General features: G+C 42.2%; 1 protein-coding gene across 1 annotated transcript; it reads right to left on the reverse strand.

Annotated features, from left to right (window-relative positions):
• Positions 1-6,688: 6,688 nt before the first annotated feature.
• Positions 6,689-52,240, reverse strand: PDXK (pyridoxal kinase). The gene is made up of 11 exons (XM_048290023.1): positions 52,066-52,240; positions 33,897-33,951; positions 27,528-27,632; positions 24,475-24,558; positions 22,705-22,751; positions 21,752-21,837; positions 20,926-20,971; positions 18,390-18,501; positions 17,258-17,394; positions 16,636-16,702; positions 6,689-15,884 (listed from the first exon to the last, which is right to left on the reverse strand). The coding sequence occupies exons 1-11, from the start codon at positions 52,150-52,152 to the stop codon at positions 15,772-15,774; spliced, it is 939 nt and encodes a 312-aa protein (XP_048145980.1). The 5' UTR covers positions 52,153-52,240; the 3' UTR covers positions 6,689-15,771.
• Positions 52,241-56,421: the final 4,181 nt, after the last annotated feature.

The raw sequence follows: 56,421 nt of genomic DNA on the forward strand, positions 1-56,421 counted from the left end.
ACCCCGTTCTTCAGGGGATGTTATTTCTCTGATCTGTGCAGTGTCTGGGGGATCGGGAAGCCCCATATTCATCACCTCAAGCTTCCATTCCAACTTTTTGTTTTTTCTCCTTTTCTTCCTCTGTTTCTGCAGCTGCCCAATTTTCAAAGACTGATAACTCAGCTGCTTTCCTGCCTTCTATTTCTTCCTTTAGGTCCTGTTCCCTTTTAGTATCATTCTTCATGAACTGACAAGCAGCTGTTAGGTGGCTGCCTAACATTTTACAAATCTGTTTCCCTCCTTTCTTTATGTGGTCCCTGGCCACCTTCAGATGTTCTTCCACAGCTTTCCAATCATGCCAGCATCACAAGTCCACCCTTCTGTGGGTTCAGGACTTGGATTCCTTCCATGCTTTTTTAAGGACTCAGGGATATCACCTGCCATCCTGCCCACTCTGCCAATTTGTTATGCATTATTGGTTTCAGGTTGCTCAACGTTTCACCACCAAAGGTATTAGCAGAAGCAGGCTAAATATGAATTTGTAAAAGTGGGACTTAACAAAATTCAGTGGCAAGGGTGACTCCATTGCTTACTATACCGATGAGGCACACAAAGGAAAATCAAGTTAAAATTGATTGAGAATGATTTACACACAGACTGAAGATGCAAAAGGTTAAGGGCAATCCTCTCACTGATCAGAGAGGACCCTCTTGCTTTCCAAACCCCTGATAAAGCTTAGGTGAGCTAGGTCCAGTCTTAGTCTCAGACTTCATCAACAGTTTATATCTAAAGGATTTAGCAGCACTTAATCATTGACTAAACATTTATGGAGTGAATCAATAGGATTTACTGCAGTCACAATAGTGATTTAATTATAGATCTGAGATCTCAATGCTAATACTATATTTGCTACATGGATTTAAATCAATTAACAGATGCACACACACAAAGGAAAAAAAGAGAAATGTATGTATGAAGGATTAAATATGTAAAGATATTCATGTTAAAAATTCCCCTTGAGTTCAGTGATATACTTCAAATGTCTTGGAATTTCTGAACAGGGGAGGGTGGAACCTTGAGGAGTGAGGAATTTCATCCCAGGCCTTGTCATCAGCTTTTGATGACCATCCTCTGAGTATGGAAAACCTGAGGGCTGGAGACCTCCAGAAGGTGTCCTGATCTCTTGTTCTTCATGCTAATCTGGCCCACCTTCTTTAGTCCTTTTATCATCTTTCTCTCAAACAGGGAGTTTCCAGCTTTCTAGGCCTTTACCCTCCTCTGTGTCTTCTGGTTACTCCAGCATTCCTGAAGGGTCATACATCTGATATCCCAGATATCCAATCTTCAACTCCCTTCGGCTTTGTTTATTGAAGCTTGTCAGGGTTAGTTTTGGCAAACCTAAGGTGTGGGTGATTTCATGATCAAAACAACGACAAGAGCCTGTGAAGAAACTCCCATGGGCACACACAGGCACTGGCAAGATGAAGTAAATTGGGATCATTTCTGGCTGCTCCCTCTTCCCTCCCCAGGGCTTATAAAAGATTTCCCCAGGCTGACCTCACAGTTCTGAGGTGGGGTAAGAGCCTTCAAGAAAAAAGATGAAGACAACCCCAGTAATTTAATAATAAATTAAGAGCAAAATCAATTTATAATCATTGAGGTCATGAGTTAATGCTCTGGATTGAGTCTCCTAATTTTAGAATGGGAACCACTTTACAGATCTTCTCTCTCAGCCTTTCCTTGGCCTTTTGCAAGCCCCCACAGGCTGTGTAGCAGCTGATTAAAATTGTCACTTAGGGCTGCAAAAAGGATAAAAGGGCTTTCCAAGAGCTAGCTGCTTGCTCTCTTCCTCCCCAGGGCCCTCATTCTACACTGCAGCTCCTGTGCTCAGGACAGCACCCAGGACCCTCCTGTGTCCTCAAAATCAGCACTTTGGGATAAGGCCCATTAATCGCTGAAGCACAACCTGAAATTCTTGACTACACAGCACCCTGGGGAGACATGTGCATTCGCAGCCTGCCACAGCAGTACCATCCAGGAATTGGGATTTCCCACGGGGGCTGAAGCTTTAGACAACTACGTGCAAGCTTTACACAGCAAGGTCATATTTGACAGACAGACTCAAGGGAGCTTTCTCAAAAGGAGGGGAGCCTTTTACTTTATTCTGTTTTGTCCTGTGTTTCTGCATCTCTATTATAGTGACAATTGGCCATTTTTAGATGAATTTTGTTTAGTCTGGGGCAGTTTCCTCATATGGCTGGGGAGAGTCATTCACTCTGAGCTGGGAAACTCACCAGCTTCAGTTCAAGTGTTTGTCAGAGACTTTGGGAGGGAACCGAGAAGGGGTAGGTGGGGATGGCCTGGACACACAGCTTTTAGCACAGAGGGAAGAACTCCACTGTCCTGCTTTGCTTTGGAAGAGTTGCCCAGCTGGGGTGCCTGGAGGGAGTGATGGCAGCTCTGAGCCCGGGTACAAGAGCAGCACTACCACGATAGACCAGGAAAATGCAAATAACTCCCCTGCTACATTTTCCACAGCTGTTAAACACACCACAATAAAGGTAATTTTATTTTGAACATTTGGGAAAGAAGTTCAGACTTTTCTTTCCATTTAAAACTGCCTTTTTTCCTCTTTGCATTTTTGTCCAGTTAATACTGTGGATATTTTCCTGCACATTTCCAGTGCACCATGCCCTTGTTTCAAAAGGTTTTTCCCACTCATGTTCAACAATTCTGAGTTTCCAGGTGGGCACCTCTTGGGGTTATCCACAACCCTCCAGCTCAGGCAGTGAGGAGCAGCCCTCACCTCAGAGAGAAGAGCAGCCCAGTATTTGGGGGGTTCCTGGGGTGTCTCTGGGAAGAGGGAAACACAGAGGGAGAAGTTCCCTCTCCCTGGAGCACTGGGACCAAAACAGGGAATCCATCCACCTGCCAGGGTGCTTTGCAGGGCTGGTTAGCCCAGGTTTGGCCACCATCAGAGCACTTCAGCATGGCAAAGGTGAAGTCAAACATTTCCTACTTCTCTAACAAATCAGCAGCTGCACTATTTCTCAGCTATTGCATCATTATTATTTCATGCCTTCCTCTGCTCTGCAGGAAATCATTTAACAGGCGATAAAACAGTCCCTGTGGAGTGTGGTGGGGTAAGTCAGCTCCACCCAGGCTCTCTAAGAATATTCTGCAAAGGCAGGGCCTGGGGGACAAGTCAGCTCCCTCCTCCAGAATTATCCCAAAATCACCATGTCCCTGGTCCCAAGGGAAGGGCAGGAACAACCAACTTCTTAACCCCATTTATCTGTCTATATGAAGTGAGAACCTCACTATCTGTCTTTACAAGGTCCTAAGCTATTTCTTGAATATCTACGCCCTCCTTTCAGCCCTTTGCCCCTGCACTGCTCCTGGCAGCCTGGTGACTCAGGGCACTGATACAGGTGAAAAGCAATCCCGTTTTTGGCTAGTTGTGGTTTCCAGCAACATCAGCTCCTTGAAACAGCTCCCCATAGGCTTCCTTGCCAGCTGAAGGGAGGACTCTGGGGTGAGGCACAAGGGTCACTGGGGTGCCCTGCACTGGATCCACATCCCCCAGCTGCTTTGAACTGTATGTATTTAACCAGCAGTGCACTTGAAAATTTCACCACATGCCTGAAAACCTCGTCTCTCCCTACCCCTGTCACCCTGACCCATCCAAGGAACCTCTGTTGCAGCCAACGCTGCTGTTTAACTCTCTGCTGCAAGAACCTGAATTGTGCCAAGGGGGTAAAAAATCCTCAACAATACTGATGAATTATTCAGATCCAGGGAATAACACAGGTGACCTCTAAAAGTGTGCCTTAGATTACTTGGTTGTGTTTGCTCTTATTGACAAGGGCACCTGGGGTTTTTTTTGTAGTAGTGATTTAGCAAACCATGTTTAAATATTAAACACAAAGCTCAACCTTTACTAGCATTAGTAAAGTTGGTTTTTGCACTCAAACAGCCTTGTTGGTCAACAGCACAGCTCAAACCCCCAGTTGCAGGAGCCCAGGCTGAAGAAGGCACCTGGGTGTGTTGATGCTGCATCACCGCCTGCAGCACCTGGGACCCAGCTGTGAAGTGCTGGATGCTGGTACCAGTGAAGGGAGATGTTAAATCCCTTCCTGGTTTCCCTGCAGCTGAGGTATTGCTGACAGCAGATTTAATTGCCTTTGTCCTAGCAGGCAGCTAATGAGCACTATGAATAATGCCGTGGCGTTCCAGCCCTCCTGAAGCCGCTTGTGGGACCTGACTCAAAATTCAGCTCCAATCAAAAGGCTGCCAATGCTGTGCATTACCGTTCTGTTCATTCTTTATGCTTATTATTCAAGCTAGTCTTTGAAATTAAAGGGGGCCAAGGGGATAGGGAGGTGGTAGTAGCTTTTATTATTTCCTTAAAATTCCCCTTGGCTATGTGGCCCGCAATGATCTTCTGTTGTGTTTGCAACTAAACTTATTTACCAGAGGAAAACAGGGTGAAAAAAACCCACCAGCGGATAACCAGCCTGCTCCATGGAGAGGGCTGGACTTGGGGCAGTCACACTCCGTGGCTGGGACAGGAATGTGAGAATTCCAGCTCCTTCATCTGCAGCAGCGCTCCTGGGGCACGAACAGGGCAGGCAGAGCTCAAAGGCAGAATGTGACCTTTCTGTAGCAGGTAAACTCCCTGTTCAGAAGATGAGTTACATCCAAAAATTCTCCCCGGAGTCACACCCAGCTGCGAAGCCTTTTCCTCCTTTCATTTTGTTCCCCCTGGCTGGCTGGTCTCTGCACCACCACCGCAGCGTTCAAACCTGTCACAAGGGGGACAGCAAGGGCAGTGTTTTCCACCCAGTTCCTGATTCTCAGCTCTCCTGGCTGACTCAGGGAAAGACCTGACTGCCCCAGTGACCTCCTTTTCTCAGGGGACACTCCTTTTTTTGGGGGGGACAAGTGAGTGCCAAGTGTCTTGCATCACACATCCCCTGGAGCATGTAGATAAATACAGATATAGATAAATACAGATAGATACCATAGAATCATAGAACAGTTTGGGCTGGAAGGGACCTTGAACATCATCTAGTTGCAACCCCCTGCCATGGGCAGGGACATCTTTCACGAGACCAGGTTGCTCAGAGCCACATCCAGCCTGGCCTTGAACACTCCCAGCCTGGATGGAGCCCTGAGCATCATCTACAGATGGATGGGGCTGGATAGAGCTCTGTACACATCTCTGTATAAAGACAGATGTATGCATCTCTTTGCCTGTGTGCATCCATGTGAATTGATTATGGTATCAATGTTATCATGAATCTATAATTAAGTCACTGTTATAATTGGAGCTAATCCAATTGAGTCACTTTATAAATGTTAAATTAGTTGATGATTAAGAGCTGCTAACCCCTTCTGCACCCTTATCTTTTTGTATCCATATCCTTTGCACCCTTACCCTTTTGCATCTCTGGCATCTGTGTAAATCATCCTATACCGATTCTGATCTGATTTTCTTATGTGTGCTTCATCCATGTCCTAAGTAATAGAGCCAGCTTTGACACTGAACTCTATAAGAGTTGCACTTTCATAAATTCATATTAAACCCTGCTTCTTGTCAACCCCTTTAACAGTGGTTCTTTGGCTTAACCCCTCACTCTCACAGGGCTGTGAAGAGGAAGCAGCTTCAGCACTCTCCCCAAAAATATTCTAATCTTTTCAGACCCTTCCCCAGGTGCTCTGTTTGTAGGAGAAACAGGAGAAACAAACATGAAGTGGAAGTGTTGGGCAGCTCCCAGAGCTCCAGTATTGTTGGTTTTGGTGAGACTTGGAATGAGTCCCATGTTGAGAGTGCTGGGATGGAGGCTACAGGCTCAGGAGAGGCAGGTGTGGTGTAAGGGAGAGGTTGGATTGTACAGCCCTTGCAGTCAGTGATGATGTGGTTCAGAGCCTTGGAGTGAGGATTGAGGAGGATGGAAAAGAAAGGGAATTTGTAGTGGGTGTGTGCTACTGGTGGCCCAGCATCAATGAATTATTCTATGGGCACTTAGGAGAAATTTCTGGACTGGTAACCTTCATCCTTGTGGAAGATTTCAACTTCCCAGACACCAGCTGGGAATATCATTCTGCTAAGATGAGCAGATCTTGGACATTCCTGATTTTTGTAGGAGGCAACTTCTTATCACTGGCACTCAGTGAGACACTTTGGAAAGATGCCCTCCTAGGCTTGCTCTTTGTGCATAGGAGAGGACTTCTGTGGGACGTGGTCGTTTGTGGCTGCCTTGGCCACAGTGATCTTGAAATGGCAGAGTAAATAATTTTCAGTGTAATGAGAAAAAAGGACAGCAGAGTTGCTACCCTGGACTTCAGGAGAGCAAACTTTAGGCTGTGCAGGGAGCTGTTTTATAGAGTACACTTGGAATCTGCCTTTGAGGGTTTAGGGAGCCCACAAGTGTAGGTCAGACTTTAAGAACCACCTTTTAGAACCACTGGAGCAGGCAATTCCACTGTAGTCAAGCACATGGAGCAGAAGGCCAGCTTGGCTGAACAGAGAACTCCTTCTGGAGCTCAGGAGGAAAAAGAATTATGTGATTTCTGGAAGCGAGGTCAGGCTTCAGAGGAAGAGCACAGAACTGTGGCTCACATATGTAGGGAGAAGACACAAAAGGCCAAAGCTCCATTAGAGTTGAAAGAGAAACATCACCAAGGAAAAAACCAGAAACCCACGTTTAGGAAAGGAAATGTATTTTATTGAAAAAAAACCTACATTTCACTTATACACCATGAAAATACTGAGTTGTGTGTTATTTTCATAAGAAGAGGTCAAGACTTGCACAAGAAAACCACATTCTTTATTACAGCATTACTCCACGAGATGAGGCTCTGGTGGCATCTGCACTGGGCGTTTTCACTAAACAGTAGAGCAGGGCTAAATGTGCTTTGGGCAAAAACCCTAAATATTGGTCTCTTCCAGGTGCTACTGCCCGTTGAAGACACGGCACTCATTTGGTCAATACTGAATTATTTCTGAATTAGAGACAAATTTCATCGTTTCTCTACTCACTTAGGTCCTAGGCAGATTCATAGCTATCCTTCCCCTCCATTTTTAACAATCTTGATTAGTTTTTCACATTCAGCCAGATAAAAGCATGTTAAAGCAGTGCACACACTTGCATGTGGAGGCTGCCATCCTCCCATCTCCCAGATAGAAAACAACACTGAAAGGGGATACATTGCACTAACACTGACAGCAAATGGCAGGATCACTGGATGGTGCTGAATTCTTGAGGGTTTCCTCCCATCACTGCAGCTCCAGCAACAAGCCCAAGTTTCCTTCCCTACCAAGGCAAGGATTCACATCTAGCATGTATCAGGCACGTGAATACCTGTGCTGTACCAACTACGGGACAGGAGTGCCTGCAGGTGGCATCCCAATGTCATCTGTCACAGCTGAGTCCCAAGAACTGCGCTCCAAGCCAGCTGTGACAGGCTCTATCACACCTCTGAAAACCCCTTGGGAACCAGAGACCTCTGGTGTGGAAAGATTTATCAATCTGTCCATGAAAATGAATACCAATGCCACATAAATTCCCAGGTAACTGCCCTTATTTATTAATTGATTTATTCATGTCATTCCTTCCTTTCTTAAAGGGGGCAGGAAGGAAAAGAGCCAGACCTGGACAACTTTTGACACCATGCAAGTGCTGTGAAAACAAACTTGACATTTTCTCCACCTGGATCTTCCTATTACATTCCCTAGTTAGAGCACTGCTTTATTGAATGCTATTTTCACCTCTGCTAGGCACAAGCATCACAGAGATCATTAAGAACAGCCACACCAACTTTTTTAGTGCTATAATATTTTTGCAACACAGAGGATAGAGTGGATTGAGAACACCAAACTCTGACTTACTGAATCTCCAGCTCTTCTTTCAAGCACTTCACTCACAAAGATTTCTTTTCTTTACCATTAACAGTGCAGCTCTGCAGTTAGGCCCTGCTCATGCAGCATCTCAGTGCCAGGGAAAGAGGCAACTCCACTCTCCCCCATTTTGAGCAGCTGCATTGTCCCAGACCCTCCCTGGCAGCAGCACAAGCACTTTTCTGTTCCCAGGATGAGGAGGTTAAGAGAACTAAAGCAGATTAGAACTTCAGTGGTTTTGACTGCATAAATTCCCCATTGATTTTAGCTCCTTCATGTCCCTCGTTATGGGGACAGGCAAATCAGAGCCAGCAGAGATGATGGGAGAGGAAGGGTAGGGCACACTTTTATGGTGTAGCTGGGATGGATGAGTTGTATCTACCACAGCAGCCAATAATTCTCTACCTTTCTTTCCAAAAGCACAAAAGCCAAGCCTGAATCATCTGAATAATGCACTTCCAGAGTCTCTTGGTTCTCCATGGCCTGCAGAAGAAATCTAAGGGCATTACACCACGGCCAGGCAAGCAGGCAGCTGTACACCACGGGCTTTTGGGGGCACACAGAGTTGTGCTGAACCACTGCCTTGGTACAGCACTGCCAAACAAACCCAACAGCTCCACACCGACCTCAGCTCCCCACTTGCTCAGAGTAACTCCTCCACATTTCCCCCACGGGAGGATGCAGGCAAAACAGTCATTCTGCCACCACCACGAGGACACTGCACCCACAGATTCCCAGGGGAGGAAAAGCCAGGCACAACATATCCCCAGCACTGCTGTTCCCTGCCACAGCCTCCCTCCTCATACATTATTCATCTCGGTGACATTTCTCCTGCTAACTTAGCAAAGCAGAAGTGCTTCTCTTTTAACACATCCAGAAATCAGGAACTCTCGGGAGAAAAACTCGTGATAAATTCTCCTCTGCTTTTTGCAGTGGTGATTTATTCACAAGAGGGCTGAGGATGCTGCCACGTTTACTAAAAGGGATGTAACAAGTGATGCTCAGTTTTGCCAAATCACCAACTGCTGCAGTAGGTGATGACATTTATCATAGGACCATGCTCCAAAAACTCCTTTATGCTGCAGACCCCTGCACTTTTTAGACAGACCCCAAAGTTCAACTAAAAAAATTAATATATCTTGACAGTTGGGCTTTAGCCCTGGTCTCCCAGCCATAGGAAACAAAGACTCAGTATGTTTGGCAAGATGAAAAAATCCTGCTCTGGTTTTGAACCCTGTCAACAGCTTTGCCTTTTGACTGAATGGGACTTTATTGGTAACTCAGCTCTTCTGGAAGGTATTTATGAATTTGAATTCAGAACAAACAGCTAAAATTCCTCACGCTATTACAGCTGACAACCTATAAGGAAAAAAATCTTTACTTTCTCCCATTTGTCTATTCACCTGTCTGTGCACAGGTTTAGCACAAGCTATGAATTAATTGGTCAGGTTCATACAATGGGAACAAGCCATTTTTGTTCCATCTCTTGGCTTGTCCATGTATATATTGCTATTAAGCACTTTTAAGACCTCCCAGTCTTATTTAATTAAACAAACAAACCCATCCCCAACTTTTAACCTACCCTATATGTATTTGAAACTTGATTCCAATGCAAAATTTCAGGCTTATGCCACAAACCTTACCTGATTTTAAAATGGATAAGGTAGCAATATTTAGGGTTTTCTTTTTAAACAATGGTTATCTACCATCCTATTGCCTCTCTCTACAATCAAGCGTACAAGCCTTACTGCAGGAAGGATACAACTTGTAATGGCCAACCAGAAAAATACACAAGCACTAGAAAGCCTACAGTTTCATCAGAAATTAAATCATTTGCTATTACACAGAACTTCATTGTTTTTCTGGCATAGAAGTCATTGAATTACTACACACACCTCAAGGACAATCATTTAAGATGTGTAAACATATAACAGGTCCACCTAGTCAGTACAAAGCACCACACAAACTTTTAAGTACATAGAAAGTTTGCTCATAAATATTTCTTTGTTTAACAATTCAGCACTAAAAAAATATTACTTAAAAAGGCATCTTTTATTAAATTATTCAGTTTGTCCAGGGCTGGTGGGGTTGTACTATCCCTACTATATTACAGCCACCTGACTCTCTTTCCAAACCATTTCAGTTCTCTGGAAGAAAAGGCTATGTGTGGCTGGGACCCAAAGCTTCAGCACAATCTATAAAAATATAATTCTTTAAGACCTTCTGCTCACATCCTGAAGGCCTACTCAGCCAGCCCCCCAAATTCTGTTTCCCACCCCTACCACATTGCAAATAAAGCTTCAACATACACACACACACACACAAGAGTACATAAATCACACTCTTCTACACACAGATTTTTTTCTAAACAGCAATGCAACCACGAGGGCAATAGGTGTGATTTCAGTGGTAACATATGGCACAGCCTTCTCATATTGCTGGTTTTCTCTCTCTGAATAATGTGCTGCCCTATTCACTGCTCTGAAAATTGAGGATTTATTACCATTATTTGCACTGTGGAGGCACTGAGCCAGGAAGATGTGCACATTTAGGAGCGTCCCATCTGCCTCGATGTCCACTGCTGCCAGAGCAGCAAAAGCACCAATCTGGTGGCACTGGGGCTGTCACCTGGCACTGGGGCTGTCACCTGGCACTGGTTTCCTGGTGAAGCAGATGGGAGATTTCCTTGGCTGCTGAATGCCACACCACATTCCTCTCTTCTGGGAAATGGTGAGAAGTAGCTGGGTCTCTCCTGAAGCAGTGCCCTGACAGCAGCAGTGTGCTCAGGGCACACTCCTCCAGTGACTGATTGAACCTCGGGGATTTACCTGAAATCTGCTCCTGCATGCATCTATAAACTCGCTGGTTTACTCATTTATTGAAAATAATGCACTTTCAAGAGTTTTCATTTATTTGAAAGAGCTATTTTTGGGCTGTGACTGAACATCTCTAAGCTTAGTTTCCATGGCTGACAAATGTCTTTAATGGACATGTTTCAGAACTGCTAGGCAGGCTCTCACTTACCAGGAACATGAAGAACATGTGCTTTCAGGAAGAACAGCTCTCTGGGTATCTAATCCTGGGATTCTAACAGGAATGGAATGACTACAGTCAGTAAGCCAGTATGGCTGCAAGGGGATGTAAAGGAAGGGGTCGAGCTTCTTTTTATAAAGAAACATTTTAGTCCCAGAGTGACCAAACTTTGCAACATGTCCCAGCTTTTTAAAGCACTCTTTAACTGGGCAAGGACCTTTACTCAGGAGAGGTGGTTTTCTTTAGTATAAATATAAACGAAACTTCTCCAGTGGACATAAGTGTAATGACACAGCACTTTCTGCTCTGCTCAACCTGGATCCCTGCTCTCCTCCTCCTGCAAGCCACCACCCTGGCAGGGACACTGCTGAGTGCTGACAGAAGCTCTTGTTCCCGCATGAGGAACATTTCTTTCCCACTCTACAGTCCTGTATGCTCCACCCTACACAGTGAAGTAAAAGTTTAGTGAAGAGGAGTGCAGTTAAATGCTGCACAAGAAAGAGATCTCAAAATGAGTTATGGTTCTTATTTCAAGCCCCTCTTCTCACCCTGTTTGCAGGAAAAAAGAGCACAACACAATGAGGTCCTACACATATAAGTAAGAGGAATGCAAGGGAGTGGTGCAGAATGCCAGCGATCTTCTTCCCATGAAACATCTTTAAGAAATATAAAAGTTAAGACAACAAGGATGTTTCTCACTTCCACATCCATACCTTACAGTAAGATGATAACAGGGCACAAATGTGCTCTCTTCCATTAACTACCCTCTCTCTATCCTAGGACATAACTAAGGAAAAAAATTTAATTACATCCATTTTATTCAGCAGGACTACCAAACCATTCTTGTGCTGTTTAATTCTGAAATGTTTAACATGTTTAAAAATAGGATCTAACAATTTGTGTGTGCACAGTATATTAAATGTAGATGCTTTTATTACAATCTTCCTTGCTACATATTTTAAAATAAAATTAATCAATACAATCACCACAACAGACAACAAATTAACACCATCCAATCAAGACACAGTTAAGATACTCAAAAGGCAGTATGAGTAGCTGGAAACCTTGGTCCTCCAATTCTTTTGTATAACACATGGATTATAGATTTCTCCCCACTTGAGATAAAAATCAGTACACAAACATTAACAATTCATACTGCAGCTTTCTGAAGTGTTTCTATTGAGTGTGGCTAGCACTGATTTTAGCTCAATGTCTTTATGCATGTCTCAATTCTCAGCACATAGAGACTAAATCCAGGCCCAGAGTAGATGGTTCATAAACAACTTTTGGTCTCTCCTGCATAGGTGGCTCTGCAAACGAGTGGGTGGACTTGAGCAGTGGCCACAGGCACTGCAAATCACTCCAGGAAAAAGGGATCTGACACAAACACAAAGCATTCACCTCCCCCATGCTTCCATGTGCTGCAGCATGAGAAGCCTCGTGTGCTTCTGACCTCACACACGTGGCAGTGAAGCCACCAGTCCCCAGCTGGTGAGTGCTGGACTGCTGGGTTACATCTTTCATGCTCTCAGGACGGCCACGGAAGGTTATCCATTATTACAGACTCCACTCTCTGGGCTAAAGTGCTTGTTCTCCTGTAATGAGTTAGGATCTAAGCTAGTTTAGACTAACCTTTTATCTTTAACTATAGGTTTGCAAGTGAATCAGACAATGCTGGTCAGTCTCCTCCCAGCCCCTATATAAATAGTGGGCACTGTCTGGCACTGAGACACTTTCCAGCTGCACCAGACAGACAGCACGAACTCAGAAAAAGATACAGGTATTATATGCAGGAGGAAAGGAGAGAATGAAATATTAAACAGGACTGTGCTGAGTCTTTGAATTTTGTTCTGCACATGAGCTTTGTGTAACTCTAAACAAATAAAAATGTGTACTTTGACATTCAAAAATACCTGTTAGCCTGCTGTGGCTACAAAACATTAGCTACAGGATACATTTACAGATAATTTCTGATGTTTGTTCCTTGCAAGAGATGTTAAGCCCAATTCTTCACTGAAGACATAAACCTGACCTAATTTTGATCAGGTCAGTGGGAGTTTAAAGCAGTTATCACATGAGCAACCCTCAGGGACTCAAGCAGATGAAGCCAGCAGCCCATTGCTACAGGATCCAGCTACTGTGGAATAGGAACTTTTGCAAATTGAGCACATTAGTATGAATATGCTTTGTTTTTGTTTTAACATGGATATGTCACAGACTCTAAGGACCACATTAATTACTGAACTGATCCATTCTTTGAAGAAGTGGGAAAAGATTACACCTGACAGGTATAAACTGCTCCAACAAACATAGCGCTTTGTCTTTTATGTCAAGATCACGGCTCATTATGGTTGACAATGAAAACCTTGTTTGCAAGGTAGCTCCAAGTTTCCCAAATTCCAAACTTCTTTATTTCAGAGAAAACATCCCTTCCCTTTCTCTCAATCCTCTTGTGAAGTCTGTCTATTCTAATGGCAAAATAAAATTGTGCTGTCCCACATTTACTAAAAGGGCACTGACCATTGTCTGTACAGGCAGGGAAGTTCAGGGTGTTGATCCCTTCTTCCTAAGAGGATGGTAGGGATTATACACTTCCACATGAAACAGTCTAATTGTAAAAGATTAATAAACTCGTAGTTATGTTTGGAATATGGCATGCAGCACTTGGTTAATCAATGTTAGAAACAGTGAAAATCCTTTTCGTGTTCAACTGTTGAAATGCATCACCAACTACAGTATTTAAATATCTTTGCTGAAAGCAATTATCTCAAAAGAGGTAATTGTCTTCCTGGCACAGCTGCCCAAGCAAACAGCAGCTTATCTAAAAAGGGGGAAAAATATTAATATGAGTATTTTCCAGCCCATCTGGAAGTTTGTGTTCCAGGGAGTACAAAATACCTGCACACCAATTTAAAAATCCAGGGCTGCAAAGAAAGGCAGTTTGATGTGCTCAGAGAATCATGGAATGGCTGAGGTTGGAAGGAACCTCTGAAGATCTCTGGTCCAACCCCTGAGCAAGCAGGGCCAAGAACAGCAGACTGCTCATGGCCATGTTCAGTCAGCATTTTGAGTATCTCCAAGGATGGAGACTCCACAACCTCTCTGGGCAACCTGTACCAGTGTTTGATCACCTTCACAGTGAATTTTATTTTTTTAATGTTTAAATGGATTTTCCTGTATTTCAATTTGTGCCACTGCCCATTTATCACTTCCCTGGACACCACTGAGAAAAGCCTGGTTCCCTCTTCACTGCTTCCCATCAGATACTTGTACACACTGTCAAGGTAGTTCACAACTTTTTACATGTTGGGTATGAGCCATGAGCTCATATCTCTGTTACTGACTGCTAGTTTTAGCAACTGTTCACAACACCAAAATTATTATTGCTAGAAAGTCATTTCATGACAGTGGTTACTAAAAACTGTGATGGCAGAATCACATTTTGTAGATAAATTCCTGCTGATTTTTTTTCCCTTAAATTCTCAAGTAATGTTGGTTTTTTTTTCACTTTTGATGCCAAATGCAGGAGAGGAAGTCTATTAGAAATGCAATTTCCATCCCCTTATGTAGTCTGAGACAAGTAAAGCTCATCAACTCAATTTGGATGTAACATCACACTAGACCTCATCTTGGGACAAGCATGAACATGAATCCCATACAGAAATCCTAGGGAAATGTGAATGGCCAATACCTGTCAGCAGACATGCCCTGCTGCTTCAGTATGTGGCTGTGATCCATAGGACGCTGAAATGACTAAAAATCCCATTTTGAAGCCTTATCAAGCAGAATCTTGATATCAAGATGTATTATTAATAATAATAGTAATAGTAATGCATTTCTGTAATCTCTATTGGTGTTGCTTGCAGAGACATTATGAACAAGTTAATTTTTCTGTTTCACTGCATTTGGTAAACACATGTAACTTACCAGACCTTACTAAACAAAAAATACTACTTTTCCCATATTGCTTCATTGCTAAGCCTACCAGCAGTGCTTACTAATGTTAAGTGGAAGTGCCCATGTAGTTTGTAAGTGCATCCACCCACGATGAACAAACCAAGGCAGCCAACTTCCAGGGTACAAGCTGCTTTCTCTTTTGCCCTTAGTTATAAACAGAGAATCAAACCTGGCCTCGGAGGTAGAACTACACACTTCTAACCAGTGCTACCAGGCATGATCTTGTTAATGAAGACGTTTCTGGAGCAGGAAAATCATGTGGGCACCCACGGACATGAGAAATAAGCAGCCAGAACCTGTGACAACTGAAACTGTGCAGCTGTTCATGGACAAGAAACAGGAGCAGAGATCAGTAGCATGAATGACACCTCAAGGTCACTTCAGAGTACTGAACATGCCAAACATCTTCAAAGTACTCCTACACACAACCAGAACTGTGTGTGTAGATTTAACCCTGCTTAGTTTCATAGCAGCCGAGATACTGAATACCACAGTAGGTAACCAGGTACCTCCAGGAAAAGGGAGCATGGAGCCAGCTCCATTGGCACTAGATGCCATCTTGAAATACATTTTCCAGTCAGTCAAGCATTCCATTAGCAAATTCACATCTACAGTCTTTGGCAAGGCAGGAACATTGCTCTCTTGCCCTGGGTAGTCACACAGAGTAAGTGAATCTGACAGACATTGGGATACCTGGGAGTATGCTTCAATGCACACTAACTGTTCTGTTTTTAAAACTGAGCAAGGCCAGCACATATGTTTGAGAGTGGGTATCTGCCTATGCTGGGCACTATTTCATGAAAGTCAGGTTTCTGTCACAGATCTAAGGCAAATATTACAATTTACAGGAAAGAAATGAGGACATCGATACATTGTGCGTTATTGGAGACGTGGAGCCTTTATAACACGGTGGCTTTCACTATGATCTCTGGGTTTTCTATGTCCTTTTTGCTTTGGACCATTCTCAGTTCCAGCTGGGCTGAGTTTGGTTTGTTTCCTTCTCCAGCTTGCACTAAAAAGATGACATCACAATGTCATTAAAAACAGCAGTACAAAAAGAAACAAGTTACATTGTTCTGTTACCCCACGATTTTTTCTACCTTCCTCCCTTCCCCAGTCTCCCTTACTACTCCCTGCTAAAGGCTTCCAAAATGGAAAATCCAGGTCAGCACTGTGATTTCTTATCACCACTGTTCCACACCTCTCTCCAGGAAAGAAATAAGTCTCTGCTGTTAATTAGGAAGTCACACAGCTCAGAGAACCCACAGATTTCCTCAAGAACTGAAAGACAGGGGAACTCCAACAGAAGAGAAGCTAAAAAAAAAAAAAAAAAAAAATCACTCCCCACATGGCCAACACAGCAAAGAAACTATTATTAGTTGATAAACCCCTCTCAGTGCTAAATACACACTCAGAGGGACAGTGAGTGAGCTACACTGAAGCAGGAGCTCTGTGGCACACCAAACTCAGCATTTTCTCAAGTTCTGCCGGTTTTGCAGAGCTGAGTCAGGCACAGTCAGCACGACTGTCATCCACCACAAGCTAAACAGTGACATCTGCAGTCGGCTCTTGTCAAAAATCGGCTTGGAGGACACAGTAGGAACAAGCAGACAAAACTACCAAGCTCTCATTCTGTAAAGTCTCTGCCTGTTTCTGCACTGAGGGGCTGCTTTTAGTCAGGAAACCCAGAAAGCTCCTTGAATATTTCTTCTGATGCCAATCCAGGCAGAAAACAGGAGCAAGGTCTGGATGAATTTATTTACCTTTTGCACTCTTAATGGTCCTTTGCAGAACGTGCTGCATGGCTGACACAGTCTTTTCACATGCCACCTGCATCAACACAACATATTCAGGTTTTAGTAAAACTTCAGCTGCCTACTTTAATAGTACTTAATATTAATAAATATTATTTCAAAAACACTGCTATGAAGAGGAAAACATGACTGACAAAACAAACAGGATGACAACTATGTAACGTAGAGTTTGGAAAAAATAAATTTTGACTTAATTCTCCCAAAACAGTTATTAGAAACCATATACCTACATCCTTAAGGGAAAGGAGCAGAAAAATAGATCTGAGAAATTATTTTCAAAGCTCATTATGAAGTGAGGATAAAAACCATAATTATAAACATGCATGCAGTCTGTCTCTCTAGAGAGAAGAACATCTTATTTGGCAAAATTACAAAATCAATCTAATTGAAATACGACAGTTTAATGTCCCTTTTGGCAAAAGGGAAAGTCTGTGGCTTTTTCTCTGAGGTGAGGAAAAAAAAGCCAAAACAGAAGACAGTCTTTAAATAATGTCACAGATTAGAAGTTTTTAAAAAAACTCAAGAGAAACAAGGTCCAAACTTGCAGAGAAATGAGTAACTTCTCCCACACCTTCAAATTGTTGGGGTGCTTGTGTGTCCATGCCAGAAGCATAGCAGCGAACAAGTCTCCTGTTCCAACAAAGACAGCATCCACTTTAGGAGACTCCACTCGAATTCTTTGTGTTATCCTGGTACCATCTGCTTTAGCTGCAACACAGACACACAGTTAAGTGACAGACCCAGCAACTAATACAACAGCAATCACTAGAATTTAAAAAGAAATCGTTTTAAATGTTTGCTGTTTGGAATGGAAAGCCAATAAAGAATATTGTAAACTTTGTACCAGCTCTTTTAAAAGGCACAGCCTTCCAAAACATGGCCAGCTTGGGATAGCATTTACAACTTCTATACTGTACATACTTCATTTAAGGGGGAGGAAGGAGCTACCACCTTCATTTTACATCCCTCATAACCGTGCCATTCTCAGGTGAAAACAGTGAACACACAATGAATCTTGGTGAGACTACAGAAGGGGATATAGAGAAGAAGCAGAAGGGTATTTCATAACATATCAAGGGTATTTTATAACCTATCAAGGGAGGGACAATCTGCTAACAGGACAGTGTGACTTTTCAGAAAAGCATTCAAACATTCCAAGTTCCTGTTTTATATCCTTACTGCCAGGGTCACTACTAGGGGCTGTAAGAGTCCCAATAAACGTCACCTAGGACATCCCCCTCCTCTGCCCAGGAGCTGCATGGAAGCTCAGGCCTGGGCACAAGCAGCCTTGCCTGAGCTATGCTGCAAATACTCCTGTGTACAGCCGTGCTGTCCTGACTTACTGATTGGATTTTCCAGATTAATCTCAGACCTGGCTTGTCTCTCTTACTCTGGACTGTCAAACAGACCTGTCTGCCACCACCCCCCCGTCCTGCTCACCTTATTCAGGTCCTGTGGGTCTGTGCCCCATGGGTAGGGACAGAGTCCTGCCTGTGCTACAATCACTCTCAGCTCTTGTCTTTCCTCATGGAGCAGTCCCAGTCTTACTACTCCCTGATATTACTGTAGGAGGTCTTCACTTGGGGATCTGAGCTCCTTCCATGCACTACAGATGGGCCTGATGAAACTATTCCTTCAAGGAGTAACAGCAAGCACAGACAGGTTAAAAGAGAGCACAGGTAAGGAAGGAGCTCTTGACTTACTTTTTCTGTGGCTTCCCAGAGCAATCAAGTAGTCATTTCCTAGAGGTGCCTGTAGATCTGAGCTTGTGATCACCACAGTCTCTGGTCCCATGGCATGGAGCATATCCATTACCTTTCAACATGCAAAAAGGCAGGAATCAGTGACTGCAGTATGTGTTGGTTACACTTTCATTCATAGTACTGAGGGTTTTTAACAAGCACCTTATTTTGGCATCTTTTGTAAAGAGAAAAAACCAGTTTCTACTCAAATAATCCACTTGAATTAGGGCCATTACTTTGAAAAAGGGGAAGGAAAACATCCACATCTAAATGTACACACTTGTCAAAATATACAAGCATCTCTGTTTGTGTTATCTTTGGATGCTCCTCTGGAAAGAATGCTCTGTTTCAGCTGTGATCAGAATTTTTGCCTGAACCATGTTTTCAGAACGTATTATCAAAAGAATAAGAGAATGAATATACAGATACATGCACCTGAGCTGGCATCTTGAAGCATTTGCTAGAAAGCTAAGAACTCCAGGTCATGAAATCTTATTTAGCTACTACTTTTAGAGTTAGCAAAAATTAAAAAACCTAAATCAGAGGCAAAAGTGTGTCTGTCTCAATCTTCTCATTCTGTTTCAACCCCCAAACTACAGCTGTAAATTATATACCTTTGCAGATATATTTCCTCTGTCTGTTCCTCACTTAAACTCATTAATACTCTACTTCTGACATCATAATTGGTTGCTACAGACACAAGTGATTTTGATTTCACAGAAAAAAGAATGACTTCAGTAATGAGTTTAGTATAAAACATGGATAAAATATTAATTCTCCCAGAAGAGTTTAACTAAAAATCCTCTCAGGCTAGCTGTGACTCATGAGCAGCTGAAGGATAAGGATTTATTTCTGCTATTTTTTAATACTTTATTGCTTTTCTTTCTTGTCTAAGCCTCCAAGTTTCTTCAGCTGTCAGACCTCTTTGCACAGGCATCAGCTGGGTTTTAAAGAAGCAGTAAATCCACCAGCATACACTGACACAATCAATCTGTGCAGTAATATTAAACTAAATTTCATTTCTCAGTCACAATTCACCAGGATCCTAATCTCCACTATTTCTAGTTTTAGGACTTAGTCCCTTCTACATTAATATTACATCATACTTAATTTTATGTTCGAAGACACTACTGTCATCACAAGTCTTCTTAAAAAAAAGGAAAGCAAGCATGAAACCATGGAAATCAATGCCAGAATTCCTACCACCTCCAAAGGGGACAAATTCCAGCATGGATTATTACTAGACCCATATATGACATGCAGCTGGAAAGACAGACAGATTAAAATATAATATCCTGCAAACAAATGCTTTAAAAATGTTTCCATTTCTAAGTATAATTCTCTCTCTTTGGGAGAGATTTTTTTTTTAAAGCCCATCACAAATCAGAGCTGTGGCATGAATCAGTCAGAAGACTAACTGGCAAAACTCTTTAGCACATGCAACTCATGTTCACAGCTGAAATACGCAAATCTAAAACTAATGGCTGCTCAGCTAATGATGCTCTCCTCAAGACTCTGGTTCCATTGGTGAGGATGAGAACAGAAGAACTGAGTTGCAGCTAGCAGCCAGTGGCACGAAGCACAGCTCATCACCCTCACCCAGCACAGTGGGGTAACATAAAACTGGGGCAGTGGAAATTCAGAGAGATGAGATCTGCTTCCTGCTGTGAAGTGATGGTGACCAATCCATGTTGTCTGACGTTGCTACAGCAAAAAAACCAACAAACATTTGGGGTGACAGACCCCCAGCTACTCTCCAGGGTGCCACTGCAGCTGCTGTTTGTTTAAAGATTTTGTGTTCTTTTGAAGTTCAAAACCAAACTGGAGGGAATAACATCAGTCCGTTCTGAAAGCACTTGACTAGTCAACAAAACAAAGAGCTCAGCCCTTCTCAAGACATCAATGAAATTGTATTTCTATTTTGTCCTCCCACAGCTTTTTATTTTCTTCACTTTGTGTGAAAGAGCAAACCTTTACACCTTGATGCAATATATTTGCAGGCCATCTATCATCTCCACATGGTAATGACAGCAGCTGTCAATGCTTGGGATTTATCTGCAAGAATAAGGAAAAGCTGTCCTCACACTCAGCATTGCTGAGTGTGGACAGCAGAGCCCCAAACAGGTTCCTAATGCCCGTAGTCCCCTGGGTTTTCACCCCAACCAAATAATGTAGTAATAACAGAGCTGCTGGCAGTGTCTGGGTATTTGCCATGTGTGCTGCTGCCACTCCTCCTTCACTGCAGAAAGCAAGCTCAGAGAGATGTACTCATAATCACTGTAATCCCTTTATCTGGAGCTCTTTTGGGAAGTTTCTTCTGAAGTCTGACACTAAACCAGGAAATGTTTTGTGCCTGGAGTGTAGGAGCTTTAATGATAAATATGTGGAAAGGACAGAGGCCAAAGTGACTCCAAGGTTAAAGACAAATTGCAAAGTGCAGCACTGCAGGCAGGAATGCAGGAAGAGACCTCACACATCCCACCCTTTGCCTACTTACCTCCAGTGCATCTTTTTCCGTGTAAATCTTCCTGCCCGTGAGTAACCTGAGAATGAAACAGAAACCTTAAAAGAGCACAAGTTCTCCAGGCAGTGACTGATTGCCCTTTCAAAGGAGGAAAGCTTGGACTGCACCAAACAGGCCTAAGCCATCTGTAGCTCCACGGTAAAGGCTACATGCACAGACACACAGTGCTGCTCACAGCAGTCCTACCCTGCCTCCTGCAGAGATCCCTACATCACAAAAATTCCCTCACAAGGAAGGCTCTTCCCACCCTCTCCCATGTAGCTGCTCCCTCCCCTTAAGGAGGACAGCCTGTGCTGCATCACCACAGATTATCTCGTGACCAGTCACAGCTGGGTAGCCAGGACAGGCAGGAGACATTTGAATTTGTAGCTCCTATGAGATGTTGCCATGGAGGTATTTCTGAATCTAATTTTGGGCGGGGTTGAACCAAACTATTTCAGTTCTGACATTCTGGCACATAATAAAAATCTTCATAGTCATGGGTAAGGATGGGGAAGGTATTTTTTTAACCTGTCCTAGAAACAGGCCTCTGGTGATAACAAGAAATAATCATGAAAATGAGAGACTGGAGAAAACAACAAGAATCTTTTCCTCACGTAACTCCTGGGTTTTTTATTGGTTTCAACATGCAGCAGTTGAGGTTATCTGAAAAACACCACTTGAAACTAACAGCTAAAACCCAAAACCTGACACATACATACATAAGGCACTATATTGAGACAAATAAAATTAAGAGGTATCAGTCTTTCCTGCTTTTTTCCTCAAGTTTATTTGGCTATAAAAGAAAATAAGCACTTACTCAGCTTCAAACTGGTTAGGAGTGATTATATCTGCAACAGGTACAACTTTGTCCCTGTAGACTGGCAGGAGATCCTTGGGCACATACTGGGGAGAAAAAACAGTGTCAAAAGTTGTCAGCAGCATCTGAGATGTGGGACTGCAACTCTCCTTCCCTCATCCACCACCCCTGCTGCCACCGAGTGACCTGACAGCTCCAAGCTCTGCAACTGCAGTGCCAGAGCATCCCCCAGCTGGGGACACTGTAACCAACAGCCCTTTCTTCCCTGGAGGTGATGGGAAGCACCATTTCTAAGCAAATGGACCTAAACTGGCAGCATTAAAAGGAAGTGATGCCTGGGTGAAGAACTTTCAAGTTCTCTCTCACCAAGGTGACACAGCAGCATGAAGAAACACAGCGTCCCAACTCACTCATGTCCTTACCTCCAAACCAAACTATTTTGTTCAAAAATTTTTCATCAAAAATGGTTTTTTGTCAGAGTGCAGCCTGATACTGGTACACAGAACCTGTCTGTCACTGACCACAGCCCAGTGCCCAATAGCTGTCAGATCCTACATGAAATAAGCCATCTTCATTTAGGTTCCAGGGCTGTGTCAATTCCCAGGATGACTGACAATGGCAGCCAGGCTACCAGCCAAAACACAGCTCTTGACAGAGAGGACTCCAGTGAGACAAGGATGGGGAGCAGGGGAATATTTTCCTGTGGACAGGGTCTGTATTCCCTCTGTTGTCTCAGGAGAGAAATAATCCCAAGGCTGTGCAGTTGTCATTCTTTCCTGATACCAAGCTCATTCAGATACAAGAAAATTAAGTACAAATTTACTTGATGTGGGATCTAAAGCCACACTTAGGTAAAGTACCTTAGTTTTGTGGTTTAACAACTAATAAATCTTTATACATCTTTATGTAACAAACATTCACTACACAGAGAATCCAAACAGAGGAGTACTAACCATAGAGCCTTCTCCATTCCACTTGTCACCCATCACTGGATCACACACTGTAAAAGAAAAAATTTAGATTTAGAAATAGGGTACAGTTATAAAGACCCTGAAGGGAGGGGAAAATTTTAGAAAACAGGTAAATTTAGGCTATGGAACAGTACTGAGCACCTCAAAGCTTACACACTCCCACAGCTCTTGTAGCACACTGAACTTTGGTGGCTGCCAATTCTGAAAGAGTAGGTCATGTGTCTTAAAAAGTTGTCTGGAATGGTAGTATGGCAGGGAGAAACATGGGAGAAGCTAACAGCTCTGAAAAGTGTTCTATTTTTACTTCAGTGTAAAAAAATACGTGCCAAATGTATACACCAAAATGCTGTGTGTATATTAAAAAAAGGAACTACTATAATGAAACAATAAGAAAATTCATGCCAAAGTACATAGAGTCATACTTGGTGTAATGATATTAACACATGTTTGGCACAGGTTCTGGATCACCAGCAGTATTAACAACACATTCCAAGTGTCCTCAGTGACGATGGAAACAGCCTACCATTGCACTTCAAAAAGGAACATTGTTCATTGTATTAAAAGATCTTTAAGCAAGATCAAAAAGAAATACATATCCAAAGATAACAAATCAATGTCCAATCAGTATTTCAGGAAGTTTCTATGAGTAAAAAGAGGGCAACTTGTTTTACATTTTAAAAATATTTTCTTTACGTTCTAATCTATTTATTAAATATACAGGATCTTAGAAGCCTCGCTGTGATCTCACCACCTGACCACTTTCTTCCTGTTCTACACAGTGAGATGTCTCTTTCAACTGAGTCTTTAGCTTTCACACAATGCTCTGGAGAACCTGACAACAGAACAGTGTTAATAAAGGCTAAAAAGTAACAGAACCCAGACAAGATTTCTCTGCTGTATTTTGCTAAATGAGACCTATGCTTTGTTAATTTTAAGGCAGGTATCACTGCTCAATACAACAGCCTGCAAATCCTGCCAATCATTCTAGATGCTTCCTGGCCACACTGTTTACTGAGCTTAAAGATGACAGCTCAAACCACCATTCTTACCTTTTAATCCCACTAAATCCTCACTGACTTTGCCCTGTCACTCTGAATGCTTTTGCTCAATTCAAGCCAATGCTGGTTATGTTCAAAATTCCTGAAACACTCAGGAGAGGAAGGAAGGGAAGAGAACAAATCTTTTCTCACAGGTTGAAGTCTGATATGACATGTTAGTGACAACAGCTGCTGGAGCCTTTTGCTCCCTGGGTAGTCCTAGGGAATATCAGAAAGCACCAGAGCTTAAAAAGCCCTGGAGTTTAAGGTAAATCACAGAATTTATGAGGCACAGTTGGACATTTCTGGGATGTTACATGGAACCATGGCAGGGCAACATGGGAGAGTCTGTCCTGCTTTGGCTGACTTGGAAATCAGGGAGAGGCTTCAGCTATCAGCACACAGCCTCTCAACTATCAGCAGCAGCAGCTGGCTGGGATTTTTATCTTCTCCTGGATACAGACAACCAGTCCTCAAGGCACACTCTCCTCTGGATGGCATAATGCAACAAACACACTGAAAAGCAGCAAATCAGAAAGATAAAAACCCAACTCCCTCAACACCTAAAGCTGAAATAAACATCACTGGAAGCCCAGCTGGCTCCAGCCAGACCAGAAATGCTGCATAACATCAGACCAGTGTATTCATCCTAAGATGTGAAAAAGATGAGCATACCCAGTGAGGAAGCAGAAAGGATTATAATGCACATCCTTACCATACACGAGGTCAGAATTCTGTTGTTTCAGCTCCTGGACAATATCCACCACCATTGCCAGAAACGATGTGTCTCTTGTATACCCTTTGGGAAAATAAAAAAGACACCTTTGAAGTCTATTCTCATGAACATTTTTTCTGCTTTTAGTTTTGGATAGGAATGCTGCATACTTCTCATCCTTTGGATAAAAGTATTTTTAGAACAAAGGCATTTCAGTAGTTGACTCAGGAATAATAGGTTGGAAGACAAATTCAGACGGTGCTTGCACAACTACAAGTATAACCTTAAAAATCCATTTACTAAGAATGTTGTATATGAAAGACTCATATAACTTCAAAATGCCTGAACATAAATAAACAAAGGTCAGGCTAGAAGGAAAAAACATTCCTTTTGATAAAAACAGTATTTTGATCAATACTATTTTTCATGCAGTAAACATTTTAAATTCCATATACTTTCTTCACACTCTGGCTTGAAGCAACTTTTTATTATTATTAATGTTCATGCTGATAAGAGTCCAACACATTAATGCAACAGAGATTTAACCTTGACTATTTTAGAGCAATATCCAAAATAACAAAACAGTTCCTATCTTTTAGGCTGAGCAGTGAAATAAGCTGGAAATATTTTACTGTATTTCGAGGCCCCAATCACAATGCTAGGATCACAATATTCTTATTTAACCATTCATTTTTAGATTTTATAGATGCTTCTTAATTTATATATTTATGTATAACTTTAGTTACAACATTCATTAATTATCAATTTGATTTTAATTTATTGTAGTTCATTTCTTGGGGATGGTGCTGTGCAGGGTTGGGAGCTGGACTTGATGATCCTTGTGGGTCCCTTCCAACTCAGGATATTTTGTAATTCTGTGATTTAATACTATTATTTTTAGCAAGGTAGCATCTTTCAATGTCCTTGGAAATGTCCATTCTAATAAAATATTTTAAAGTACACCTAAAAAGTAGATTTTGGAGTTGTTTTTTTTTTTAACTTGCAAAATTGATCAGTTCTTAGGTGCTGCAGAGAAATGGAAAAGATTTTTTGCCAAAATGCTGGTTTTTATCCATGAAACGCTGATAATCAGTCAAAAGAGTCAAGCAAAGATTTTATTTTTTAAATGACCTGTGATGGCAGACTGGCTGGAAAATAAGGCTGAGTTTGATCAACAGCATTGACAGAGGTGTTTAAAACAGTTACACTGAACTGGAATTTATCTCTTACCTTGACTGTCTTACTGTAAACGAAACAAATACATCAAGATCTACAAATAACAGTCACAAAAAGCTCATGGAGTGTTACTTTGTATAATTGGCCTAACGACAGTAATTTTAATCTCAGCTGAGATATCTACAGTCATCAGACAATTAACAGTCAAATCCCACCTTTTGATAAATTGCTTTTCAGTGTTTAAATACTCATATCCAGGTTGTTTGAGGTACAAAGTAGTTGTGCACTATAGTGAAGGGCTATTTGAAGAGAAATATCTGACTTTTGGTCCTGAATGAAAGATACTGAATTTTAAGTTCAGCCACAGTGCAGCTGAAGACTAAAATACAGAAAGTGTTATTAGATGTTCAGAAATCACTGCTCTTTCTACCCATGCCTTTTTTTGTCCATACTGAAAATGGCTACAGCAAATAAGATTTTAAAAGAAACGTGAACAACACACAAATACCCTATTTTAAAAGATATATTAATAAATATTCCCTTTTTCTCCAAAATTCCTTTTTGCTGAAGATTTCTATTTTCCTTCTACCATTTTTGATCTCTTATATCCATTTTGCCAGTGATAGGAAAGGTGTAGAGGTCTTTTCCAAGAGTTGGAAGGGAAATAAAAAAGTAACATTTCAGCTAAAAGAATACTCAAATATTATTTATAATTTTTGCACACTAACATCTCCTGAAAATTCCTACAATACAGTGTGCTTTTCCTGGATATGTCCTCTTTGTGAGTTCCTTCCAGGAAAGAAAAAGTGTTTGTCTATTTCTCAATAACAAAGAACCCACTTATGCCAAAATTAATTTCTTAACGTTAGTTAAATCTATTTGCTGTTCAGTCTTCTTTATTTTGGAGATATTCCTTGAAAAAACGCTGACAATAACTCTTTGGGCATGCCACACCCTCCAAGCCAGAATGACTGCTTTGGGGTTATAATCCAAGCACTTGAAATTTCCAATTTTTCCTGTGTAGAAAGAACTTTCCTACATGTGGAAGCCATGAAATCAATCAAATCTGGTGATGTATTTCTGCCTACCTTTAAAAAGTCCCTGTTCACTGCTGTAAGAAATTGATACTGTTATCCAAACCAGAGGCACACCAAAGGTGAAATCTGATCAGTAACCTACTTTTGAGAAGCAGGAATTGGGTGAGAAGCAATTTTTAATAAAAACTTCTTGCAGAATCTCTCCTTTCTATAAAGTATTCTACAAGAAGTTCTCCTTGCTTGTATTTATGCACACTTTGCACCCTGTGCAAGCAAAGGAAAACACTGCAGGACTGTATTCACTCAGATGACCTACACAGTAACAAGAGCAAAAAATCAAGATATATGACAGAGTCAAAACCAAAACCCAACTCTATTCATACTTTGCCCAGTGTACAAAGCACTAAGCCTTAAAGATCAAGTAAAAAAATCAAGGACAGACAACTTTTCATAAAATCATGCTGCAGTACCACAGGGTGCTAGTACTGCAGACTTAGGAGAAAGGGTTAAACTCATGTCTTCCTAATAAATTTAAAAATAATATTCTGATATTCCTCATCCATTGTTCCAGTAGAGGCACTCCCAAAATATTAAGTGTGCCTGTACATGACTGGCCTGTACAAACCTGTAAATTATACAAGGGAATCAATTTACCTACCCAGTTACAACCTCCAGGCTGGAGAACTCTGGCTGTTACAAATTTAACAGCACGAGCCAGTTCAGACTACAATACACAGGTGAAATTTTAACTGGTTGGTTTGCAGCAGTGAGGGATATGTTTTACATCCCTTTACTTGTGTTTACATCTCCTGGGAACTCCAGGGAACAAGCTCTTCTCACCTGTGAGCACATAATCGTACCGGTTGACCTTGTTCAGCTTAAGTCCTTCGTAAAGTTCATGAAGCTCATCTGAATTCAACACCTGACCCTTCCAGTGGGCATAGCCTGCAAAGCAAACACCAGGTCATTTTTCAAGAGATGAATTTTCTATTTCAGATCACACACATGATACACGTGGAGGGACCACATCAAACATCAGCACCAGGAAGCATCGCCACATCCTCTCCTGCGAAATGCTGCTGCTGAATGAAAGCTGCTGTCAGCAGAACAGTTAATGTGCCCAACTTCTCCTTAGCACCTCTGCCTCCCAAAGGAACTGGAGTGACTACACTGCAGTCTGAGAGTGTCCATTTACCAGCAAATCAAGCTGAGCACACACAGGCTCCTGCAAGATTTCCCATGGAGCTTTTGCAACTATCCCTTTCCTGTGTGGAGGAGGAAAAACGTATGTTTTCGACTTTAGTGGAGGAGGGTGTCAGTATAATCTACTTTTGTTATTTTGTACTATATATTAAAAAAAGGAAATACTGGCAGTTAGATGACAATCCTAACAGGCTTATAGATCTGTTTGGACACAGGCCTGCACCCATCAGATACAGCACTCGCTGGGACCTGCATGTCACACACAGACTGACCACAGCAGAACACTGCCATGGATGCTCTTTAAACATACAGTGTCATCTGACAGACTTTCTTCCAAAAACAGCACAGCTTTAGTGCTGAGGATCCTGGAGGAGGAAATGAGTAGCAGAAAGACACTACAGACAGATAAACAATATCCATATACTCTCATCCTTGAATGATCTCTAAGAATTGCAAGCAAATATACTCAGCTGAGAGAAGCAGATGGAAGGTGAAGTTACTTGGGATAAACTCAACTGATTTCAGCCAACAGTGGACCAAGGTCCATGGCAGCCAATTCCAAGGAAAAAAATGTATCTCCCTTAACAGAATCTAAACATTTGTTGAAAAATGTAAATGCACCTTGCACCTTGTCATCAAAGCCTGCCCCATCTAGATGGCACCAATCACTCCCTTGTATGTAAGGATGGGGCTTCCTCCAGGATATTAGATTAGGCATTCACAATTTAACTCTTCCAATCTCCATAAATTCACTGTTTGTTAAAGAGCTTATCTTTTTATTAACTGGAATCAGGAAAAGGGAAAGCTTAATGAGGTATCTTCTTCTATACCTCCCCTGTGTAAAGACAATGGTATTTTGTTTAACTTCTGCTCTTGCAGTTAGAAAATTCAGTGATGAAAACTGTTGGCTTTGATTATCACTCTAAACTGACTTATTAGAGTGGCTGCCAAAAGGTGCCTAGAGCCTGGGAGAAGCACATTTTTCAGTTTTCCTTCTTACGAATGCAAATACACCCACAGCATGGTGAGCAGATGGATCATTTTGCTCTCCTCAGCTCACAAAGGCCAAGCCTCTAAAACACGACTCGCTGCCAGCTGGCTGGGGGCCTGACTCACATCAGCCACCACGACTCCCTCCCAGGAAAATGCTTTTCACAAAGTCCCTGTGAAGAAAGGGTCGAAGTGAGGGATTTCTGTAGTTTCATTGCAGCCCCCATCAGCACAGGCCCAGCCCCAAGGGTATGCAGAACCTCTGACTGCACCTGAATCCATTACTTGGTTTAACACAAATGCAGATGTTTATTCTGTCACATCTGGAACATCACAGAGAAATAATCTGCCCTCTCCTCTTCCCCAGTCTCTGCAGCACTGCAAAGCCAGAACAGGGACAAGGACACAACAGATTCCTTCCACGGTGGCCATCAAGGAGACTGGGTGCACTTTTCACCCAGAATCAAGGCAAAAATGCTGACATTTATCTTACACAGGGCCATAAAAACAATTATGATAGATTGCCAAGAAGCAACAACAGACAACCTGGATACTTTCAGGAGCCATTCCTACACAGACCCTGTAAATTCACTATTTAAGCAAAAGTTCACCTTCCCATGTCAAGCTGTCTTAAATGGTCAATGCACAGGGTTTATGTTACACTGATCCTCCACTGAGGGAGACAGATAAATACAAAAACTCAACATTAGGCAGCAGCCCAGCTTAGCTCAGGAATTGGTGTCACCCACATGGGGTAGGGACACTGTCTGAGCTCTGTAACAATGACTTCCACACTGAGGACCTTTTTTATCACCTGGTAACGTGTAATATAACCTAAAGCCTAACTATATGACAGCCAGAGTTAAAAAGCCTTAGGGAAGCTCTCAGGGAAGCCATAGCTATTGAGACATAAGAAAAAAAAAGGGAATGCCTTCACTGGAGCTGCAGAGAACTGTGATGTCAGTAGGAACTGAATTATGTTCATGTAAGAATCAAACCAAATCAAAACTGGCAGCAAGATGGGAACCCCCCTATGCTCTTTCCCCAGGGTAATTTCATGTAACATGACAAACAAGGGGAAAATCCCGTGACCCTGCATTTATCCTACTTTCCTGGTGGAATATAACACCAAAAAGCAGACACACAGAAGAAAAAGCCAGTCACTCATGTCAAAAAGGGTTTCACTAACTGGAAGATGGATACCTTGGGGTCCCAGGAAGCAGGACTATCTTGAAAGGGGAAAGACAAAAAGGAAGAAAGCTGAGTCTTCCTTGTTTTGGGTACAAAACCACCAAATGATTCCCCTCAGTGCTGGTCTGAGAGAGCAGAGAGAACACTGCAAATCATGACACAGCTCTCCAAAACACCATTTGGTTCAGACTGACTGCATTAGTCCCCCAAATCTGTAATAATTTTAAACACACAGATGAACATAAATGCTTAAACAACCTTATGCCCCTTCTGCTTATCTATGTTATGGTCTTTTATTGAAATTAGATGTTATCTATTTGCTTTTAGCAGATAAGGCAATGAAAAGTAAGTAAGACATGATGCCCCATGTCACTAAAATGATGAACATATTTACCAGTCTCCAAGGAAATGTCTTCATTCAACTGTATGAAAATTAAAAAAAAATTAAAAAAAAAAACCAAGAGAGGCAGCTAATACTGCACCCAAGATGAATTTACATGCTTTTCTTTCTTGCCTTCCTCTGCTTTTTTTTCCCTCCTTTGGAATGTATTTAATTACTTTTAAAAACAAGGAAGGAAGAAAATGGAAGTAGCAGTCACATCAGAAGGGGAAAAAAAACCCCAGCTGATCAAAAACAACAAGCAAACAGCAAAACAAAACAAGCTACCATTTAGGTATAGCATGTAAGATTCCTTTGTTTTCCAACCCAGAACATTCTGTTCTGAGGTTTGAGTTCCTCCTGTGGTGCTCCCTGCAAAACTATTCCAAGTGGCTTCAGTAACCAAGAATTTCACACAGGAAAAAGGAAGAAAGTTCTAGTGTTTAAGGCACATGACGTACAGGCAATCTGGGCCCAGCTGTGTCACAAAATTCACATTGCAAACTCCAGCAGACAACCTGCTCTCAACACATGACTCATCTGTAGCTACCAGGAGGCCTTCAATAAAACCAGAAACTCAGTACCAAATTCCCCACTGGATTTTTTACAGCTGGTCACAGTGTGGAAGTGAAATGCTCCCAGTGTCAGGCAAGAGTGGAGAGCTTTTCTTTCTGCCCTGCACCTGCAGGGGTGAGTGACTGCACATGGGCAGGCAGACTGTGCAGAATCACACCAAGACATAATTGTAATTTCTCATGTATTAAACCTACCAGCCAACCCAACCACCTACTACCCACCCACGAAGTGGAAGCCAAAAGTGCTCAAGAATAAAAAGAAAAGTAACAGAAAAAACCCCAGGTTATTTGTTCTGGAGCTGTTTCAAAGGTAGGATTTGGATGGCAGAGTAAGCACATTATTGCTTAAAATAAACCTACCAATGAGAAACAAAACTGGACATCACCCCCAAAAAAATCAATTAGACAATTAAAAATAAATCTAGATTTTTCTTTTTGCACATCAGATGAGGAGAAGCTTCTGCAAACAGTATATTCATATAGGATAAAGAGCACAGTCTTTGCAGGCTGCATGACAGCTTCTTTTATTTGTATGTGAAGCATGATGCCACTCAAGTGTGAGTCACTCTAATCACTAAAGTTCCTCACGAAGCAACATGACAAACTGTTCTCCCAGGGGCACTGATTCAAAGCCCATTTTCTGAATTTCAGGATTATCAGAGACTAAAGAAAGCTGAATTTTCTGAGCAGGAGTCAGCAGAAAGAGGCCTGTGGTATCTCACTAATTTATAGACAGGGCAAAAAAAGAGCAATAATGATTCACCAGTCTGTTAGTCATAAATTCTCTCTGCATTTCATTCGCTGCTAATTCCAAACTCAAAAACAGGGAAAAAAGGAAAGAAGGAAAGAAAGAATACCACGTCCAAAACCCCACACATTCTTCTACCTGTGATCCCCTGGCATTCTTTCAGAAACTAAAGTTCACAGCTAGATTTTGAAGGAGGAGTCTGTCCTCCAGCTTTAATGATGATGACAGAAATGGTTCTTGTAAAATTTTGTTTTCATAGGAAAATCAAGTTCCCTTCACCCATTCACCCAGCACACAATGCCTGTGTATTGCAGGACAGTGCCAGACACAAGCTCTGCTTCCCTAAACCATGAGGTTGTGTGGCAAACTTTGGGATTTTTTAACAGATTTAGTAAAAAAACCCCAAAATTATAGGAAAAAAACCTGCAAAATGTGATTCCTAAACATCAGGAGTAGTTCCAGTATTTTAAAGACTTGTCATATTTGAGCTATTTTTGGGTTTGGGATGCTCATTTTGGTCTTCTTGTGGGAGGAGGAACCACTAATTTGTCGTTCCTTCCACTGTCTGCCAAACCTTGAATGAAACACTGGTAACCTTTCCTTGGCTGTGATACTATTAAAAACAAATTTAAAATCTTCTTTCTTTTTTGTTTTAAGAACCTGGTCACCCTACTAGTAATGTAATTTTCCCACCTTCAGACACATTCAGTTTATGGTCAATAAAACCTCTATTAAGCTCTTTCAACACCCTATAAAGCTGATTTACTCTTGAAACAGAAAGCCAACAAACAACACATACTCATGCATTTCAAGCACTGAGTAATGTGACATGAGAAAATTGCTTAATTTCTGGAAGATTACAACAGTTTTACCCAGCTATTGAAACCAAACAACAGAAAATCCCAAACTCCAAAACTAAGTACATTCTTTAAATAAACAGAAGTCACATCGAAGTATCTTTGAAAAACACAAGAGAACCTTTGTACTGTGCCAAAGGGTACAAGCAAAATAAGCAGATTTCTGCCTAAGCCAGGAAAGGCCTTGTTCCCTTGTTTAATTATTACCTTTTGTGCCTTTCCTCAACAAGCAGAGGTAGCTTTCAAGCTACCTTTGAAACATTAATTTCTTCTTTCCAAGGTGGCACTAAATTCCTTCTATGATAGGCATCTTACAACCTTTTGAAAGCTGCATGAAGTTCAACAGAGTAAGAGACTGATCTCTGTTCCAAAAATTAGTAGTTTACTAATAGAGCTGTACCTGTAGATACTAAAAAAATACCTCAACTTTTGCCTTCTTTTTTCTCTGTCAGAAGCAACTTTTGCTCTTTTCCAAGATGTTAAAGTCAGAATTTGCTCCCAGATTATTTTCTGAAGACACCTGTAGATTTTCTCTATCTAGAGTAACTCTCCTCTCAAACAACCTGCCACCACCAAGACAGCAGATGTGTCTCCAGTGATCCAAAAATAGCAAGTCACTTGGAGCTCCTTTATGGATGAAAGGTATTGCTAAAATAAATATAAATTTCAGCTTTCTTTTAAGAAATAAAGTCCTCTAGCACTGTGAGTATTAGGAAGTCTGAATGTCTTAGGTGAGTGCATTGCATTCAGGCTTAGAGCTTCAATAAAAATACACCCAAATGTATTAACACCCTTCTTCCCACCAAGATGAAATTTTGGGATACTTGAGAGCCATCTGGCTGGACACATAGAGAGGAAACATTGGGTCTACCTCAGTATGCTTTTGATGTTTGGGTTGGTAATGGGACTATGACTCTCAGGGCATAACTCACTGAAAACATCTGAAGACTCCCTTAGGAGTCTGGCTGTGTAAATGGCTGTATTTGTGTTATTTCACTATCTGAGTTAATTAGATTACTGCCTAACAAAAGAAACTCATTCTAAAGGGCAGAAGAGGACATTACTACATCCATTGTATCAATGCCCTACTCCCACATCCAGGCTTCTGAGAGACTTGAATCAAAACATGAACATTACATTTCCATCCTGTATAGTGAAAATGTGAGTGAAAAAACGAAACAAATGTCCTCTCCACTGTCATGGGATGAGGTGAGCCCTGTGCTGAGTGAGTTCAGTGACTGTGGAGTAGTATCTGTAAAATTTTACCTGTGTGGTTTGAAAACTGGACAGAGTTCACCGTATCAACTTCAAATCCCAAAACCTGTAACAGAACACAGGAATATTTCTTTACTAACACAGCTTCGTTAATACGTTACCCATATCCCAAAACACAGGGAAGAACTCCTTGCTTCCCAGTGCATACTTCAAAATCTTGGGAGCTGAGTCAACAAACATGCAACATAAACAAACAGCCCAGTGCTCTACTACAGCAATGAACAGGGAACAAAAGTGCCGCTGGCAACAGCACCAGAAAAACAGCTCTGGATCCTCAGGCTGGAGTTCATCTGGGGATAAGGACACAGAGGCTGGTCCAGCAGCAGGCACTGAAACCCTCAAGAAAGCCTTGGCTGGCCTTTGTTGGCAAGAAAAGAAGTACAAGGTACTAAATTAATGCACAATATGGAGGGATGATGCTGTTGGCATTCCAGAAAAACGATTTTTCTAAAAGAAGGACAGAAGGATCTTAAAAGGGATCAATATTACAAGCCCTACTTGGATGTCACAATCAGTTTCTTTACAACTAAAAGAGAACAGAAAGAAATCACAGAGAATTAATTTGGGGTATGATTGGGCAATAAAGGGGAGAAAAAAACACAGAATAAAAAGAGCCTAAAGCATGCTCCAAAAGCCACCTGCTACATTGCATTACCAGCAATCCAAACACTGAAATATCCAATAATTTGCTAGTGCAATCAACATATATTCTTGTGCCCAAAAATATATAAATACTATCAAAATAAGAGCATCCAAGCAGGAGACAACTAATGAGGATTTTTAACCTGACAATACCTGTTTAATACACACAGGCATTGGTAGTCAAGCCATTTTTAGACATTTTTATGTGTCACACAAGGAATTCTAATGCAAAAGTGACATTAACAGTCTGACGCCGAGTCTTTGTTTCCACATCCAGCTTGCTCTGGGTAAGAAATCTCCTCAAAAGAAGAGCTGCTATGTATGGCTCAGTGAGTCATACTGGGAGATAACAGGAATGATGCACCACTGTGTATGATCCTCTTTCAGGCAATTTGCTGGGAGGGGGGAGTGAGGGAACAAAGCTTTTCCAGTCACGTTTTCCAGTGAGACTCACGCCTCTCCCTTTTTCGTCGTGAAGCCAACTCCTTCGCATAGATTAAAAACCTTTTGGGTGTCTGGTGCCAGACATTAGGCTTTCCCTGTGCCTGTACTTTCCCTCTGATAAGCCCTTTATTCCAATACCTGGCTACAAGATGGAGCTACGTGCTGTGACAGGTCGTTCCTTCTGCCTGCAGGCGCTACACTTCTGTTGTTTCACAGCTCACATCCACACAGATCTTCGTAGAATAAATCTCTTTTTTCCATATTTAGTAAAGGTTTCTGTTCCTTCCTCACCAGAAAGCAAAGTAATTTCGCATCAGTGGTACACAGAATGGTGGGTTAGTTACCTCAACCTGACCAGGTTCAAATTAAGCTCAGCACGTACACTCCCCCCAGGTTCTTATCTCATCTTGGTGGATTTTATTTTAAAGACCCAGGAACCAAACAGTTGAGAACATGACAACACTGCTATGACCTTAACCTTCATGTCTGGATATGCTCTTCAAGGAAATGAATGGGAATATAGCCTCTAACCAGACTGTCACCCCAAAATGAATTCCCCTCCCTGCAATGAACAGACCTAAGTTGTTATTTCCTTAAAGTATCTTGGCAACAATTGTGAATTAATCCATTTCTCTGCAACATTCAGATCACGTCTCTCCAACTACTTAACCCCTGAGACTACAGAACACACTTACTGGGATTTACTGACTAATCAGGTTTACTCTCAGTGCTTTAGGGAAGGAGAGCACGCACAGCTGCTGCAGGGAAGGCAGCTCTACAACACAGGGCAACACTGTCCCAGATGATGGCCACCAAAAAGAGCAGCCTTTCTTTAGTGTCCTCCCCACCATTAGTTATCATTTGATTTCTCAACCAGGTTTTCCACAGAATTAGGGATTTTTGGTTTGTTTTGGCCAGTTAATCTGCTTCAACCAAAAGATGGAAAAGTACAAGGGAAGCCAACTCTCTTGGAGACAGCCAGGTTAACTTCGCTGTACACTGGGTAAAACAGTAAATAAAATGCTTTGGAGAGTGGATGAAAAACCACAGACAGCTCAAATTCTGCAAGGGACCTTGGTATTCTGACTTTTTTCATCAAAACAAGCTAAAAAAAGCCTTTCAAGGTCTCCATAACAATCATTTACTGCTGTTAGTCTAGTCTGTCACAGTTTCTAAATTTGCTCTAAAGTTTTGTTTTGAATTAACATGTATGACTGAAGTCTAACACACCTAATTTTGAAACCTGATTCAACCCTCAAAATAACGGTTACTCCAATGCATTTCCTTTTATAAAGGTTAGTAGTAGAATAATCAAAAAGAATGCTAAAGTCATGTTAAGCCAGGTTGTGTACATTTCCAAGGCAAACTGCATTGAAAAGTCCCATGGAATTTAGTCACCAGAAGACGACCTGAAAACAGGACTGAGGTCCAAAAAGCAGCTTTTCACAGCAGTCACGTCTTCTAGGGCTACAGAAAAAACTGTGTCTCTATTTTGGTTTGCATAGTTCATTTTAATAATCTGATCATTTATGGCAGATAAGGAAGTGGTGTTTCCTTCCTCCAACCAACAGTTAAAAACCAGTGTTAGTGACTGTCATCCTTCACATCTAAAGGATGCCAGAGGCAGTTTCTGAGGCACTGAATGATGGACACTTTTCTTGCTTACAAGGGGAGCTGTGTTCAAAAGAAGTCTTGTTAAACCTTTTTGATACATATTCATACTTTCAATTTCTTGGGCAAAGCCAACTAAAAGCACTGATTTTGAGAGGGTTTTTTTTAATTCATTAAGAATTTCTACTCAAACCAGAGGTTAAATAAATCTTAAGTGAAAGTTAACTGATCAGAAATACATTATTTTTGTATGTACAGACCTAGAAAACTGCGATCAGAGCAAATGAATTGAATCAGATAAACCATACCAAAAAAGAGACTCAATCTCTCCCATTTGCACACAAAAGTAGCAACTATGACCTGAAAATACGTATTTAGTAGAATATCAACAATTTTTCTACTGTCATAAACCAGCAAGAATCAACCTTTTCTTCAGAAAACTATCAGAAAGTAAAAATTCAAAACAGGACTAAACTCAGTATATAAAATTTCTTGCTTGTGTACACACATTTGTGTTCCTTGTACCTCTGTGTAAATAAACTGAGGGACTCACCCCACTTGGATTTTGCCTGTGGCAGAATAAGAGCCTTCAGATCATATTTGATCAGCATCAGGACTGAGCGTACTAAGAAATGCACTTCAATGTTTAATTTTTGCTTCTCTATACCAGCTTTACTCCATACCTCTGCTCCCTCCCCTGCCCCTCACAGCAAGGGTCCTGTGGTGATATTGCTGCCCCTGGTTTTAGAAATGTAGGTGACATCAGACACTGCAAGTGTCCAAGGGCTCCAGCTGCCAGGGACACACATCCCCTACACTGCCACCATCCTCTGATTTGGATCATCTGCTGTCCTACAGACCCTCCAGAAGAGAACAATTCCAAGTTTCCATGCTCTGCTGTCATGCTGTGTAAGCATCATTTGCCCACAGAACTGGAAATCTTGGGCAAATCTAAACCCAGAGCCAGTTTGGGTAAGGATGATAAGCGCTCTTCAAAGGAAAAAGATGACTGAGTCCATCCTAAATCTCTCAGCCCACAGTCTAAGCACATGTCAAATGTTGTTCCTCTTAAGACCCAAACCATAGTTGCCTGGATCACATCATTCAGTGATATCTGCAATTGAAATCTCAGAGGAAAATGGGCAAATTTAATATATTTTCTAAGTATCTTCAAGCAAAGGAGGCAGAACTGTTACACTTCTAAAATTAAATCACGAAACATTAAAACTGGAGGAGTTCTGTGTTTGGAAGGCACAGCTGGCAGATCTGAGAGACACATTTCAGAAAAATATTTGCAAGATTAAATCCAAGTATGCACACCAGAGCAGCATGCATTAGAAGAAACAGCCAGCATGAAGCACATTATGCATGACACCAACTTCAGCCGAGTTCTTCATCACAGGTAATCGAAGGAAAGGGACAAATGTCATTCAGTTCTTCCTCCAAGAGCTTTCCCAGCCTTGCAAATAGAAAGTGGGACCTGGGCAGGGACGTGGTCTAGAGAACCATCCAAATGCACCTCTTCAAAATAGCAAATATTCAAGGGAAAAATCAGCACACAAGAAAGGAAGAGACTTCAAAATACATGGACAACCTCTAAAGGTGTTGGCTCTTTTGGAAAAGAGGATGGACAGCCTAGTTTTCCTAAAAGCAGAGAAGTAATTTAAACTTATATCCAGCCATGAAGCCACAAATAAAAAGTCAAGAAATGGGTCTCCCAACAGGACTAAAATTTTACAAGAGACACCAGTTGTTTCACTGGTAGAGCAACCTAAAGGTCTAGACAGACAGAAAATGTCTTGAGTTGGGTAAGTTACATAAACAGCTGGATCTCAGTTAGGGTTCACCTCTAACCATGCAATCCTTTGGACTGTGCTACTGCATTAATTAAACCTTTGTTTAAAATTTACAGTCTTCCCCTTCCTTCCAGAAAATATTTCAACCACGCATACACTGAAACATGTTACTTCTTCACCACAACAAACCAGTGCCTAAATTTGTTAGAAATCAAATATTAAAATCATACATTCCAGAGGAGAGCCTCAGTTGTTACGTAAAGGGGAGGTCGAAAAACAAGAAGAAAACGATTTCACAGTATGGAAAATTGTGAGTGTAGCAACAGAGAAATGAGCAGGAAGATTTTGAAGCAAATGCAACATCTGAAATTCTGTTTTAATGATTGCCAACCTTTATGTTTATATTTGTGTAATCTACATAATGTACCAATGGTCTGGAGACAAATAAAAGTACTCATTTCTACCTCCTAATCCTATTTGGTATCTGATTATTAACACCTCTAGAGTCAGAAAACTGTTAACTTCAAAGATCAGCTCTGCCTCAGAGTAAATATTAATATAAATTCTCATTTAATAATTTTATTTACTCTCAGAAATGTGAAAAGCTGTTACTGAACTGCTTCTGTTTAAAATTTGTATTGCAGCTTTACTATGCTCCTTCAAGAGAAAGAAGTGTATTTTCAAAATGTCACACACCTTGTAGCACTCAAGAAATTCTCCTTTTTTTGTTGTTTGTATGCAGTCTGGGGAGGAAAAAAGAAGGTGGGTTTTTTTAAAAAGAAGTGTCTTACATCTTCTGAGTGTGTGAGAACAACTGTCACTTGAATTACACAAGCTTCTGAACTGAACTAAGTTTTAGTGGTTTCCAGGGTACTAAACATTAGAAACAACAACAACAAAAAAATCCCAATTTCCAGTGCATGATATGTACATATTCAGAGAAAGGGGGCTCAGAGGGGGCTGAGATGCTGTGGGATTGCCATCCTTGGAGGTTTTCAAGACCCAAGGAGGGTGAAACCCCTGAGCAGCCTGGGCTGAACTTAGTGCTGCCCAAGCTTTGAGCCAGAGGCTCCTGAGGTCCCTTCCAGCCTGGGTCATTCCATCATCCAGTGACACAATTACATACAAAAACCTCAGCTTTATCCATTGTGGAACTCCATGTGTAAAATCACACAAAATATCACCAGCGGCTCCCCATCCTAAAGTTCTGGTTCTAAGGATAAAGCCCAGGGGTACTCTGTGTTTACACTATTAACTATGCCAGCTTTGACAGTAAAGATAATATATCCTTTGCTGTTAAATGGCCAGTGGACCAATTTAACTAGAATGCTTTAGTTTGTACTTAATTTAAACAACCTTAGAGAACAATGACCTAGTTCTGCAAGAATGAAATTCAATTAAAACCACCTCTCTACTCTGCAACATGACCGGTATATATTGCCCTCTTAGGGCACTGGCTTTGTGCCTCCAGTGGCATTTCATTTTAAGGTTTGAAATTAAAACCACAAAGCAGTAATGCAGCTCACGTTAGAGGAAAAATCTGGAACGAGGAAAAGGCAGAGGGAAAAATAAACAGAACAGGGTAAGAAAAGAAAAACCCCAAAGTCTGTATAAAACCAGACTGTGTAGACCTGCGTATGTGTTTCTTCCATAGTATTTATGTTCCTGATATATGTTCATAGGTTGCTATCTATACTTCGTGGAATAAAGCCAAGACCTCCATCCAAACTCTCCAGCTCCTTCAAAGTTCTTAATTTTGGAAAACATTAGCTTTACCATACCAGAACATATCAAAACCAATTTTCTCAGATGAGTCCCCAAACCAAACAGTTTCTAAACCACAAATCCAGGAAAGTATCAGTAGCTGAAGTTGTAAATCAAGCTCAGCTGTCATTCATACAAATTCTTTTATTGTGAACACAAGGCACCTTGGGTTTTTTTAATGATCTGAGCTACAAATTTGACACCAGTAAAAATCTCACAACTCTAAAAGATGAGTTTATCTCTAAGGGAAAGTTTGATAGGAAAATGGCACAGAAAAATGGTTAAAAAGTAAGAAGGAAGAAGGTTCTGCTAACCAGGAGAAGAGAACCTTTGGCTTTCATGCATCCAGTTCTCCCCAAAACAAATGCAGCCTTGTATTATAACACTTAACTTCTTTGCACCTCAGCTCTTCTGCTTCATAGCAAGATACTTTTTTTGCAAGTAAAACTTTTATGGAAAAAGGACGACTCTTTTTCTAATTAATATTCAAATGATGAAACATCCTAGCCAGGCATGTCCTGTCCTTTGTGCCAACAAATGGTAACAGACTGATGAGTTAGAGCAAAGTAGAAGTAAATACTAAAAAAAGCAACAATTATAACACACATCATCAAATGAATCAAAACCACCCAGCTCTCTCAGCCTGTGCTTGTAAGAGAGTTGATCCAATCCTCTAATCATCACACCATGAAGTTGTGTCTAATTTTTAAAAATTAATGGCAGCACATGACAAGCCATGGGGCTCCACAGAAAGAAAAAAAAAGTCCTCAGCTTCAAAAGCCTGTCAAACTTTCCAAGCACTGGGGAGTACTTTGATTTATATCATTTAAGGCACCCAGCAGCATTTCAAAAAACAAGTGAATATTTAAGAGCAAATCCTGCATCTCAAATATGTACAAACACACAAAATACAAATATTCCCCCCTGCCCTGATAGTTTTATTAACACCCTGTGAGGTTTATCTCAACTGTGGCATCAGTCAAAGGACAAATTTTTATAGCACAAAGACGTACGTAAACCATGGGGGTTACCAAGACTAACTACACACAATTTAGGAGGAATTTTCAAAAAATCTTGTGATAAGGCTCCAAATTGCTGACTTTTAGCAGAGCATGGGTACAATCCACAAACTGAATTAGCCAGGAACGCCTGTCTTTGTGTAAAAAAAATTACTGTATCACATAAACCAAATCCATTCTATTCCTCCAACTTTATGTATATATATATATATATATATATATATAAAAGCCAAGCTTAATTGAAAGACATTAACAGAATTAATTTCACTACCACAGTTAAAATTACCCTGTCAAATGAGGTAATAGAAGTTTGGGGTGTTTTTTGCCAAGTAATGGCAGCAATACTTTCCAATAAGAAAGCCTCTGTGTCAGGCCATGAATTGCTCTATCTATCCATTGTATTACAAGCTGTTTGCAATAATGTCCTACAGTTTGGAACTTCACCTCACACAGCCATCACTGCAGTTCCAATGAACATCACTGCTCCACTGTATTCCTCTGGAGATGGCAGAGAAACATGTTTTAAAAGGCTGCATTTCTCTAATCAAACTAACTTGGAATGGAGGAAAAAGAAAAATTTCCCAGTTGCAGCTTGTGCCTCTCACTGCGTGCCAGCTCTTTCACTTAATTGCATCTCCTTCCATTTGCTGCTGAACCAAAAAAACATACAGAAAAGTGCAGAAAAGTAAAAACACTAGTTCAGTTTGAGAAATAGGAACTTGGGAAAAAGAAAAGGCAAGTCCTGACAATTAGTGTAGCAGGAATAATTGCTGGCGTGGGCTGATAAACTGAATTGAAACTGCTATTGACTAACCCAATCTATTTTTCCTCTGAGCTTTTAATAAGGCACACCAAATATCTAAAGAGAACTCTGTACATATAATTAAGCTGTATTTTAACGCAGCATTTGACAAGGCACTGCAAAGAAAAATCACTAAGATAATGGGGATATTGTGCCAGGATAAAAATACTAGAGCAAATAAACTGGGGACAGGGATGCTGGACATGTTATTGGTGATTTATTAACAGACCACTTCAAATTGTGAGGTTACAAACAGACTATTACAAAACAGACAGTAAAAATATACACCAGATGACCTTGAGAAAATGTAAGAAAGACATTAAACTATTAGAGAGCATCCAAAGGAGGGCTATGAGGATTGTGAAGGGTCAGGAGGTGAAGCCTTATGAGGAGCTGGGGTTGTTCAGCCTGGAGGAGACTGAGGGGAGACCTCACTGCAGTCACAAGTTCCTCACGAGGGGCAGAGGAGGGGCAGGCACTGATCTCTGCTCTGTGGTGACAGTGACAGGACCCGAGGGAATGGCCTGAGGTTGTGTCAGTGGAGGTTTAGGTTGGATATCAGGAAAAGGTTCTTCCCCCAAAGTGTGGTTGGGCACTGGAACAGGGCTTCTTTCTTGAATGACACTCCTTTTTTTTACCACTGATCAACTGCATACCAATTTTCAGGATTTGTAAGTTGACTTCAGCATTGGACACCACAGAGGACATTGTAAAGACTGGAGCAGAAAATAAATCCTCTCTCTTCTGCCAGAGCAGACTACAATTTTTGTCACAGTGCTCTGGCAAAATTGGTACTCACTGAGAATTTGCTGATGGGCTGATCTAGCTGTAATATCATGACCATCTGAATAGAAAAGACTAGAACAGCCTGAGACTGCAGTGAATCTGTTTTCAAATAATTTATTGATTTTTCTGAAAAGGCTTGCAATGGAAGTACTTACCTGAATCATAATTAGGCCAAATTCAAGATTTACCAGTAATGCCTTAAAGATGCTTTTCCAAATAAGCTTTGGAGACACAGGAATACTTCAGAGCAAATACAACCAGGTCACTAATTTTTCTTTGCACCTGGACAGACTGATTGACATGCACTACTAACTGTTCAATGCAGGATTCTCAGATCACACAAAACATATGCCTTTATCAAAATTCCCTCTCAGGCATTATGTCCAGCACAAAGAAATTTCTTGTCCTACATCATGACCATTTTTCCATAGGCTACTCAACAAACAGCCTCTTGTGCCTGCAAGACACACACTCAGCACTACTCCCTGCATCACAACAGATCAGGATCCAGATGCCTGCAGGGTCAAAAGATTTGTGGTAGAGCTGCTCTATTGACCTTCCTATGGGCAGGAGGCCATTCCTGCCATCTGGAGTAGTATTAAGTGATGGATCTGCAAGACATCCATTTTTAAAGGTTAAGGCCAGTGAAAAACAAGAAAAAACTTGTTTCTGCTGCTGTTTTCATGTTCGTTCTTCCCACTAAAGGACGAACATAAAAATAGCAGAACGACGTGGTGCTGTGGGTGTCTGCCTGCCTTCCAACCAAGAAACAAATTCCACCTGACACTGTTTACTGTTAGGTACCAGTGACTTCAGATGCTGATTTCAGACGGAGAAGTAGGTTCACTGCAGATTTCAGATTTATCATCTTCATGCTGCTTCCTTCTACACTTGGATGTAATTTGACAAAAACACCATACTGTCACTGCAAACTCCTGCCAGCTGGAATCCTGCAGTGCTACACGAGAAAGTTTGCAAACACTGAGGAGAGGCAGACACAGACAGCAGCAACAGGTTCAACAGGCGTGGAAATTATCTCTTTTATTTTAGTGAATGAAATGGGGGGGGGAGGATCCCACAGCACATTCTTTTCCTCTGATTTTTACTTTATTTTTAGTCCTGCTGTTCATATGTTGGCTAGCCAGGTCCCTAACCACTAGTCCATCAGCAAGGTGTGGGCAAGCACATTTTGTACATCTAAGGTGGAGTTACCCTACAAGAGAGAAATTTGTTTTATCCAGCACATGCTTTATGTGGACTTCTTAGGCAGACTGTGAATGGATCCCACTCTCCCACCACAGGTTTAGATGTTCAGTTGCATGGTAAGAGATACTTGGAGAAACAGAACAGGAAACAGCTCCCTGAAGGAGGTGCCACAGTCTGTGAAGATCAGACCAAGGCCACACATGGGAAGAATGAAGCTTCTGGAGGACGGATGTCTCACCACTTCCTTCAGAATTAGCAGATGTCTTAGGGAAGAGTACTCTGAAAAATGTTTCCTTCAGCAGATGCCAGGTGCAGGAGCCTGGGGCTTGCTCCTGCCCTGGCACTTCAGCTATGCCAAAAGAGCTGTCTGTGGGGCTATGTTAGGGAACTGAATCAGGATATTGGCTCTCAAAATAAACACTCACTCTCTTCTCTTCCATTTTTGCCAAGTCATTTATAACCTGGATGGCTTCTCAGAGCAGTTTACCACATGGCCTCACAAAATGACTTTCCTTGGAGCACTGAAGTGGACACAAAATAGTGCAGGTGGAAGGACCAGCTGGCAGGGGTAAGGCCAGAGCAAGTGCTTCTCAATCTGGCTTCTCTACTGAAACCAGCAGATTTCAGTACCCTACACGACAGGTGACAATATAAAACTTCTCAAATTTAAACACTAGCTTGCCCTGTATTTGTTTGGTTGTTGTATGAATGGGCAGAGGCACAATGTTACTTCCATTATCTCCAGTGAGAACAAAACAGCTGGGTTTTAAAAAAACTTTTGTTTTCATTTTTGTTAAATGCTCAGAGTTGTGTTGATAATTTCTCACAGATAGTGTGGTGCTCACCCCTGTGAGACAGGGGCTGTATCCTGCCAGAAAAATGAGAGTAACACAGAGAAGACGGATGGAAAAAGACTTTCCTTCACTGTAACCTTGTTCAGTAGTACTCATCACCCAAAACAAATGTCATAAAATACATGAAGATACACAGATTTATAAAATATACATATATTTAATTTGTTTAGATTTAGGCCAGATTTTACTAAATACATGACCATAAGCTCCAGTGTACAATTCTGCAAATCAGTATTGAATTTTGAGAATTTGCCAATGATTTTTTTCTGTTGTAACTTACTTTGTTTTTCTTTCCCCTTAGAGAAGGTGGAGACAGAATTACCATATAGAGCAGCTATGATAAATGTGGCAAAATTCAGGAAGAAAACAAATAATTTAGTATTAACAATAAAGGGAATATGAAAGTATGGCTTTATTGGCTAGTGATCTACCAAATGAAGCAAGAGAAAAAATGTTGTTGTATTCTGATATTGTGGGACAGACCAGCACTGCACTTCCTTGGATGTTTTCAATGCATACTGTTCTTGAAGGCTGTCATGGATTCCTCCCTTCAGCTTATTAATGTCACTGATAGCTGTGCCATCCTTGCAGGAGATTTCCACACAGTTCCTCTTCTGAGAGGTAAAACATGACTGGACCCCGCAGTGGGGAGAAGGGGAATAGTTGTGGCCAGACTGGAAGAGTTCTGCAGGTCAGGAAAACCATTTACTGCTGGTTTTGGGACCCACTGCATCCACAGATCAGAAAGCAGCTCTCCAGCTTTTGTTTTGCCACAGGGGAGAGACTTTCCATTTTCCAGTGTGTGCTCTAGCACCTCCTCAATCCCACACATCCAGCTGGCACGAGGTGTTTTGCATTCCCAAGACAGCAAAGTTAAATCACCATGCAAGGATTTCTACTCAGCCCAAACTATGCCATATGCTTAAAATTTACAAAGGATGACAGAGGGTGAAGAGAAGTTTGTTTTGTTTTTAAATGAACCACAGAAGAGGTTCTGGTATCTCAGTTTGCTCTCCTGCTCTATGGATAATTGTTCCAGATGTTAAGGGAACTGGAGCTCAGAGGTGTCACGGATGAATTAACATGAACAAATACGAGTCCTGAACAAAGGCTTGAAAAATTTCAGGTAGTTCAGCACAGTAGTATTTTTTTAGCTATGATAAGTCACCTCACTGCTGCCAAGCCACAAGATGATGAACTAGTCTGGCTTCTCCTGGGGCTCATATTATCTATCAGCACAGACCTCCTTGGCATGTTTCAAACATTATGCTCATCATATACATATTTTTTCTCCTCTGTATATATTACTATGCAGCTGCACACTCTACTGCATATAGTAATTTCAGAAGAATGGACATTTTATGTCCCAGGACTAATGTCCAGCTCCTCACATTAACCTTGCCTCACCAACTCCAGCCTGTTTTCCATACAACACGAGCAACTGAAGTGGAACTTCCATTTGCATTCATTCAGACTAAAGAAGCTGAAAATACCTGCCTGGTATGTGTTCAGTCAGCCATGGATAATGCTGTATCCCTTATCTAAAATGACTAAATATGCTTTTCAAGGAAAAGTGACCATCATTTTTTGGATATAAATAGAAAAAGTGAATAGTAAAAGACAACAGTTTACTTAAAGGGACAGTTTAGAGATCTATCAGTGACTTTTTATGTCCCCCGTTTTTCTCAGGTGTACCTTTGTACAATTCACATATATACAATTAAAAATTTGTTTTATTATTTCAAACTATACTTTTGTTTTTAATACATTTCCATACATTTTAACATGGAATTAACTTTAACTTGAAGCCCTTTTTCTCTCCCCAGAAACCTGATCACTATTCACTGTTATCTGTCCCTCTTTGTTTATACACAGAAATATATGCTCTCAACTGTTTCATCCAGAGCAGAAATATGACATCAACTACTGGAAGAATTTAAAAAACCCTCTAAGACTTACAGACAGAAACTAAGGCCATTCCTAATACAAAAATGCCCTAAGCAAGTAAACACTTGCTACTGAGTCTCTGAGTACATTATATTCCCCACACAAACAGTGCAAATCCACCTCTAGGCAAGGCTTTCCAGTCTTTTAATAAGATTTGCAATTTCTTGACAACTCAATTTTTCTTCCAAAGACAGTGGGTGAATCAGGGTAAAGTACTTTTGCTTCCTCTCAAGTCAAATATTTGCATGTACTGTAGACACCAAATGGGATCCTCCTCATCTTTTCCTTTTGCTGTGTTGAGATAGATGAAAAGATTACATTTATGTCAAAAATTATTTGTTCACTACACATCACTACACACACTCCAGGGTAACCACTGTATCAAATACCAGTATATGCACCTGCACCGTTCAAACTTTCACAATTTACTATGAAGAAGTCAGCAAATTATCATAATCATCAATCATTCTAAATATTTATAATCATATTTTTTAAAAACTTAAAATGCCAACTGGTCAACTGGCCCAGTACACACATTGCACAATAACTTTTAATGCATTTTATACTGCTTTTTGCAGCTTTACAACTGTGTTATACAATCAGCCTGTGTGAACATCCCTCGGCATTTCTGTATTTTCATGACAAAGACTTATTTAACAAGCTGCCACTATTGAGTGACTTGTAGGAACAGCTAGGAATCCCACAGTCACACAGACCTGACCTTGGATGAGGATGGTTCAGTCAGTCCCACTCTCTGTTCATTAGAGGCTCTGCCCAGCCATTCAGAGTCCACAGCACATCTGCAGCCCCAGCTGCATTTCCTTTAGGCAGGGTGAAGCGACTCTAATTTTTTGAGCTGATTATTTTGCATTGTAGCTGAAAAGATTCCATTAGGAGTTCGAAAAGCAAATGGAGGTCTCTTTGTTTAGAGTTGTGCACAAACATAAACTCCTGCTGTTAAGTAAAAGCGAGATCTCAGTAGCCTCAGTCTGGTCTATATCAAAGTTTAAGAGCTGAAAGTGACACACACACCCCTTGTTGTTGTTGTTGTCTTTTGATTATGATCTACTTTCTTGTCCCTCCCAGTCCTGTCCAACTTGCCTTCCCTCCCAGCTTACCATGCAGGTGGAAAGTCCATCTCCTACAATCTTCTGAGAGGTTCAAAGTTCTCTCAGTGCACCTGAGCTGAGTTCATCTGGACAAGCACTTCTGGAAAGGTCTGCTAAAGCTTCTCCCTAGAAATCCAGACTGCCAGGTGGGGAACCACCTTGTTTGGACTTTTTGGATTACAAGTCTTTTTCAGGGCCTCGCCTTGGGCAAGGTATTCACCAGACTTTTGCAGCTATGTGTGCTGACATCCACATAAGAAGCAAATGCTCTTTACACAGCTTTGAACAAGCCTTCTCAGAGGGGTTGTGAATTTTTTTATGTCTTGGGTTGTTTTTTTAAATTCATTCAGCCCTTATCTACCTTTCTTAAAAGAACAAAGGCAAGGGGAAAAAGCATGCTTCCACAAACTTCATTTGAAGTATGATTCTAGAGCAATAATTATTGTTTCAGATATGCAATTTAAGACAATCTTTGGGTATTACAAAGACCAAATGCATTCTTTCATCTTTGTATTTATTTTTTGTTTAAGGTTTAGGTTTTCTCAGCCTTTGATCTGTAACAAAAACAAGGGCTACACAGAACATTTCTTATTGTTACTCTGTAAAGACTTTCGATTGATTCACCCTTGTTCTGACTCATACTATTAACACAATAGCAGAGTTAGAAAAAGAGTCATCTTAAACAAGAGATGCACTTTATCTTTCTACATAATACTAAATCCATTTGGCTATACTTTTCAACAAAATGAAGAAAAAGAAGTCTTAAACTTTTTTGCTAAGGCACTAGATAATTAGCAAAGATCTACTGATACCGGTTTTGGTCTTAGCATATACTGGACAAAGCAGTTCAAGACCGTCCCTAAATATCAAAGAAATTACCATCTGTGCTGCCCAAAGTTGTTTTCCCATCCTTTCTGCAATTAAGAAGGAGCTAAAAATGTAGACTTACTGTTTTCTTTCCAGAGGAGAATTACCGAGAACTAGTCTGAGAATCACCAGTCCTTCTTAATACCTGGACAACTATTTCCATTTAGCAGGGGGAAAAAAAGTTAAAAAGAAAATAAAGTAATTTAACAGATTTCAAAAGGCCATTTTATCCTGTACTGTAGAGACTGTTTATGGTGTGTTCTACAGTTCAGGACAGACAATTTCGTTCTCCAGATCCAAATGATTAATGGTATTTGTCTAAGCTTTTAGCTACGTCTTCAAGGTAAGCAGCTATAAAAGGAAGTCAGGAATTAAATACTCAAAACAGAGGCACAAGTTTCTCAAATTCTACGAGTTCTCAAATTCTAAGGAAAAAACCATGTATGATGAAAGTGTCACGATGAAAACATACGTTTTTATTTTATATCATAAAAACTATGACAAATGTTAGTCAACATCAGAAACATTTAGAAACTTAGAAACATTTTTTTGTGTTTTAAAATAAATTATCTGACTGACAGTGGCAACTCCTCAAGTTAATGTACACCCTACTGCTCTTCCTCTCTTAAATGCTGGACAGTCCTGGACCACTTCTGATACTAAAAGCTCAGAACATACAACTGTGGAATAACTTAACAGTATTTTAAAAGTAATTCACAAGTACCTTCAGAACTTTTTAAAGAGGTACTAAGACCATGCAAGTAAAAACTATTTAAACTCTTGACAAGGCAGAATTCAAAGCAGTGCTGAGGGCAGTTCACTTTCTGGCAAATCCAGGTGCACATTTCCTCTATGACCGTATTAGTTAATCTAGACTGTCTAATTACTTAAATGTATTTTAACCTGAAATGGTGTAAAGAGTTCTAACATTTCTCACTTAGCTCTATTACTTCCATTACTATAACTGCTCTAATATATGGTACAACTCTGTTTTGCTGTGTTTGCCACATAGAAAGCATTTACCACACACTCCACAAAGGAAGTTTTTCCACATACCTTACCTACGTTTTAAATACTTTAGCTTTTACTTTAGTGGAAGCCTGACAAAATGCAACCAACTGGTTAAAAAAAGACCTTAAAGAATTCTGTGCAGATTGCTGGCTATTGATAATAATGTCATAGATTTCCACCAAAGATTGGGTTATGCAAGTATGAGTGATTTTCAGAGAAGTCTGCAAAGAGCAGGTGAAACCATGGCTGGTTTTCTACTTGGATGCTGCTGTCCAAATGCAGATTCCTGAACTGTTGTGTCAGGATTTCAGCCCATCAGACCTCACAAGCACACGGACACATTTATCTACATACACCCTGCCCTGCAAACTAAAAACTGAGGAGCTCCAAAGGGAGCCTCACTTAACTGGTTCAGAAAACTAAACCAAGAAAAAGAGAATGGGAAATAAAAGCATGCCAGAGTTGCACCCATCCTCAAGAACAGATACAGGTATCATTTTTATCCCTATATAAAAACAATAACAGAGAAAGACCCAGGTTTTTAATTCTCTTCCTTCTTTCAAGGAAACAAAGAAAAGCCAAGTTTCACTTGCTGGCACCTTGCCCCATCTGATGTCCAAGTAAAACAAGCGTTTAGATAATTTTCCAGCAAGCACAATATCCCTAAGGGCTGCCTCCATAGGATTTGCAAGTGCAGCCTGTAATGGCAGTTTGGCTGCTCTCCAAGTAAATTTCTTTTCCTCCCACCCCAGAAACTTCTTGCTATACTATACACTGAGGAGCACTATACAGCATGAGTGTGACAGCCTCCTAAACACAACCCAGTAACAGCATCAACAGGACTTTTTAAACTCCAGTAGTATCTTATACTGTCATAGCCAAGGAACTAAAGACACTTTCCAGGAGCCCATCTGCCAGGGTTACACAGCTCATGTGTCAGACAGGTTGAGGTACAAAAGAGTAAAGAGAACCTTTGACAGAGAATTTAAATGGAGAGAGAGAACAGTTTAAGAGACTGGAGATTTCTGGAATAAGTATTACTGTGTGCTCTTTTGCAACACAAAAATTGAAAGGGGAAGTAAAATTGCGAGATCATTTTGTTAAGAAAGGAGGGACAGGGGGCCTGCAGCTCATGACCTTTCTGGCTTGGAGCTCTACATACTCGTATTTTCCTACAATACTCAGATTACATACCTACATCACCCTTTCACCATACATTAATTTTCAAGACACTTGGTTACATTATAACTGGATGGTGATGGGGGGTGTGACACTGCTTGTTGCAGGCTGGATCTCACTTGCATCATTTATCACAGTACATCACCTCTCCTGTTAGCCAAATGAGTTGTACCATCGTTCGGTAAGCATACACCAAGATAACCACTGTCACAACACACCATGTTCTGGTAATGAGGTTCTTAGAGAGCTCCATACAGACTCGCGTTGTGTCAAGGCACAAAGACCTCTTGATGGGGAGGCCCTGGATTAGCCCTTGGGGATACAGACCCTTCCCAAGAGTCAATAGTGTGATGTGCAAAGTCTCACCAGCGGAGACATCCAAGCAAACAACTCTGAAGGCAGCACATGACAGCCGTGAAGGCCAAGATCCAATTACACCCTCGAGTCCCGGGCCATGTCAGGAGCTTCTCTGGCCCTGCCATGCACAGTCATTAAGTGGCCCTTACACCCCACTACGACTTCCCCAGACCCTCCGGGGTGCGGGATCACCCAGCCCCACCGACCCCGAGGGCAGGCGGGGCTTAGCTGGGTGCCAGCACAAGGACACCGGTGCCCCGAGTCCCCGGCACGGGACACTGCGATGACCCTGCCTTAAGCGGCAGGAGCCCCGGCTGGATGCGCCTGTCGGCGGCAGCGGAGCCGCCCTCATCCCGGAGCCGGCGCAGGCAGCGCAGTGCCGAGCAAACCCACCAGCAGCACCCCCGGCTCCCCCTCCCCTGCCGAGCCCGCTCGCCGTAGCCACAGCCCCAGAAGGAACTGCGTTAACGGGAGCGGCGCGGAGCCGGCGGGAGGCGCAGCCGCAGCGTCCGCGGGGTGCGCGGAGCCTCGGGACGGGCACTGCCGCCGGCACCGGGGCGCCGGGGAGGGTGCCCGTGCGGGCATCTCCCCGCCGTGCCCTGACCTTACCTCGGCTTGGCAGGGGCCGCCCGGGCGCCGGAGCCCGCCGGGCAGCGCTGCCGTCACACCGCCCGCCCGGCTCCCCGCGCCGCCCCGCAGGGAAGAGCGGAGGAGGAGGAGGAGGAGGAGGAGGAGGAGGAAGAGGAGCAGGTCCGCGCCCGCTCACCTGCAGGGGGAAGGTGGCCGCCTTGTTGCCCACGTAGCCGCGGACGACGTGGCTCTGGATGGAGAGCACCCGGCACTCCGGCTCCATGGCTGCGCTGCCCGCGCGCCTGCCCGCGCCGGGCCGAGGTGGCGGCGCCGGGAGCAGGAGCGGGGGGCGGAGCGCGGCCGGCGTGACGCGCTCGCCCTGCCCGCCTGTCACACACCCCCCCGCGGCAGGGAGGCAGGCAGGGAGGCGGGCACCGGCCGGCTCCGGATGGCCGCCCGCTGCCGCGCCCGCTGCCGCGCCCGCTGCCCGGGGCGGTGTGCGGGACGGAGGGGACACGGCTCCCACGCACCCGCGGCAGCCCCGGCGCGGCCCCCCCGCGCCCCCGCCCTCCCACACCCACCGGCGTCACGCGGTCACGCGCCCCAGCGGCCGCCCCGCCCGCCCGCGCCCGGCGGAGCCGCCGGCAGCGAGAGCCGGCCCCGGCCCCGGCCCGCAGCGCCCCGGAGCTCGGGCACGGCGGGAGCGGCGGGAGCGGAGTGCGCCTCGGCCCGGCACTGCGGGGATCACAGCCCCGGTCAGGCTGGAAGGGACCACAGTGCGGCACCGGGTCCAGCCTCCCTGCTCCAGCAGGGCCATCCCAGAGCACATGGCACAGGATTGTGTCCAGATGACTCGGGAATATGTCCGGTGAGGGACATTCCAGACCCTCTCTGGACAATCTGTTCAGTGCTCGGTCACTGCACAGTGAAGTTCTTCCTCATGTTCAGGTGGAACTTCCTGACCGTCAGTTTCTGGCCCTTGCCTTCTGTCCCCTTGCTGGGCATCACCAAGCAGAGCCTGGTCCATCCTCTGACAGCCCCCTTTTAGATACTTATACACATTAATGAGGTCCCCTCTCAGTCATCTGTTCTCAAGGCTGAACAGGCCCAGCTCCCTCAGCCTTTCCTCTTAAGAGAGATGCTTTGATCCCTCACTCGTTCTCATTGCCCTCTGCTGGACCTGCTCCGGGAGCTCCACGTCTCTCCTGTCCTGAGGAGCCCGTAACTGGACACAGTAAAGGAGCATTTTCTACCTGAAAAGAGGTTGTAGTGAGGTGGGGGCCAGTCTCTTCTGCCCATGTCTACAGTGAGAGGACTAGAGGAAATGGCCTTTAGCTGAGGCAGAGGAGATTCAGGTTTTTTGCAGTTCTAGGGTGCTCAGACATTGGTTGCCCAGGGAAGTGGTGGAGTTACCATCCCTGCAGATGTTTAAGAGACATCGGGATCTGACACTGGGTGACATGGTTCAGTGGTTTAGGGGTTACAGTGGTAGTGTGGGGTGGACAAATGATGCTCCCCTGTACCATACAATGAGCCACCCACAGCTGCCCACATCTTGCTGGAAAGCCAGGAATGGGACACCCATCCCACTTGTGCAACGTTTCTCCTTCCTCAAGTGTTCAGAAAGCCCTGTGGAGCCACAGATGCCACAGGCAGCCCCACAAGCAGCAACGCCTGGCAGTGGCATGCTGGCCCAAGCTGTGGGTGCCCTGACAGAGCACCACCCTCGCAGCTAGGTTCTGAAGTGAGTGCAATTGTGTTATTGACCCAAAAGAAAAAAACCCTTCAGAGAGCTGCCAAAGAGTAAAAGAAGATGTATGCGTTGGCTGGCAAGTGCTACAATACATCAAGACTCTGCTGTGATGGAGCTGGGTGATGTGTTTGGGAATTTCATCTTCCTCTGGCCATTTGTCACTATTGACTGTCACAGGTTCAATCACAGCTCACAACAAGAAAGGGCACCTGATGCCTCGTGTTCTTCTCCATGGATAGTTTTGAATCGACTCTTGAAATAGTGTGATTATTTCTTAGCAAGGTGAAAGAGTATTTTCCTCATCATAAGTAATCTGTTGGAAAATGAGGAAACATACTGTTCTCTTTTCAGCTGTCACTCTGGTTAAAAAACTTAGGGCTTATTCTAGGCTGGCCTTACTACTAACTTGCTTCAGCCCTTCAATACATATTTTTTTGAATTGCAGAAATCAGTGCATCTCCATGGAGGGCTAGAGCAATGAATGATCTCTATCACGTATGCTCCGCTCCTCCAACTTAGAGGACAATGGTTGGAATACAGATTTTTTTTTTCCCCTTTTCCCTGCTTTTCATCCTTTTCTCTGCAATAGTGCTTATTGCACCACTTTGACCTTGTAAGCGTATATACACACATACCAGTTCTACGCAGAATTGCTACTTTCCTCCTAATATTCTGAAATGTCCAACAGAGTTCAACTCCTAGAACACTTTATGCTTTCCCCAGAGGAATATCTGAAGCCTCCCTTGATGGTTTTTAATGGATTAAGGAGTAGAACCTGCATACACAGAAATAAGCATGTGTGTGACTCAACGGTATCCAGCCCTAACATTTTTCAAAGTATGGGGGAATCTATATGTCCATACACTAAAAAAGCTGCCACAAGCAAAACAAAGGCCAGAAAACAATTCTCCTTCCCTCCCAGAAAGCAGCTCACGTAAAGGTGAGCACACAATTTCTGAGCAGTGTTTTTTTACAGACTTTGCTGTATTTATTCTTTAAGAAGTCAGGCCTCTTCCTCATAAAAACGACTACATGTCTCAGAAAAAAGTGAAGCTAAGCTTCAATTTCGCAGTGATTGTGCTTCCTGCTGTACAATCCTTCTCAAAAAAATAACTCCCAGGTACTCCTCCAAATTTGGGGATTACTGAGACTGTTCAAGGAACAAATAACTGTTCAATGGATGGCAGAGAAATTCATTAAGGAAAAAAGAAAAATGCAGGCCAGGTTAGACCAAAATGTCAGCAATAGAGAAGCTGTTCTCAGCTTCTTACTACAGCTGCTGCTGTAGAACTGCTTGGATGATAGCTTCTCCGGCTCCTGGCCTCTCAGTGGACTGTGCATGGAGTTCTATGGATTTTTTTTTTTTAAAGTAACCTGACCTCTCAAACCAGATCCCCTTGGTCACAGCAGAATATTTGTTGGAAATGATGAAATCTGAGGAGAAGTTTATCAGAATTTGATCAAGAAAGAGGATAGTCAAAAAGACCACAGTTTATCAACAACTGGCAATCTTTCTTCCACAAATTTTCCGTGCTCCTCCTACATTCTCCTTCTACAACTCGCCTGAATCCTTCTCACATCTCCCTCATTCCTGCTCAGCCTGGCAGTGCACCACAAACACATCCTGTGGCAGACCTGAGGCAAGAATACACATGAGAGTTGTCCAGCCAGCAGTTCTGGAAGATACACATCTTTCCCTGCCCTCCTTGCTCCTGGGCAGACAGGACAAACATCCTTATGGGCCAGTTGTTGCACAGGCTGCTGCCTTCCTATGTCTGTGTTGTTACCCTTTGGAATTCCAGCTCATGATGCATGAAGAAATTGTGAGATTACAGCAAATAACAAGCTTAACATGGGTCAACAATGTCTCAATATTGCAATAAAGGTAATCACCTTTTGGGCTGTATAAACAACAGCATAGTCTGCCAGACATAGAAGGTCATCCTGGACTCCTCCAGTTATACTCAGCACTGGTTGGGTCTCTGAGGAAGTACTGCCAAGTTTTTGGAGTGGTGTTTAATTCAAAATGGAACAATGGCACAGTGCAAGAGGCTGTAAGAAGGGTCCAAGGCTCAGGACATACAACCTAGGAGGAAACGGTTTCTTTATTTTAATGAAAGCTCAACTCTAATAACAACCTACAACTACATATGACACAGAGCTGTGAGGGAGCAGAAGGGAATCAACCAAGTTCCATAATGGATGGCTTGCTGCCATTATGAAGGGGATTATGAAACACACAGGTAGAGATTGCTTTGAAAGATTGAAGAGCTTTCATTTTCAGTTTGTTGTTTCTCATAACTACTGAAAGAAGTATTTTATAAATATTGATAGGTGTGTGTAAGTTTGTTTTGGAACAGGGGACAGACTTTACCTGCCAAGGTCTCCTGAAGCCCAGATTTTCGATATAAGCACAACAGAAAAGATATGGGGCTGCCAAGACAATGATATCCTGAGCTTGATAGAAGATGCATAGAGAGAGGGCCTTAAATCAGATTTTGTGCATTGTATATGGATTCTATAAATCATCACAGACATTACAGAAAATGAAAATGTCATGGTTATGTGAAAATAGTATCAATACCCACTCCTTTCCTCAATAAGTCTTGAAGGTGGCAGAATTGGACCATCAGAGAGTAATAATTAGAATAATAAAATAACTTAGATTGGAAAAGACCATTAAGCTCATCAAGTCAAACCATTAACCCAGCACTGCCAAGTCCACCACTAAACCATCTCTTAAATACCTGCAGGGATGGTGACTCAGACACAAGCAGCCAGTTTCAGTGCTTAACAACC

The sequence above is a fragment of the Corvus hawaiiensis genome, chromosome 2 (assembly GCF_020740725.1).
Source record: "Corvus hawaiiensis isolate bCorHaw1 chromosome 2, bCorHaw1.pri.cur, whole genome shotgun sequence".
In the NCBI taxonomy this organism is placed as follows: Eukaryota; Metazoa; Chordata; class Aves; order Passeriformes; family Corvidae; genus Corvus; species Corvus hawaiiensis.

Bases quoted from the DNA above. Each gene is read 5' to 3' on its own strand.
- PDXK (XM_048290023.1), bottom strand. From the start codon at position 52,152: ATGGAGCCGGAGTGCCGGGTGCTCTCCATCCAGAGCCACGTCGTCCGC. The intron at 33,952-52,065 runs GTGAGCGGGCGC...GTTCTGTTACAG, and splicing joins CGGCCACCTTCCCCCTGCAG to GTTTTGGGATTTGAAGTTGA. The intron at 20,972-21,751 runs GTAAGTGCTTAT...TTTCATTCTCAG, and splicing joins CCTAACCAGTTTGAAGCTGA to GTTACTCACGGGCAGGAAGA.